We start from the raw sequence: 72,089 nt of genomic DNA on the forward strand, positions 1-72,089 counted from the left end.
GTTGACTGGTTTCTCTTTCCACAGAGGCTGCTTGACTGGCTGAGTTCTTCTAGCACTTCTGTTTTTGTTTCATGTTTCTGCATCTGCAGTTTTATTTAGTCAGAACACTGCAACAAAGAAACAGGCTATTTGGCCCATTTAGTCTGTGCTAATCTATTTATCTACCTAGTCCCATTGACTTGCACCCAGACCATAGCCTTCCACACCCCTCCCATCCCTATCGGAACCTCTCCTCAATGTTGAAATCAATCACACATCCAGCATTTTTGCTGGCAGCTTGTTCCACACTCTCACCAGCCTCTCATAGAAGAGAGTTTCCTCATGTTTCCCTCAAACCTTTCACCCTTAACCTATTACCTCTATTTCTAGCTGCACCCAATATTAGTGGAAAAAACCTGCTTACATTTACTATCATAATTTTGTATACCTCGATCAAATCTCTCCTCATTCTCTTACACTCTAGGAAATATAGTCTTTGCTTATTCAATCTTTACCAATAGCTTAAGTCTACAAGATCTGGCAATTCTTTACACTCTTAGTCTTATTGGTATCATTTTTATAGGTTGTTGACCAAAACTGTACACAATATTCTAAGTATTTTGCAAAAGCCAATTTATTTTTCAATTATGATGAGGGTCGAGTTTATTGTCAATTGCAGAAGGTCGTGACTACACAAATGTAATAAGCAAACTTGCGTGCAGTAGCATTAGAGGCTTAACATTTAAAATTACACAAGTACGAATTTCAAATAAATTTTACGAGAAAGTGGTCATAGTGTTACTATTACTGAGGAAATGATTAGGGTTGTACGTACATAATATATGATGTTATTTCATAACAGAGTCCCTGCTGTAATGAGGGCTCTCCCATTATGAATAATTACAGTAACATGTCCATAGCATTGTCGGGATCCGGAATCCTGCTCCAGCTCATCAGCGTTCACTATCCCTGGGAGCGCGTAGTTGGTGGGACCGGTTGGGTGGCATTTGATTGGCGGATAGGAGGAGCGGTGTGTCGGTGAACATCGACCGGAGGAAGAAGGGATTAAAACGTAGGCCGGTGAGTGTCCTTTAGGAGTCGTGTACGGACGGCGACGGCGGCGACCAACGACGATTCGGTACACGGGGTGAATCGTAATCCGGAGCTCGTAACGTTCACGCCGGACGGCCTGTGGGGAGGCTGGGGCTCCGCCCTCGCCTGTTTATCGGGACGGCCCGGCCTGTGCGACCGGCGCTCCCGACACCCTCTCCCCGGTTCCGCCCCCCAGCCCGCAGTACCAAAATATCCACTCCATCTCCCTCACCCCTCCCACTGGCTCGGTCTCTTCACCCGCACCTAGTCCGTCCCTCCATTCCCCAATTCTTCCCCGCCCCGTCACCCGGCTCCATCTCCCGACATATACTCCCCTGCCCCCCCCCCACCTTGCTTCTTCTCCCATTGACTGACCTCTTTGCCCATTGTATTTGTTTAGTGGGTTTTACTGAGCTTCAAAGGATGGGCAACACCAACAGCGAGCGTGCGGCGCTAGAGCGCCATGGGGGTCACAAAGCCTCCCGAAGAGACAGCACTGGCAGCGCTATTCATACCAAAGAGCACGACCGTCCCAAGATTTTGATGGACAGTCCAGAAGATGCAGACATCTTTCATGCTGAGGAGATCAAAGTACTGGTATCTCCACAAAGGATTTTTAATATTTTCTCCATCACGTACTGTTCTCCGTGCTCCCTGCTTTGCCCACTAAACTATTTTGCAGAGGATAATTGTCTTCCTCCAACTCTCTCGAAGAGTGCCGATGGTAGGAAGTGACAGGCAGCAAAACCAGCAGGACCTTACACTTGCCAAAAGTACATGTGAGGGACTGTCACTGAGCAGCCTCAGGAGTTAGACACAGGCAGTGTTTGTATTTGTCCCAAAGCTGAGCCAGGTAGCAGAGATAACTGGGGGTTGGAATTCGGCACAGTACCAGCCATAATCTTCCAGTTGTCTGTAGATGCAGAGGGCTGCTGGAGGATTGGACAATGTTGAATCGGAGAGCAGGAATGTTCCTGGTTCTACCTTGGCCCTGTTGATTAATGAATGGTTGTCCAAAGAACAGAAGAAGTAAGAGTGGACCACTCAATCCTTCAGAGCTGCTCTGTAATTTTTCCCTGACTGATCTACCCTGGCATCAACTTCTCTCCTGTGCCAATTCAAAACCATATCCATCTCTTTCAATCCCTCCAGTGATGTAGCCTCTGTGACCCTCCAGGATAGAAAATTAGGTTCATTACCCTCTGTGAGAGGAACTTGCTTTGCATCCTTCTAGCTTCTTTGTGGATTATCTTTATCACTGCCCCATTATGATGTCGTCTATAGACACGCACAATAATGTAATGCGGCCTCAGTTGCTGTTTAATTCTAAGTAGGTGAATTCCATCTTTAACCCTTTGATGACAACTTCTTTCTCCTCCCTTAGTCAGTTCTTCCTTAATCATTTCATTTGGCGTTCTGCTTATCCTCTCTGAACATGTTGTTTTCTGGAATGTTTGAATGTTTCGCACTCCCTTTTACAACGTCCTGGATCACAGCATCAGAAAAGTGACAGTAACTGAAACCTACCCCTGTCCTTTTCTCTTCTACTTCCACTCTTTACTGATCTGCCACCCCTCCCACTGAGCAGTCTTTTCTTCTGTTGTGTTTTCATACCTTGGGTTACCATTGCTGCCCAAATACAATAAATGTTCTTGCAATAAGAAACTATTATGCCTGTTAAATTTTAATTTATAGCATGTAATCCCCATCATTAAAATCAATGGTATTGCTGTTTCTGTGTACCAGTTTTAAACTAGCCAGGTTGTTTATGCAGATTCCAAACTGTATGTGGCAGGGAATTGCTACACCCTTGAGATCCTTTGCACATACTCCAAGCACAAAGGGGTTAACAAATCACCTGCGCATGTCCAGAAAAGTTAAAACATTGTAAGTTGCCTGCTGCAACAGCATCTGGGTTTTCCAGAGATTTCCCCAAAAGATGTTGCGGGTGGGGGGGGGGGCGTCATTCATTGGGACTGGTGTGTTGATGTAGATCCCGGCCAGGAACTTCCTGATGCTGTAACCACAGGGCTATAGTTGTCAGTTGTTCTGTATGGAAGGAAGAAGCAGGGTAGAAGAAAGTCATCTTCACACACCATTTCTGCAAGAAGATTATCTGCATTCATAAAACGTTGATTGTAGTGAGTCTGTACATTTTGCAAAGGTCTCAGTTTGTCACAAGACTATACTGAGACTCTGCCTAACGGATTTCACTAAGTTCCATGCAGGTCTGCTCCAACTGCTCTACTCAAGCAGATTAGTCATTTGTTTGTAAGTCAGCTGTTCCTGGGTTGCTTTACTTGCAGATGAAATGTAGTTAAGAAAGTTGAGTTTTAAATCGGCCAGTGATTGGGTTCATTTTCAGTTTTCTTCTGCCTTCAAGGGCCCGATGGAGAAGGATGAGTACCTTGCCTGGCAACACGACCTGGAAGTGACTGACAAAATTTCCAAGCAGGCTCGCCCGACTGTGTTTCGATGGAAAGGGGGTGGGAAGGAAGTTTTTATCTCTGGATCCTTCAATGGTTGGACCAACAAAATCCCACTGACCAGAAGGTAGGTCTCCCTGAACCCCAAACCCCTCCTCATAAGTTTGACAGGAGTGCAGGCTGCCCTCCATGATGGTTACTGGAGACCTGCTGTGGGTGCGAGACAAATGACAAACACTCTTTACAGGAAGACCAGACTTGAATTGGAGTAGTATATCTATGTAGGAAGACATAATTTAGAGGTTTAGTAAGTGCATACTGATGCAAGAATAGTTTTCATTTATATTAATGGTAATGGGTCCAGTAACGTTGTATTGCTTATCCAATCATTGGCACAGGAGTACCTGAACTAGGTAGTGTTACGTATTCAGGCAACAATAAATATATATGAGTTAGGCAAGGGTTTTTATAACAAATAACACGTTTATTAAACACTGAAAACAAACCCCCCAAAAGTAAACAAACACTAACGTAACCGGAAAACAGCTGCTGTGCGGCATCTTCACAGTTCTTAAAGCGATGTTGCAAAAAAAACAGTTCTTTAAAGCGGTATTGCCAAAAGTTCAAAATGCTCAGTCCATTTAAAAGGAGAGACTTTTTAAGGCAATTTAAATTCTCTTCCACGTCGTTGTCCTTCGATCCCCGGCGTCGAACTCTTCCCACAACGAATTTTATGAAACGTAACGGCTTAAAGGCACTGACCTTTCCTTCCACACTATTCTCAAATCCTTTCTGGTCAACCCAGGGATTAACACAAGAATAGTCAACGAAATCCTTCCGAATGAGGATCACACAAGGTCGAACCCAATCCACCGTCGAAAATTGATTCTCCTCGATCTTTAACTTCCGAACTCCGATATTCACTCTCCACTAGCAGTATTGTAAAGAAACTGCTGGCAATGACCTTTTAAACTTTAGGCATTAGATAAAACTTCATCTTTCAACTAAACTGCGTCATCACATTAAATCACGCAGTGGCATGAAGTCAACATGGCAAATCCAGCCACGAACTGCCCCACCTGACAGGGTGGGGTCTTCCTTTTATACCCTGTAAAAAAAACCTGTCACATGACCTCTACTGGCGGGAAAATGATGTCACTCCACCATCACAAGACCATTACCTCAAGTCCAGTATAACTTCAACCCCAGTCACGTGACAAGGGTACCACTGTCACGTGTCACGAGTACGTAACAGTAGTGATGCTTCATAATAACCACAATGGGGAGTTGTAGCATTAGGTTCAACCACTGTGATAAAGAGAGTTATATTTAATTGCAATGATAGATAGATGATCTTTTTGGAAACAAGGACTGTAGTTCCTGAGCAGTTATCATGACAACTGCAGCACAAACCTGATGTGCAATATAATCATTTCCATGGGCTCTTTGACTTTCTGATACAAGTTTGACAGAGAACCAATGAGAAATCTTAGGAGCTACACGTGAGTGTGTTGATTGTTTTCCAAGGGTTTTGTTGAACTCCCACTGGAGGAGGAGTACAAATATCTCACAGTATGCCATCAGTTTCACCATTTGGTGCATTCCATACTCAACTGCAATCAGGAGTGGATGGGCCCCAGGGTGCCAGACAATTCTTTCCTTTCTAGTTGCTTTTAGTTCCAGGTTTAGCTGCACAAGACCGTTTAACAAGCTTCATATTTCCACATGGTGTAGAAGGAAGCCATTTGGTCTGATGAATCTATGCTGGCTGTTGGAGCAATCCCCTAAACCTCATTTCCCTACTTATTTCCTTGTAGCCCATTCTGTCTCACGAGCCCATTAAAGTTCGTGACAGAAATTTACAGTAGCCAATTAACCAAATTCCCGGAATGGCGGGACTGTCATATGTTGACAGATTGGAGCGACTGGGCTTGTATACACTGGAATTTAGAAGGATGAGAGGGGGATCTGATTGAAACATATAAGATTATTAAGGGATTGGACACAGTGGAAGCAGGAAGCATGTTCCCGCTGATGGGTGAGTCCAGAACTAGAGGCCACAGTTTAAGAATAAGGGGTAGGCCATTTAGAACAGAGATGCGGAAAAACTTTTTCACCCAGAGAGTGGTGGATATGTGGAATGCTCTGCCCCAGAAGGCAGTGGAGGCCAAGTCTCTGGATGCATTCAAGAGAGAGTTAGATAGAGCTCTTATAGATAGCGGGGTCAAGGGATATGGGGAGAGGGCAGGAACAGGGTACTGATTGTGTACGATCAGCCATGATCACAGTGAATGGCGGTGCTGGCTAGAAGGGCCGAATGGCCTACTCCTGCACCTACTGTCTATTGTCTAAATGACCACCACATCTTTGAGATGTGAGGGTGGGAAAATGAATCGTCTGGGACAAGTTTGTGTGCTCACAGAGAGAGAAAAGCATGTAAACACCATGCATGCAACACAAGAGGTGAGAGTTGAACTGTGAGACAGGAACACCACCTACAACTGCCCATCTAATGCTGCCTTCTGCCCAGGGACATTATGAACTGACTCAGCAGCATCAGCCACAACTCATTTCATGAGCTTATTTACTCCTCTCCCTTGCCTTCTACAGTCAGAACAACTTTGTGGCAATTCTGGATCTCCCCGAGGGTGAGCATCAGTACAAGTTCTACGTGGATGGTCAGTGGACTCACGATTCATCAGAGGTATGAGATGGTTGTGTTCTGTAATTAATGAAAGGGAGCCAGGATATGTGGGAACTGGTACACGTTGTGATTGGCCATGTTATAGGCACTGTTCAATGTTCAACGTTCATTTATTGTCAAAGTATGTGTGTCATTTAGAACCTTGAGATTCACTTTCTTGCGGGAAAAACAATGAAACTCGGTAGCAGCACAAGAGTGTAGCAGTTAGCATAAAGCTATTCAGTGCTGGCGACATGGGTTGCTCTCTGTACAGAGTTTGTACATTCTCCTCATGAGTGCCTGGGTTTCCCCCAGGTACTCCAGTTTCTTCCCACCTCCCAAAGATGTATGGGTTAGTGGGTTAATTGCTCACGTGTATAACTGGGCGGAGCAGACTTATTGGGCCAGAAGGGCCTGTTACTGTATTGTATCTCAAAATCGAAAATATAGAATCCACGAAACACCACACTATAACAAGAAAGACTAAAGTCTGATGTGCAAAGGGAACAGATTGTCCAAATGATACAATGTAAACAAGTAATACTGAGAATGTGAGCTGCCAAGTCCCCAAGGGGTGGTCCGAGGGTTCCCGAATCCCCGAAGGTGGGGGAGTCCGTGGGCTGCTGAGTCACTTCAGCACTGAGGCGAGTGAAGTTAGTCCAGGAGTGCAACAACTGCTACGGAACCTGGCGGCACAGCTCCCAGGACTCCGGCACTTCACTCCGATGGCAGTAGCGACAAGAGAGGGAGAAAGGGCAAACACAGGTACACTGGACAGACTCGGGTGGGAGATCCTGGCTGGCACGGAGTGGTGGGGCTGAACTCTGGCTTGTTTTCTGCTCTGGGGCCTTGAAACTTCAAAATGGCTTCAAGTCCGCCATGGCTGTCTCTTCCAGTTTCAGTTTTTGTAGTGTGTGTTTTTTGTGGATTCTCTGTGGTTCTGTTTTCCTCTGAGGGCCTACAAGAAAATGATTCTCAAGGTTATGTATGATATACATACTTTGATTCATGGTCCATTTTTGTGGCATGGAGAATCTTCAGAATTGCTCCACACTGCCACCCTTGAATTTTATATCTTATATGGATAGAGTCTAGGAAACTCAGTCTCGCAGTAGGCTGGGCCAGAAAACTACTGTAGTTCCAAGTCTTGCTCGTTATTTTTCTTACAGAATGCTTGAACTTAATTTTAGGTCCTTATCACATATAATTAGCTTTGTGTGGAGACCATTGATCAAAGCAAAATTGCCTGCATATTTTATCCTTGGCCGGCTGTTCTGGCATCCACCTGATGCTGTGGGAGGATGTCCCTCCAGAAGCACGATTACCACTCCGTTAGTCTGTTCTCATCAGCGAAGAATGGAAGGGGTAATCAGTACCACATTCAGTCAGCAATGGCCTGCTCACAGAAGCTCGATTTGTTTTCTGCCAAAGCCACTCAGCACTTGACCATTTCACAGTTATGGTGCAAACATGGATAAAAGAGTGGAACTCTGCAGGTGAAGTAAGGAAACACCTGTGACATCAAGGCCATATTTGATTAAGTATGGCAGCTAAATGTGAGTCAATGGGGATCAAAGAGGAAACCTTCGGTATTCCCAGCTACTCGGATAATGAAGTTTATTAAGTCCATATCCAAATGAAGCAAGACTTGGCCAATATCTAGGCCTGGGCTGATAGCTGACTAGTAACATTTGCATTATACAAGTGTCAAGCAATGACTATATCCAAAAAAAGAAAATCCAACCCCCTGACATTCCATGGCATTTCCTGAAATCCCCTCTAATAATACACTGTCCAGAAACGGAACTAGAGTAGCCAAATACATAATGTAGCTGCAAGAGCAGGTCAGAGGCTAGGAATCCTGCAGTGGGTAACTCCCCTACATACCAACGCCTGTCTGGCATCCACCAGATTTAAGTCGAGAGTGCAATGGAATACTCTCCTTGCCTGGATTGAATGCAGCTTGAACAATACTTAAGAAGCTCAAGTTTAGATAAGGACATTGATAAAGCAGCCCTTCCACAACTGTTGCTCATTTCTCCACCAACACACATTAGCAGCAGTCTGTCCTGTCCATAGGTTACACGGCAGCAACTCAGAGAGACTCAGTAGACCAACACCTTCCAAACCCACCATCTACCAGTTCAGACAAGGGCTTCAAAAGTGTGGGGAACACCACCCCTAGGAGATACTCCTCCCCCCTCACCCCAGCAATTTGAAAACGAGATAATTTTACAATCAGACTTTAATTGGGAGGCAGGTAGGTCAGCCAAAACCAGGCTTGTGAGTAAAGGGGATGGTGTGATTTGTTGGGCTGGTGGTGGATAGGCTCAGGAGGCACGATGGAGGTTTCCAAACTGGGTGCATTCTGGCCGGGTTGAGGGATGTTACAGGGACAGAAACCAGTAATGAGTTTTGTCTCGGGTACACAGGGTCAAATACGACACAAGGATGATGAACTGAAGCATTGGAGAGACATTGGTGCTAAAGGCTTTGCAGCTTGCACATTGTGGTTTGATGTGTAAGTTTTGAAATGTGCTGTCTCTACAGCCCACCACCACCAGCCAGCTCGGCACGATCAACAATGTCATTCAGGTGCGGCAGACGGACTTCGAGGTGTTTGATGCATTGATGGTGGATTCGCAGAAATGTTCAGACATGTCAGGTGAGTCGGAGGTGTGAGAGCTGAATTGTGATAAGACTTGAAAAAGTGCCACATGTAATGTTTGGGTGACATAGAAACATAGAAAACCTACAGCATAATACAGGCCCTTCGGCCCACAAAGTTGTGCCGAACATGTCCCTACCTTAGAAATTACTAGGCTAACCTATAGCCCTCTGTTTTACTAAGCTCCATGTACCTATCTAAATGCCACTTAAAACAGTGGTCCCCAACCACCAGGCCGCTGTCTTAAAAGACCCCATCGTTTCCGCCTCCACCACCATTGCTGGCAGCCCTACACACTCACCACTCAAAAAAAACTTACCCCTGACCTCTCCTCTGTACCTATTCCCCAGCACCTTAAACCTGTGTCCTCATGTGGCAACTGTTTCAGCCCAGGGAAAAAGCCTCTGACTATCTACACGATCAATGCCTCTCATCATCTTACACACCTCTATCAGGTCACCTCTCGTCCACCGTTGCTCCAAGGAGAAAAGGCCGAGTTCACTCAACCTGTTCTCATAAGGCATGCTCCCCTTATGAGAGGAGGAGGAGGAACTCAGCCTGTAGCTCCTTGCTGGCTGTTTGCTAAGGCTATGCAATGAATTCAACATGCCTGCTCTGTCACCACTTGGTCTTCATTTATTCTATTTCCATCCTCTTGAATCTGTTTCTATTGCCCTTTTTGTAATTGGTCAACACAAATCAGATTCAGATTCAGTTTATTGTCATTTAGAAACCACAAATGCAATGCAGTTAAAAAATGAGACAACGTTCCTCCAGAATGGTATCACAAAAGCATATGACAAAACAGACTACACCAGAAAATCCACATAACGTTTGGCAATCCCCAATCCAGAGTCCGGAGAGGCTGCTGCGTATTAATATCACGCTACCGTCTAGTGCATTCCCCGGAAAGAAGCTCCAAACCCACCAGACAAAAACAAGACCAAAAACTAAAGCTACAAGACCTGCACAAAACCACATAATTACAACATATAGTTACAACAGTGCAAACTATAGCATAATTGATAAAAAACAGACTATGGGCACAGTAAAATTAGTCTAAGATGTTAAAGAACTGTAAGTTCAAAAGAAATCACCACAGTTTCCACAAGTCCCCAGGTCCCGACAGAGTCGCAATCCCATGCCGGCGGCAGAAGGGAATACCCCCACTATGGACTTCCAAGGCGCCGCCCGACTCAGCCTCGCAGACGCAGCACACAGTGGAAGCTCCGTCAAAACCAGCCTTGCAGACGCAGCACACACCAAAAGCGACCTGAGTCCGTCGAATCTCCGAGCCAACGACCATCCCCTCCGGCACAGCTTCTCCGAGCACCATCCTCTGCCGAGCGTATTAAGACGGCCCTGCCAACGGCCATCGGCAACACGACCCCGAGGACTGGGGGCCTGTTCTTCCCAGCAGAGTCCCGGACCTCACAGCAGCAGCAGCAACGAAGAAGGTCTTCCTGGAGATTTCCTGATGTTTCTCCGTGCTTCCATGTCCGTTTTCAATCGATTATGATTGCACACGGCACCCCACTTCACAAATAACAGATGATCAGTTCTGGAGTTTTTAAAACTGCTGCCTTAAGACCTACAAGTATCTGGGAGTACAGTTAGACGAGAAGCTAGACTGGACTGCCAACACAGATGCCTTGTGCAGGAAGGCACAGAGTCGACTGTACTTCCTTAGAAGGTTGGCGTCATTCAATGTCTGCAGTGAGATGCTGAAGATGTTCTATAGGTCAGTTGTTGAGAGCGCCCTCTTCTTTGTGGTGGCGTGTTGGGGAGGAAGCATTAAGAAGAAGGACGCCTCACGTCTTAATAAGCTGGTAAGGAAGGCGGGCTCTGTCGTGGGCAAAGTACTGGAGAGTTTAACATCGGTAGCTGAGCGAAGGGCGCTGAGTAGGCTACGGTCAATTATGGAAAACCCTGAACATCCTCTACATAGCACCATCCAGAGACAGAGAAGCAGTTTCAGCGACAGGTTACTGTCGATGCAATGCTCCTCAGACAGGATGAAGAGGTCAATACTCCCCAATGCCATTAGGCTTTACAATTCAACTGCCAGGACTTAAGAACTTTTTTTTTTAAAGCTATTATTAATGCTTTTTGAGTTAGTGATTTAGATGCATATCATATTATTACTGAGTTAAGTATTGTATGTAATGAGTTTTTGCTACAACAAGTGTATGGGACATTGGAAAAAAATGTTGAATTTCCCCATGGGGATGAATAAAGTATCTATCTATCTATCTATCTATCTATCTATCTATCAAGGTGGTTGGCAGAAGAGCCAGAGAGTTCATAATTTAGTATCCGTCTGGCTCCCAACATTTCTGCCTGTAGTAAAATTAAATCTCCTCTGAACATTCTGTACTCTGAGGATATGCCCTCTCCACGTAACCTAATTCCTACATGCCTGGTATGTTCTGGTAACTTGTTTCTTTACCTACTCCAAAGCTCTAACTATTCCCAAAGTGGCATACTTGTAGAGCTGCTGCCAGTGACTCGAAACTGAACCCATTGCTCCAGTTAAGGCCTACTGAGCACCTGGCAGGCACTCCTCAACTCCTTTTAATGTTGTCCTTTCTAGGTTATTTGCCTTTTTTTATTAACAAAATAAATTTTTCGCACATCCACTTTGAGCTAGAAATGCATTAATGAAAACGATCTCATACTCATTTCGTGAATTCCTGCCCCTTTTTCTCATTGATCAGTTTTGCTGCTACTACCCTTGTTTACATTAAGCATTTTAGCTACCGTCACGGCTTCTGTTATTAATCTCAAAGTAGGGTTAATCAGGATGATTAATCTTTCTTAGATCTGTCAAGCTCTCCCCCTGGCCCGTATCATCAGGATCCATACGTGTACAAGCCAGAGGAGAGAATTAAAACGCCACCTATTCTGCCGCCACACCTGCTCCAGGTCATCCTGAACAAGGACACGGGCATCTCAGTGAGTTCAAGCCATTGCTTTTTCTGTGATTTGCAATGACATGATACAACTGGCCTTTATGAGGTTTAGCTTACTGGGAGCTGAATGATCAATGTTCGACGAGTCAGCTTTTCATTGGGATACTGAGAGCTGTTCAGGATCTGTGTGAGGATCCAGTGCATGCCTGTGCCTGTGATGAAATTGTGGAGGTGCTGCCTGCAGACACACAGTGGGATGTGTACTGGTGTCCTTGGGACAACCCGGATTTGAGAAGATCTGAGTTCTCTTTGTGGGTTGCCCAAGAGTACACCACATTCACAAAGAAGGACAATAACTCTGTGCTTCTGGCTGCCTTTCACCGGGTGAGGAAACTCTTAGCTGGTGGGCCGCTGTTGATACTGTCATTCAGATGATCAGTATAGAATCACAGACGTGAGGATGCCAGTGCTTTATAGCAGATAAATAAACTGGGTGGTTTTAAAGCATGTTTTTTCACTTTCTGAGTAGATGAGTTTGTATTTGTCCCTGACTTCTGGTACTGTTTTTGATTTATTATCGTCACTATTATATTGTGTATGTGTGCCTAGTTCTGTACACAAGATGTTTTTCTTTTTAGCTGGTGCAATGTACATACTGTGGAATACTACACATGTCCAGTGCTGTGTGATTATCAGTTGCCCAACGTCGTGAGACTGGGCACTGGTTCTGATGCATATGAATTGAGTAGCCATACAGGTTATTATCCTATGACAGTCTGTTCGTTAAGTGTTTGTATATATCATTCTGCTTCTAAGCCTGCAAAGATGTCCTTGAATATTTTTGTTGTACCATTTACACATAGCCACCATCCTAACCAGTAACTTTGCAAAAACCCATCTTTTTTTTATTTTAAAAGCTTATACTCAATGGATTCTTGATCTGTTAAAAACAGCAAACTTGTCTTCATTTTTTCACTCAATTAATTTGTTAGCCCAGAACGCAGTGGATGACCTTCTCCCTCTCCTACTGCTTGACCAACGCACCCCTGAAGTCGGCTGAGAACCTCAACATCGTAGCGACACACTGGGTTGTGCAATGCTACAGAACGATAACCCCGTGCAAGTCTCCAGTAACTCTCGGTCATAAGAGGCTGAAATTAAAAAGCATTACTGAGGCTTTTCTGTTTGGAATGAAGGAGAGTGAGCGGTGACTTGATAGAGGTGTATGAGATGCTAAGAGGCATAGATAGAATGGACAACCAATGTTTTTTCCAGGACAGAAATGGCTAATACAAGAGGGCATAATTTTAATGTGGTTGGAGGAAAGTATAGGTAGGATGGCTGTCAGTGGGAGGTTTTTTTACACAGAGTAGCGGGTGTGTGGAATACGCTGACCAGGTGGCGGTAGAGGCAGATACATTCAGGGTATTTTAAGAGACTCTTAGGCACTTGGATGAAAGAAATTTGCAAGAAATTTGGTGTTGGAGTTGGTGGAAGGATTGGCCGAAGGGCCTGTACTGTTCCATGTTCTGTACAGAGAGGGTCTCATTCTGATCCTGGTGTGTTTGCTCTTGCTCTTAGTGTGATCCTGCCTTGCTTCCAGAGCCAAACCACGTCATGTTGAACCACCTGTATGCTCTGTCCATCAAGGTTAGTATTGCTCTTTTTTAAAATGTCTTCACTCTTCAATCTATCTGCTTGGCCAGAAGCACTAACCCACCAGGTTCTCCTACTGGCTGTTAAATTCCTCTAGTCAACAGTCTGTCCTGGACAGAATTTGTTTTAAGGGATGGGAGAGGTGGTTTTGACTTTTTTAAACTAATAAAAAAAATAGGAAATTAAAAGGAAAAATATGCAAAAACTGCACACCTAACTCCAATTATGTGTTGCTGATCTTTCAATAACATTCACTGCTGTACCTTGCTGTAAATTGAAAAGGAAAAGTTCAAGATTCACTGGTCAAATTGTGGAGCTCATAAGCTATGACAGAGCACCTTTTATTTCCTCGATATCAGTCTTATAAGAGGGGTCTGATATTCAGATTGATTATCACATGTGCATGGAAACATACAGTGAAACGCTTCATTTGTGAAGCCTGGCGATGTATGGGTGCAGTCCACAAATGTCACTGCATTCCGGCACCAACATAGCATACTGACAGTGCTTGGCAGAACGACACAGAAGACAAAAACATTAACAGCAAAATAAGCAACAAAACAAGAGCTAAACAAGCCGGTCCCTCCCACCCATCCATACTGATATGAAAAGTCAGCATTTGCACAACTTCTCCCACAAATTCCCCTCGCATTCTGCACTGCACCAAGGTTTGTAACTCGCTCGTCTCCCCCCACTCCCTCACACAAGCATCTTGCCCACAAGTACCACCAGAACAAGGAAGTCTAAGCAAAGTTAGAAGGTTGAGACTCCCACTACATTCCTTTATCCTGATAATTCTTTAAAGATCCAACACTTCAAAGGAGCACATATTAGCTATTTGAATAGATCCTTTTTTTTAAAAAAGAAGGAACCTGTTGAGGAAGGTAGGTTAATTCTTCCAGTTCCCTAATTGGTATTTTATTCACCCAAAGATTTTTGATATCAGTGCTCTTTGTTGGATCTTGCTACTCATGTCGAATGTACTAAGGTACAGACTTGGTACAATATTAACATTTCATTTCTCTAAATGAACAGCTGCATGTCAGTCATCGGGAGCATCCTTTGTGACATCCCAAAGCTTTGAACTGCACTCTATAAGTGGAATACGCGTATCCTCATTATCCCCTAGTTGCCCACTCCAACTTTCATAGTCATTACTCTCCTATCCCCGCATAACACAGTTCTCCCCCTCAGGCATTTTCCAGTTTCTCCCACCCAGTTTTACCTCATCTTTCATAACTTTGGATTTCAAATATGGTGCACCTCGTGTCTAAAGACTACTTGAAGCTCAGTGCCAAGCCCTTTCTACTTATTAACGTGGACACAGAGAGCATTCCGCCTGATGGGTCCATGTTAGATCCCAGTTCTGTTCTTCTTGTCCTGTTTCCCTGCAGCTTCTTTTCTCTCTCATGCCCATCAACTTCCCTTTTGTTTCTTTGCCACTGACCTACACTTTGGGATGTAGGGGGAAGCCAGAGTACGAGGGCAAATGTGTGGAATGGCAGGCAGAATGTGCAAACTCCGCACAAATAGCACTGAAGGTTATGATTGGCCCCAAGTCCCCAGAGTTGTGAGACGACAGACCACCGTCTGACCTTGCTGCATTTTGATGTATAGCTCCCAGAGGTTAGCGAAGAGGAATTGCCATATTGAGTTCCCTGAGCGAATGCTGAGTCCTGTGCTAGAGATGTTGTAACCTTACCCCGTTGCTGCCAAAGTGCATTGTACTTTACAGTTGTGCAATGATGTTGCGTTTGCTCTTTGCTAAGTACTTGTCATTGTTCGCAGGATGGTGTCATGGTATTGAGCGCCACCCATCGTTACAAGAAGAAGTACGTCACCACTCTTCTCTACAAGCCCATATGATCTGTAAAAGCGGCTCCATTCTCCCCCTCCAATCAGGAAGCTCCATTTTCGTCAGCTGTCGCTCGCCATTCGTCAGTCTCTGTCCTGGACTAGCTCAGGAGGATCTTGATGTGACTGAATGGGGCAGTAATTGCGGGAGTCCGGGCGATCCTGTCTGTCTGCACATCTACTTCCTGCTGCAGAAAGGGAAATCTGGAATCGGGTGCCGGATAAAGTGCCTCTGATTGTCCTTCAGACTGCCACAAAGGTTCCCAAAGCTAATGGCTGGCTGCACAGTCATTCCTTGCTGTGGCACCTCCATTTCCATTCCATTAATGTTAGAGTTTCTTCCCACTCTGTTCAGAGGAGAGTACTCTGTGCTCATTTGTAACACAGGCTGGAATCGCTGTGAGTTAAGCAATCATGGTGCTACAACAGGGTACACTCTCCAACTTCTCAATGGGACAGTATCATTTTCCCATTACTTTCACCAAGGGATCACTATCAGGGGAAAGCTGATAAATAAATGGAGCTCTGATTAGATCGGGGAAACCTGCACAAATGTAAGTAAGGGATCAAAAAAGCTCGAAATTTAATGTAATTGAAAACTGGCTGTAATTTCAGCCTGCTTTGTATCTGTGCTTCACCATAACTGTATTCACTGACAGCTGTACTCCACAGTGATCACTCTGCAGTCTGTATGGGCAGGGGCTGGCGTTCCATGATCTCCATTCTGCCCCTGGTGTTGCTGGCAAAGTGGGGAAGTGGTGACACAGTGCAGTAATGTCAGTTTCTCACTCTTCATTAAAGCTGCTGCAACTCTTCCAGCTGCTGGAGGTTGCAATAGAATAGCAGCAGCCCTATAATCGTCTCTGGTTTAGTTTGTGTCCATTGCATATTTTAGTTTTTTTCCCCCACTCCTGCTGTGAGATCTCGCCCAAGGGATCATTCATCCTGTTTGACCCCAAATATCTGGTTGTCCCTCCCTGTTCGTAAACCCTATTAATTCCAGCAGGTCTGGCCCTGCCTCCTCATAACCACACAGATTCCAGTGGGCCTGCCCCTACCTCCTCGTAAACTTCATCGATTCCAGCGGGCCTGTCCCTGCCTCCTAGTAAACCCCACTGATTCCAACAGGCCTGACCCGGCCTCTTCATAACCACACTGAATCCAGTAGGACACCCCCTGTCTTTGTTTGCATGGGCCCTCAGTGATTCTAAAAGAACACAAATAACTTTCTAATTAAGTTTTCATATCCTTGGGGCTCTCCAACCAGTCATCCAACTATTGAAGTGCTTTTGAAGTGTAGAGACTGTAGTGATGTGTGAATCACAGGAGCTGGTTTCTGCAGCCATATCATCTGTTGTCATGATGTTGACTTAAAGTTGGGTGTGCTGGTTGAAAAGAAAGTTTTTAACATTCTCCCCAGCAAACAGACCAGGTCAAAGGTTTTAAAGTCTATTCCAAAAGTCAACTTGTCTGGCAGTGCAGCACCCCATTAGCCCTGACCTATCAGTGCCAGAACAGATGCTGCTAGTTGTCTCTTCTCCTCCCTAATGGGATGTAGAAAGGAAACAATGGCCCTGGATCAGCCCCTCCCCAGCTGTTCCAGCAGCATTCAGGGAGCCAGAACCCATCATGGCCAGCCTGGGATCTCGCTCTTGTCCGGATGCAGACCAGGACAAGCCAGGGGCTGCCCAGGTCTTTTGTTTCATTGCTGTATTGAATGAGATGTAATTGGGAGAGGTCCAATTGAAATCCCTCCAGCATGTGGCTTTTGTGCTGGTTTTATCCTGTCCTTTGGCAAATTTGTGTGTTTGAGCCCATTGTACATCCTAGGCTCTCCATTACAGCGACTATACGCAGGCTGAAAGATGTGATGAAGAACCAGGCCTGCTCATTTGGGCGCCCTGTACATCCTGTTTTACTAACGGAAGAATTTGGGGAGATCCGGGGAAATCGATTTCCTTGTGACAGCCATGCTTTTAGCAATTTTTTTAATGACTGCCAGATTTTTCTCTCACGTCTCTGAAATATCATGTACATTGGATTTAGTGTAGTTTGCCCGCTCATTGATTGAACAGTTATGAATGGTGCATGAGATTATTTCTGTATTTGTTGCACTCCAATGGTAATCGTGAACCTTTTATTGGGAGCTAGTCACCATGGAGTTCTTTGTTTGCGTGTGTCACCTGACACTCAATAAATATTCTGATGACACCTTTCAGCTCAATTAAGTTTCGGTGGATGTTACTGAATTGTTTTAGGAAATATAATTGCTGTTGCAACAGGCAGTGTTGGTTTCACAGGTTTTCACTATGCTATTAGAGTCTTTATTTCACTGAAGGTTGAGCAAAATTCCAAGGCCCATGGTTGGTATCTCTACTGCTGGTGTTCAAACGACAGTAGGTTTTATTTGCTCCGTGAACAGGAACATATTCTGATAAGATGTAATGAGGGATCTGTGTGGTGCTATAGATATAGGATGATAATTCTCCCACTGTGGTACAATTACATGATAATGGGTGATTATAGGCCTGACCCAGTGCGTCAGTGTGTCAGTGATTACTGTAATTTGGATGTTTCAGGTTCTTGTGTAAGCATTAACCACAAGAGGGCACTTGGTACACAGACTCCCTTGAAACAATTATTTTTCTTTCTTGACTGAAAGCACTCATCTGTGACATAACTCAGAATATTATGTTCTGGTCACCATATTTGTAGGAAGGATGTGGATGCATTAGAGAGGGTGCAGAGGAGATTTACCAGAATGCTGCCTAAACTAGAGGACATATGAGGAAAGGTCGAGAGAGGGGGTTAACCTATGAGGAGAGACTGAGTTGACTGGGACCAGAAAGATTGTGTGAACCAGGGCTTTCCTTTTTGGAGAGGAGGAGGATGGGAGATGATAGAGATGTACAAGATGAAAAAAAGATAAATTGACTGGATAGACAGACACTATTTTCCCCAATGTGCAACTAGCTAATACAAGGGGGCATAATTTTAAGGCAATTGGAGCAGTGGGGGTGTCAGAGGTGAAAAAGAAGTGGTGTATGTAATGCTTTGCCAGGGGTAATGGTAGAGGCAGATAGATACATTAGGGACATTTAAGAAACTTTTAGATAGGCATGTGGAAGATAGAAAAATGGAGAGCTATATAGGAGGGGAAGGGTAAGATTGATATTAGAGTGGATTAAAAGGCTGACACACATCTTGGGCCGTAGGACCTGTGATGTTCTATGTTCTCTCACTCTGCTGGTCTTTTATGTCATTAGTGTCAAGCAGAGCATCAATATCTTGCTCAACAGCTTGTTTAAATGTCATTCAGCAGTTTTCAAGATTAGTTTTCTGATGCGTGCTTTGCTGTCAAAGTGCATATTCCTCATTCCTGTTGCCTTGGAGAAGGTTTTGGTGAACTGCTACAGTCCTTCTGTTGAAGGTATTCCATTGTTGGCATTGAGTGGGCAGTCCCAGGAGTCAGAGAGCGATGTTGAAAAACTGGTGGCATTTCCAAGTGTGGGTGGTATGCATTTCAAAGGGGAACCAGTAGGTGGTGGTGTTCTGCTGTGCCTGAAACCCTCATTTCTCTTGGTAGATTTTCCCATTATCTGCACTAGTGGTGGAGGAAGTTGATGTTTACTGTGATAGATGGGATGCCAGTGAAGTGTGCTGCTTTGTCCTGGATGGAGGTTGAGCATCCTGAAGGCTCTGCTTACCCTCTCTGCACCACTCGTGACTGTGTGACCAGGCACAATCCAAATGGCATCTAAAAATTCACCGATGCCACCAGTTGTTGGCAGAATGGCAATGAGGTAGGTAAGTTGGATTTGAGTGCTGTCACAACAGCTGCCTTGCACTCAACATCATCAGGACCAAGGAATTGGTTGTGGACTTCCAGAAGGGGAACTTGAGGGTTCACACATCTATCCTCACTGAGGAGTCAGCGGTGGAAATAACGAGCAGCTTCAAGTTCCTGGGCACCAACACCTTAGAGGATCAGTCATGGGCCTTTTGTATTGATGCGATCACAAAAAAGGCACTTCAGCAGCTCGACTTCTTCAGAAGTTTGAGGAGATTTGTTATGTCATCAAAGACTAGAAAGTTTTTACAGATGTACAATGGAGAGCGTTCAGACTGGTGCATCACTGCCTGGTGTGAAGGATCATAGGAAGCTGCAGAGGCTTGTCGACTCAGCCAGTTCTATAACTGACATGAGCCTCCCCACCGAGAAGATTTCAAAAGGCATCGCCTCAAGCAGGCAGCATCTGTCGTGAAGGAGGCATCCATTATGAAAGACCAGGACATACTCTCATTATTACCATCAAGAGCTGAAGACCCACAATCAACATTTTAGGAACAGTTTCTTCCCCTTTGCTGTCAGATTTGTGAATGGTCCTTGAACACTACCTCACTGTTCCTCTTTAGAATTATTCTTTTCATTGTAACTTATAGTAAATATTTATGCTTTGTACTGCTGCCACAAAATATCGAAGTTCACAACATACAATACTATGTAATGGTCTCAGACTTTTGTACACTACTGTAGTAATTTCAAGTATTGCACAAAAACTGTCATGACATATGTGAGTGATGATAAATCTGATTGTGAGCTGGGTCTCTTGCAGACTGCGAGTGGGGAGGGGTCAGGGAGAGGGGAATCGTGGTTGGGAAAAGGGAAGGGAATGGGACGCATCAGAGACACTACCAGTAATGATCAATAAACCGATTGTTGGAATCAAGTGACCGTACCTGGTGTCTCAGGGCTGGGTGTGTCTGCACCCACAAACCCACCCTGGCACACCTTCTCTGCTACTGTCCCACACCCCTCTTGCAACGTTCCACCCTCACCATGCCTAAGAGTTTTGCACAGTACTATATGTCAGTGACAATATACCTGATTCTGGTGCTTCATTCAGTCAGCTACAGTGAGTGGGGAGTATTCCATTCTGCACCTGACTTGTGCCTTGTAGGTGATGGAAAAGCTGAGCACTGTGGGGAGGTGAGTCACTCACTCGGTCTCTGAGCTGCTCTTGTAGCCTTGGCCGATCCAGTTGAGATTCTGGTCTGTATTGATGTGAGGCACTTGGCGAGCAGAATAACTCCGATTGTGAAGGGTATATGGTTAGATTCTGTTGCTGGAAATGGCCATTGCCTGGCACTAATGTTACTTGCCACTTATCAGCCCTTGTTGTCCATACCTTGCTGATTCAGGCATGGACTGCTTCTCTGGCAAGGAGTGTGTAGGAAGCAGGTAAGTTGCAGTTGCTGACTTCAGAGAAAGGAATGCTGTTGAAATAGCTGAAAATGGTGGGACCCATGCTACTGCCTGGAGGAACTGCTTGTGTGATCAGTCTGTGTTACAAGATCCCAGTCCAACAACCACATCCATCTTTCTCTGTACAAGCTGTGTTTCCAACCGTTGGAGTGATTTCCCTCTGCATTAAGTTGTATCAGTGCCCCTTGATTCTAAAGGCAGTCTCTCTCTTGCTTCATCTGTTCAATTCAGCTCTGTAGTCCATGTTTGAACAAGCCATGGTCATGTGTGGAGTCAAGTAGACCATAAGATATGGGAGCAGAATTAGGCCATTCAGCCCATAATTTCTGCTCCGCCATTTCATCGTGGCTGACCCATTTTTCCTCTCAGCCCCGATCTCCTGCCGTATCCCTTCGTGCCCTGACCAATCTAGAATCTATCGACCTCTACTTTAAACATACATAAAAACTTGGTCTCCACAGCTGCCCATGGAATACAATTCCACAGATGCACCACCTTCTGGTTAAAGAAATTCCTTCTATCTCCGTTCTTAGACACCCCCTCTGAACTGAGGCTGTGTACTGTCAATTAATCATGTCTTGCAGTGTGGTCTTTCAGTGTATATCATTCAAGTAATCATAAAGAAACCCGAACAAGACAGCACTGAGCAAGGTGCTGGTTAAATGTTACAGTCCTTCACTTTGATTGATTTGGCAGTAATTAGCTGTAATGGATTTGTGCTGCTGCTTATGAAGAAAACCTCATCAATGCTGCGGAAGTATTTTCAGTAGAAAACCTGCAGCAGTTCAATAAAAGTGGCTCATCCCTCTGTTCTCAGGCCAGTATAGATGGGTAGTAAATGTTGGCCTTTCCAGTGACACCTACATTACACCAAATACGGTAAATAAAAGGGTTGTTAAGAAGGGGAAAGTAGACAGATTAGTTTTTGAAAGCTGTGAAGTTTCATCGTGCAACTGTAAACAAGTATACTGGTTGGCTGTTCCTCTTCGCTTCCTTAGAGTTCCTCAGTTAAAACCTATTGCATTTGTGCTTATTCTAAGTACCACAGAATTCTGAAACTGGCAGCCTTCCCAGATTTCCCCATGAGACTGCGCTGGTGACTGCATTCTTATCGTCCAGGAGTCCCTCTGGGAAAGGGCAGTGTGGGGTTGGAGTTGGGGCAAGGAAGGACATTATCTGCTCTACTGTTTCTTACCCCCGGCAGAACTGATGTTACTCTGAATCACATCACTAGGCGTTCTTGAGATATTACACAGTCAGCTGCAAGAGAGATATCCAGCTTGCTTCAGTGGTTCAACTGTAGCCAATTAAAATAAACAAGTCATTGAACATTCACAGTGATCAGCAGCAACCAACTTCTTATAGTGTGAAGGGATCTGCTGAAATGGTCACCAGAGGGGGAAGGGATAATTTCGACTCTGGTGAACTGTCAATTAATCATGTTCTGCAGTATGATGGTCTTTCAGTGTTACATGACTCAAGCTCACAATTAGCACCAGGGCACAGGAGAGAACTTGGGAACTGAGATAATCCTACCCTCTTTAATTTTTCTTGCTCTTCATACTGACCTTTTGACTGATAATAGAGGACGTTAAAATTAGCTTAGCTTGTACAAAACTCAGTGCATCAAGCGTGTTCTGTTAAAGTACCAATTAATCCGCCTCTCTACATCCCAGGACCCATAAGGAGCTGGTTTGTTTACTAATGGATAGTAACATGTAAGGTTGCAGTTAATGCGTGCAAACAATTGATTTAGTTTATGAGTTGCAGAAATTTTCTTCACTGTGACACAATTTGCTATAGTTAGTTGAATCAGCGATAGGATTACATATCAAAATACAAATTTTAACATATATGCATGAAAGCACCTGTCTCTACCCCCGAGCTCCAGTCACTGACACCAGCGCACAAGCTGAGAGCAGCAATTCTGCATCTGTTGTTGCCATTAACAGGAGCAGCTTGCAGGCAACAACACGCAACTTCTTCAACACTTAAAAACTTGCAAATTGATAAGCCACTGCCACTCAACCCAGTATATAAATATTCTCCATTTGCTGAATCCCACTGCAGACTGAGATATTAGAGGCTCAGTGGTATTCCTCTTACTCCTGAGTCCTGAGTCGGAAGGTCAGATCCAGTCCCCGGACTTGCTCTCATAGTACTGGGCACTAATGTCAAGGAATGATGAACTGCCAAACCTAAACTCATAGTACTGTGAGACTTCCAATGTAATATTATTTTAAAGAGAAGTAGTGCAGATCGTCTAGCTTCCTAGCCAACATTTATCCCTCACTGAGATTATTTAGTCTGTAACTCATGAGTATCAGATTTATTTTCACTGACATGCCATGAAATTTGTTTTGAAGCAACACTACAGAGCAATACATTAAAAATTGTAAACTACAATTAGAAATACATAAAAATAAATAACACAAAAAGATCAAAATAGTGAGGTAGTGTTCATGGACCATTCAGAGTAATCAGTGACTATGGAAAAGATGTGCATAATGAGCTATTTTGCTTCCAATCTTATGACTGTCTGCATTTGAAAATGTTACTTGATTAAAGGAAGAGCTTTAGGACAACTTGAAATAATGAAAGGCATTATTTGAAGGTCTGTCTGTCTAGGTAGTGTATCCAATGCAGATGTTGGTGACCATGGTTTTCCATACATATCTATCCCTTGTTCTTTGGGTGACTTCCATTTCCTCGATGTGGAGCTACCTGGCTAGGCTTTTGATGTACAGAAGCCGAGATCTTCCTCTAGGTTTGCTCCCCTTGATCTTTCCAGAGAGTGTGAGATTTTCTAGTTCATCTTTCCGCATGATGTGACCTAGGAATCTGAGTTGTCTTCCTCTTATTGTTGGTATGAGTGATCTAACTGCCTGGGTTCTTCTGAGAACTTCATTCGATGTGTGTGTAGTCCATGATATTTCTAACATTCTCCTGTAGGAAGTAAGTTTGTTTAATTTGCCTGATATCTTTCTGAACCATCCTATTCATGTACCTGCTGTCTAAATTCCTTTTAAGCTTTGCAATTGTACCACTTCCTCTGGCAGCTCATTGTATCAGCTTTTCTGTGTGAAAAGCTTGTCCCTCATGTCTCCATTTAAATTTTTCAGCTCTTACCTTAAACCTATGCCCTCTAAGTTTTGGACTTCCCTCCCTGGGGAAAAAAGTGACCATTACCCTACCTGTGCCCTTCTAGGTTTAAAATTCAAGATCACCTCTCAGCTGCTTTGGCTTCGGGGAAAAATGCCTCAGCCTATCCAGTTCTTTATAACTTGAACCCTCCAGTCCTATTTTTGCAATGGCTATTAATAGAACTTTAGCCTGGGCCATTCTGCCTGTATTGGTGAACATGCATATGACCTTAAAGGAACAGAATTAAGCCTTTCGGCCCATCAAGTCTGCTCTGCCATCCCATCATGGCTGACTTATTATCACTGTCAACCCCTTTTCCTGTCTTCTCCCTGTAACCTTTGATGTCCTTACTCGTCAAAAATCTATTAACCTCCACTTTAAATGTACCCACTTCCACAGCTGCCTGTGGCAATAAATTCCAGAAATTCATTATCTGCTGGTTAAAGGAATTCCTCCTCATCTCTGTTATAAAGGGATGTTCTTGTTTTTAGAGGGTGTGCCCTCTGATCCTAGACTCTCTGCACTATAGGAAACATCTTTTCCACATCCACTCTACCTGTATCCTCTGGTCCTAGACTCCCCCACTATAGGAAACATCCTCTCCACATCCACTCTATCTGTGCCCTCTGATCCTAGACTCCCCCACTATAGGAAACATCCTCTCCACATCCACTCTATCTGTGCCCTCTGATCCTAGACTCCCCCACTATAGGAAACATCCTCTCCACATCCACTCTATCTGTGCCCTCTGATCCTAGACTTCCTGCATCTTCTCCACATCCACTCTATCTAGCTCTTTCAATACTTGATAGGTTTCAATGAGATTTCCCACTCCCCCAAATTCCTCTAAATTCCAGGCAGTAGAGGTCCAGAGCCATCAAGCACTCTGCATTTGTTAAACCCACACTGTCTGTATGTGTTTCAGCAGGTACAAACAGTGTGGGTTTAGCAAATGTAGAGAAATGCAAAGATCTGCTGGAACATCTGTGACTGCTTTGTTCAGCTTTCCAATTACGTCACCCAGTGCACATGAAGATTCCATATTTGCCTATATTACAGTGCATTTCTCTTTTTGCAAATATGTTCATGTTATTAGCAAAGTCAACCTTATTGATTTTCTCTCTGCTTGATTGTAACAGGATGGTTTCATTGGTATTGCATGAAATTCGTGGCTCAGTTCAGCAAAACTTCACGCTGATTCTTCCAGTCACCACTGAATTCACATCTGGAATACAGTCAGCATCGCTTTGTGGTAGATTCTTGTAGGAATAATACAATTTATATTTACAGTTTTCTTGGTTTCTACCAGACATTTCTTTGTCTGGATTCTATGGGGGGTGGTGGGCGTGTGTGGAGATGCAGCCTGTATCTGGTGCTGTCTGTGTGGAATTTTCAGTTTTCCCCATGAGCATGTACATTTCCTCCCATATTCCAAAAATGTGGGTTGGATGATTAATTGCTGACTGCAGCTTGATAGTAGGAAGGATCTAAAGAATTCCTTTTCACCCAGAGGGTGATTGCATTTGGGGACACTTTGCTGAGAGGGTGTTGGAAGGAGGTATTTCACAACATTTAATATGTATCCAGATGAGTTACAAAGGCATTGTGGACTATGTCCAGGTGCTGTTTCTCTGCTGCAAGGGCAGCTTCTCACTGGACAGGGCAGACTAATTCTCTACACCCACCATTCTGCGTGTAAGAGTCACTGGTACCTGATGTGAGCCCACTCACCACGCACATGCGCCCTCCCTCTATTTTGCTGCCATCACTGTCTCCACACCCCTCTCTCTCTCAAGAGGGAGTTAGTTTATAAGGGATTGAGTGGAGCATTTGGCATTTTACAATGCAGCAGTCTTTTTCAAGAATCCAACTTGATTCGTATCATTCAGCAATTCTGTAAATCATGATGAAATGGTGGAGGAGACACGATGGGCCAAGTGCCTTAAATCTGCTCCTATACCTTATGGTCTTATGAAGACATGAGATAAAGCAATAATTGATAAACCCTAATACACAATATTGATTGTAACTGGTGGAGTTGCTGCCTCACCAGAGAACCAGGTTCAATGCTAACCTCTAATGCTGTCTGTGTGGAGTTTGCATGTTCTCCCTGGGACTGCATGGGCTTCCTCCCACATGCTGAAGACAGGTTGGTAGATGAAATGGCTGCTGTGTATTGCCCCTAGTGTGTAGTTGAGGGGTAGAATCTGGAAAAGTGTTGAGAATAAATGTGATGTGATGGTGGTTAGTGAAGGGTCTGTATCCACACTGTCTCTCGATAACTTCAAGGCAAACTCTTCACTCACATTTTGCACAAGCTCAGCAGGTAATCCTGGACCTTGCATATCTCCCCCAGGAAGTTCATATTTAAAGAAAAGTCTCTTTATTTTAGTTGTGACAAAACTGTACACCCTGTAAGTAACATAAACCAGAGTCACTAGTTTATTTACAAGTAACACACAGAAAAGATAATTAAATTGCACTTCTGAATTCTGGAAGAGAATTGAACTTGTAAGCAAAAATCAAGAATAACACTCTGTATTCCCACAACTTGCTGTCAGTCTTTCTTTGTTGCATGGTGTGACAACTGGGGATACTGGGTAAACTAAATTACCAACAGCAGTTTATTGAGGTGGGGCTGAGCGTGTTCCTCTCAGCTCAGTCTGAAAATCCAGCTGTACTGTATTATCACCAACATGATGTTTTGAACCATTTTGTATTTCTAAAGCTTATTCCTCTAGGAGTTATGTCAGGTGACAGTGCTTTCACTGTTTGGCAGGGGGGTGAATTGCTGGACCACTGATGGAAGTAGCAAGTTCACCGAATGGACTGCAGCAGTTCTAGCTGAGTGACTATCATCACTTAGGATAATGGGGAATGGACAACATACGCTGCCATCCCAGCCATGAACCAAGATGAATTCATAAAAGAATACCAGGATCTATTTGAGCCAAGTTCAAGATGTACACTGTCATGGGGTTTATACAATGATTTCTAGTAGATATTGACATTAATGCACTCATTAGAAACAGTGGATGGTGCACCACATTAAATCATTTCAACCATTAAATAATGAATTAAAAGTAGACTTGTTTAAAACTGACCTTTTAACACACGCTTAAAAGATTTTAACATTTGCACCTGAAATCTTGTCTTCAAAGTAACATTTATCTTAAAAGGAGTTTCAACTTCTGTTAAAATACAGACAGAAACTTTGTACAAACTTGTCAAACATCACCTGTTATTGCTGGAAGGGTAAGAGAAGGGATTAGTTTCATATTAAAATCATACAGTTCTCAAACACAATGAAAGTATATATGGCATTAAATATAAGTCAAATATTTTGATTGTCTACATAGGGTAGTCCTTAGATTAATTCTGGTGTTAAGTATATATGAGATTTAATGTCTTTAGTATAATATCACTAAATTATGTTGTTTCTCATGTGTTCCTATGTTATCCAGCTTCCAAGTTTGATGGAAAAAGTGTTTTCTGAGATTTCTATTGTTATAAATTACTAAAATACAAATTAATCAAATTTTCCATTCCCTAATGATAGTAATCAATTTGTATTAAAACAAAGAAGATCTGACCTCAAGCCAGCTAAAAAAGAGAAATCATATTAACTGCATAAACTGTATCTGAAAGGCACAAATTACACATAATTCCATTTTCATCAGGCTGCTGCTGGAGAGTTTTCAAATCACTCAATCTTTCTCAGTGATCGGCTGCTCACTGCTGCTGCAGAGGGAAGACAAGCAAATAGGTTAAAAATGACCAACACTGGAGCAGAAAATGTCAGAAAGCCACAGCAATCAGTCATGGTGTGACGCAAGGTTATTAAGGGGTACGTGGATGGCTCTCTGAAGTACTTGAATTTTCTCTTGAAGAGTCTTAAGATGCAAAGTAACACAGCAAATGCTGGGAAGTGGGATAAACATCAAATCCATCTTTGGCTGTTGGTATTGTGTGCTACCCATTTCTGTATTTCTCCAAATCTAATATAACCCAGCCATTAGATACAGAAATTTAGCTGGTCTACATTTCCAGCAATATCTGCTTACATTAAACTTCAACAAGCTGTTCAAATATTGTCATCAATAAAATATGACAGTATTTAAGGCCAATCCAGATAGTTCATCCACCCACCAGACAATTATAAACACGACATTCTGCAGATGCCGGAAATCTGGAGCAACACATCAGGTCTGACATTGCCACAGATTGTAAGACCATAACACCATAAGCCATAGGAGCAGAATTAGGCCATTTGGCCAATCAAATCTCTGCCATTCCATCATGGCTGATGTATTATCTCTCTCAAACCAGTTTTCCTTGCCTCTCCTTTTGACACCCTTAGTAATCAAGAAGCTATTGTGGAAGTTGCAAGGGTTAACATAATGGCCAGGCAAGGATAGATTGCAAATAGAGTGCAGACAGCCCAGGCAAGAAAGGTCTTTGAAGGGCAGAGCCTCCCCTTACAGAGCAGATTCCCAGAGCCATTTTCACTTACTAAAGACACGATAATGAAAGCACGTAAACCCACACCAACCAAGGGACAATTGCTTTACTAACTTCAAAGTATCATTGGTTCAAAGTTTAAAGAAAAATTTATTATCAGATTACATACATGTCAGCACATACAACCCTAAGATTCTTATTCAGCTTGTAGTTTCTATTGACTTTTAACACTTTATAGTGAATAGCGATTGATCTTGTGAGTAAGGAACTGAAACTTATACAGTTTACCAAATGGACAATATCTGGAACTGCTAGCCAATACCATATAAAAAATGTATTTTTCTGTTCTGACCTCAGAAATGTGGTGACAGGGCCATGCTGTTTTCCTTGTGTAAACTAAAGTATGATTGAGGAATGAGTGCATGTGTTTAGAGTCCTGTTATTCGGCATGGACACTATCAGCCTCCGCTTTAAATATCCCCAATGACTTGGCCTTCTCATCTCCATTCTAAAGAGACATCCTTCTATATACTGAGGCTGTGCCCTCTGGTCCCACTACAGGAAACATCCTCTTCAGGGCCACTCTATCTCGGCTTTTCAATATTCAATTGGTTTCAATGAGATCCTGTTGGATGCACTGATTTCCTTCAGCATTTTATGTGTTGCTCCCACCAGACAATTGTTTTTTTTAATTATTGGAGGGTTTTACTCTTCATTTAGTCTATTCAGTGGGCCCACATACTTTGTCGGCCTTTGGGGAACATCCAAGTCTGCATGATAATTTTTAATAGCTTAATCCCATGTCCTCTCTTGTCCAACACTTGCAATCTGATTAAAAATATTGTTTGCAGTATCTTTGCCACTCACCTGAGCTGTAGGACATTGTGCCTTGCCTCATACATTGAAATAGGGATCGGCCTTATTGCCGGGATTGGGCAAGGTTGCAGCCAGTGCTTCATGTTACACTGGACAACATTTTGCTCCACGTTGAAAATTCACATTATGTTCATAATGGGTAGAGATCTAACATAAAGACTTATTGAGAGAGATGTGACTGAAGAGCTATAGGGACAGTGGGAATTCCTCCCCAAAATGCTAGCCACACTTTATCCTTCTCTCAATATTACCCAAGGCACATTTTCACGTTTATGACAGTTTGTAGGAGAGGCTGTGGGCAAATTGGCTGTTTGAGTGCTGCATCATAATAGTGACCCCACTTCAACTGTGATTCATTGGCTGTAAAACACCAGTCCCAATGAAGAGTCTCGGCCCAAAACGTTGACTGCTCATTTCCACGGATGCTGTCCGATCTGCTGAGCTCCTCCAGCTTGTTTGTTTGAGTTGAAAACACCTGCCATGCTCTGACAGGGATAAGGAAGGCGCTATATGAATACAAGTCTTCCTTTTTTCTTTGAATATACAATTACAATATTCCCAAGTCTCAGTTACCTTCCCGGTTGTCATCTTCCCTTGCTCCATCCCCATGTACTCTGACACTGTGAACTATACAAATCGGCTGGGGCCTAGTCAGATGTTCTTTGTAACATTACTGAATTGCCAGGGGTGGTGAGAGAGGCAGATCCATTAGGGGCATGTATAGGCAGAGAAGCAGGGACGTGAATGATAGAAAAATGAAGGCAATGTGGGAGGGAAGGGTTAGATTGACCTTAGAGTTGGATAAAAGGTTGGCACAGCATCATGGGCTGAAAGGCCTGTATAATGTAGTATGTCCTAAACAATAATAAATGTAACAATCAATGCATTAATGTGCAAAATCAGTGCAAAACAGAACGATGCAAGGACTGCAGTGCTGTCTGAAGTCCTGTCAAAAGAAATGCTATAGTGACAATAACAGAACAATCGAGAAAGGTAGAATTAAGAGACTGAGAATTTGGGGAGGGGGTGTGAAAAAGGTGATTGATTCAGAAATATGATAGCAGCAGGGAAGAAGTTGTCCTTAAATCTGGACATCTGGGCTTTTAAGCTCCTGTACCTCCTCCCAGAAGGCAGAAGATAAAGGCCAGAGTGGCAGGCATCCTTGACGATACTGTTTCCTTTTCTGAAGCCACACAGAGTGAGGATGGACTGGGTGGATGGAAGTGATGAGCCTGTGACAGACTGAGCAGTGGTCACCACTCTGCAGGCTCCAACAGTGCAGAGCAGAGCTATGCCATACCCACTGGAATGATACCCATGACAATTACTTTCTATTGTGCATCTGTAGAAGCTTCAGACGTCATGAGTTAAGGGTGAAAGGTGAAATGCTTAAAGGGAACATGAGGGGTAACTTCTTCACTCAGAGGGTGGTGAGAGTGTGGAATAAGCGACTAGCAGAAATGAAGGATGCAGGTTCAATTTCAATATTTAAGAGAACGGCTATGGTCCAGGTGCAAGTCAATGGGACTGGGAAGAATGATAGTTCAACAGGGACTAGGTGGGCTGAAGCGCCTCCTTCTGTGCTGTAATATTTTATGACACAAGCCGAATGTTCTCAGACACCTGATGTGCTTTCATGATCACAGCAACAGTATAGAGGGAGCAGGGAAGGTAGCTGGTGTGGTGGATGTCAGAAACTTGAAGCTGTCAACCATCTTATTGAAGATGTGGGAATAACTAACAAGATTAACATTCATTGCCTTAAAGAAGCTAACAAACGTTCGGGATTCTGCTGATTGACAGTTCTTTGCAATTTGTATAACTGAGCATAATTCTCCAGTTTTCCCCAATCACCAAGGCCTTTGTTGTGTTGGCTGCTGACAAAGCAAATGAACCTCTGGTTATATAGTTCTGAAAATCAAAACCACAGTGACACTAACAAACCAGCTTCACCTTCTAAGTATAGAGTGACTTTCTCAAGACAATTATCAGTACTTCATAACTTTGTTCCTAATTTACTCAGCACATCTTCCATCCAATGGCATATATTTAGATTTCCGTCCTTCCTTCCTGTCAAGAGCTTCCGAACAAGTGTTGTGGAAAATATCAGGTTCAGGTGTAGTATTTCCAGCCGAGCCTTGCACTTCAAGAATCTTCAGTCGTGGATACTTCCAGGACAGTATCAATCAATGTGTTAATAATTTAGCCGCAGTTTCAAAACGAAGTGAGCTCTCCTTTGACTCTCGTGTGATGGTTTTAATCGAATTTTCTGGCTGGTCTGGATTAGTGGATCTATTCTCGTTTGCAGTTGCATCTTCCCCTTCTTGACTGATTTTGTATGAAAGCATTGAACATTATGTACAGTACAGGCCCTTTCAACCTACTCTTAAGGTTAAACCAACTCTTCCCTCCTACATAGCCTTCCATTTTTCTATCTTCCATGTGCAGAAAAAAAGCATGAAGGAGGTGTGGGATGGGATGAAGATCATCACCGGATGTGGTGCAAAGCGGGGGGGCAAACATAAGTGGAGATGTGGAGAAAGCGAACCAGCTGAACAACTTCTTCAATAGGTTCGACAGCACAATCTCATCCTCACCGCAGAACTCCACACCAGGCTTACTTCCCTCACAGGAAAATAGCCACTCACAGGAGACCTTGCCCACGCCCAGGATTACGGCTGCACAGGTGGAAGGTCAACTGAGGAAGATCTGTACCAGCAAGGCGGCTGGACCGGATGGAGTTTCCCCACGATTACTGAGGGCCTGTGCGACTGAGCTGGGAGAACCACTACAGCGCATCTTCAACATGAGCCTGGAGCAGAGAAGAGTACCCAGACAGTGGAAAACATCCTGTATTGTCCCGGTACCGAAGAAACCACAACCAAAGGAGTTGAATGACTTCAGACCTGTTGCCTTGACGTCGCACGTGATGAAGACCATGGAGCGGCTGATAATACAGAATCTGAGGCCACAAACCAGGCACGCCCAGGATCCTCTTCAGTTTGCGTATAAGGAGAAGGTGGGAGTGGAGGATGCTATCACGTATTTGCTGCACAAATCCCTCTCTCACCTAGATGGGGTCAGTGGTGCTGTGAGGATTACATTCCTGGACTTCTCTAGTGCCTTTAACACCATCCAGCCCAAGATCTTAAGGCACAAACTAACGGAGATGGGAGTAGACTCTCACATGGTGGATTGGATAGTGGACTACTTGACAGATAGACCTCAGTATGTGCGGTTGGGAGACTGTAGGTCTGACACGGTGGTCAGCAGCACAGGAGCGCCGCAGGGGACCGTGCTCTCTCTGGTCCTGTTCACCCTGTACACATCAGACTTCCAATATAACTCGGAGTCCTGCCATGTGCAGAAGTTCGCTGATGACACGGCCATAGTGGGGTGTGTCAGGAATGGACAGGAGGAGGAGTATAGGAAACTGATACAGGACTTTGTGATATGGTGCAACTCAAACTACCTGCGTCTCAATATCACCAAGACCAAGGAGATGGTGGTGGACTTTAGGAGATCTAGGCCTCATATGGAGCCAGTGATCATTAATGGAGAATGTGTGGAGCGGGTTAAGACCTACAAGTATCTGGGAGTACAGTTAGACGAGAAGCTAGACTGGACTGCCAACACAGATGCCTTGTGCAGGAAGGCACAGAGTCGACTGTACTTCCTTAGAAGGTTGGCGTCATTCAATGTCTGTAGTGAGGTGCTGACGATGTTCTATAGGTCAGTTGTGGAGAGCGCCCTCTTCTTTGTGGTGGCGTGTTGGGGAGGCAGCATTAAGAAGAGGGACACCTCACGTCTTAATAAGCTGGTAAGGAAGGCGGGCTCTGTCGTGGGCAAAGTACTGGAGAGTATAACATCGGTAGCTGAGCGAAGGGCGCTGAGTAGGCTACGGTCAATTATGGAAAACCCTGAACATCCTCTACATAGCACCATCCAGAGACAGAGAAGCAGTTTCAGCGACAGTTTGCTATCGATGCAATGCTCCTCAGACAGGATGAAGAGGTCAATACTCCCCAATGCCATTCAGCTTTACAATTCAACCGCCAGGAGTAAGATATGTTAAAGTGCCGGGGTTGATTGTATTTAATGTATTTAAGTAAACTACTTAAGAACTTTTTAAAAGCTATTATTAATGCTTTTTGAGAGAGTGATTTAGATGCATATCATATTTTTACTGAGTTAAATATTGTATGTAATTAGTTTTGCTACAACAAGTGTATGGGACATTGGAAAAAATGTTGAATTTCCCCATGGGGATGAATAAAGTATCTATCTATCTATCTATCTTATCTAAGAGTTTCTTAAAAGTCCCTAATGTACCTGTCTCTACCTCCACCTCTGCAGGCATTCCATGAATCACCGCTCTCTGTAAAAAACTTGCCTCTTATACTTTCCTCCAAACACTTAAAAATTATGACACCTAGTATTAGTCATTACTGCTCTGGGGGTAAAGTCTCCGGCTATCCACTCAATCTAGGCCTCATATCATTTTGTATACCTCTATCAAGACATCCCTCATTCTTCACTCCAAAGAGAAAAGCCCCAGCTCACTCAACCTACCCATCATTAGACACGCTCTCCAATCCAGGCAGCATCCTGGTAAATCTCCTCTGCACCATCTCTAAAGCTTCCTCATTCATAATGAGGCAAACAGAATCAAACACAATATTCCAAGTGTGGTCTAACCATGGTTTGATGGAACTGCAAGAGCTCCCTACATCCATCGGGAACATTTATCAGGAGCGCTATGTACGCAGGGTCCTTAGTATTATCAAGGATCCCACCCGTCCATCCAGCATCCTCTTTGACTGTCTACCATCAGGCAGGAGACTCTGATGCATAAAAACAAGAACGGTCAGGATGAGAAATAGTTTCTCCCCCAGGCCATAAGGCTTCTAAACTCCCGGCGGCATCATATTCGAAGTGTCACTGGTTAATCTGTTCCATACTTTCCATTATTTAATATTAATGCACTTTAGTTTGTTATTTATGTGTGATCCGTAGATTTTATCCTTACCTTCATAAGTTATCATGTGTTATGTGTTCTACTGTGCTTTACACCCAGGTTTGAAGAAACATTGTCTCATTTCTATGTACATTATATGGCTATATATGTTACACGCATGTATAAAGTTAAATGACAATAAACTTGACTCGAGACTTGAGACCTCACAGCTCTTGAACTCAATGCCCCAAATAATGAAGGCCAATATACCATATGCTGTCTTATGTTCTTCCCAGTCCCACCATATTTCATGTTTTCTCACCTAAATATACTCAATGGCCACTTCACTTGATACACCAGTACATCTGCTCGTTAATGCAAGTATCTAATCAGCCAATCCTGTAGCAGCAGCTCAATGCATTAAAGCATGCAGACATGGTCATGAGATTCAGTTGTTGTTCAGACCAAACAGAATGGTGAAGAAATGTGATGTAAGTGACTTTGACTGTGGAATGATTGTTGGTGCTAGAAGGAGTGTTTTGAGTATCTCAGAAACTGCTGATTTCTTGGGAGTTTCACACACAGCAGTCTCTGGAGTTTACAGAGAACGGTGCAGAAACACTATTCAGTGATCAGCAGTCCTGTGGCCAACATGTCTTATCAAGAGAGAGGTCAGAGGAGATTGTCCAGACAGGAAGGTGACAGTAACTCAAATAACCACATGTTACAACAGTTGTGTGCAGAAGAGCATCCCTGACCTTGAAGTTGTGGTTTATAGCATCTGAAGACCACAAACATACACTCAGTGGCCACTTTAACAGGTATAGGAGGTAGCTAATAAAATGGTCACTGAGTGTATTTTGTTTTGTTACTTCAGATCACATAAAAACCAAAATATTTTGCACCCCAATTTGAATTACAGTTGAATCTACTGTGGGGAAATCCTCTTCTCTAGCAGACTAGTGACACTAGTGTATAGAACTAAGGTGCTATCCTTATAATTTCCAAGATGACGGTGCGACGCAGCTTGCAGCGGCCACTCCAGAGCTGATTATATGTTATTTGTGAAGTGGGGTGCCGTGCGCAATCATAATTGATTGAAAACGGACGTGGGAGCACAGAGGAACATTGGGAAATCTCCAGGAAGACCTTCTTCATTGCTGCTGCTGCTGTGAGGTCCGGGTCTCTGCTGGGAAGAACAGGCCCCCAGTCCTCGGGGTCGCGTTGCTGACGGCCATTGGCAGGGCCGTCTTAATACGCTTGGCAGAGGATGGTGCTCGGAGAAGCTGTGACGGAGGGAATGGTCGTCGGCTCGGAGGTTCGACGGACTCGGAGTCCGCTGCGGTCAAGTTGCTTTTGGTGTGTGCTGCATCTGCGAGGCTGAGTTGAGCGGTGCCATGGAAATCCATAGTTTCTGCCTCCGGCATGGGATGGCGAGTCTGTCGGGACCCTGGGGACTTGTAGAAACTGTGTGGTGATTTCCTTTGAACTTATAGTCCTTTAACATCTTTGGACTCTTTTTACTGTGCCCATAGTCTTTTTTTAATCAATTATGCTATTATTTGCACTGTTGTAACTATGTGGTTTTGTGCAGGTCTTGTAGCTTTAGTTTTTGGTCTTGTTTGTCTGGTGGATTTGAAGCTCCTTTCCGGGGAACGCGCTAAGACGGTAGTGCCATATTAATACACAGCAGCCTCTCCGGACTCTGGATTGGGGATTGCCAAACGTTATGTGGATTTTCTGGTGTAGTCTGTTTTGTCATATGCTTTTGTGATATCATTCTGGAGGAACATTATCTCATTTTTTAACTGCATTGCATTTGTGGTTTCTAAATGACAATAAACAATCTGAATTTCTGAATCTGATTTCTCAATTATGTAATAAATGACTCAGACTGATTGTCTGGTCACCACAAATCTATAGCGGCTGCACTTCACACACTGTGGGAGGCATTGTAGCTGATTCACATAGAATATTACAGCACAGAAACAGGCCTTTTGGCCCTTCTTGGCTGTGCCGAACCATTTTTCTGCCTAGTCCCACTGACCTGCACCTGGCCCATATCCCTCCGTACATCTCTCATCCATGTACCTGTCCAAGTTTTTCTTAAATGTTAAAAATGAGCCCACATTCACCACTTCATCTGGCAGCTCATTCCACACTCCCACCACTCACTGTGTGAAGAAGCCCCCCCAAAGTTCCCTTTAAACTTTTTCCCCTTCATCCTTAACCCACATCTTTGCTGTAAAGTGCTTATGGATATACTGAGGTCAGAAAAGACTATATAAATTTAAATTTACTTTTTCAGTTTGGTTATATAGATCAGCAGAGGGTAATGGATAATTTAGTTGATGTAAATAGTACTAATAGCAACCCAAATAGAGTGGATAATGGGACTTATTTTGCTTGGCTAAAGGGTCAATAGTGAGGGGACATCAGTTAGAGGGTTATTGGGAATTTCCTTTGTGTACTGAGTGTCCTGGAGATCAGCAGGTCCCCAAGGCCACCACAGACACATCTCTTGCTCCCACTTAACTCTGGTAACAGAAACCTCAGCACCTTCCTGCCACCAGGGGTGGTGATTTCTCCTGGAATGTCCCACCCACCAACTTCCATAGTGTTCACTCTGAATGAGAGGATTGCAGGAAATGTCAAAAGACGATGCAGGCTTCTGTGAGGATTTGGTTCACTTCATTCCCTCTAAGGTGTAATCCTCTACGGTTACACCAAAGCCTCACAGCCCATCACTTGGACAGGTACATGGATGAGAGGGGTTTGGAGGGATATGGCCCAGGTGCAGGTCAGTGGGACTAGGCAGAAAAATGGTTCAGCACAGCCAAGAAGGGCCAAAAGGCCTGATTCTGTACTGTAATGTTCTAAGGGAGGAAAGGGTAATGGAGGGGATGGGGATGAAAGAGGAGGGTTACTGGTGGTTATTCATGTTGGAGATGGCAAGAATTGCAAAGTGATCACAAATTCACCTCAGTCCTCCCACACAGCTCTGCTTGGAAAACTAAACCCTCCACTCTCTCCCCCCCAGTTCAGCGGAAGGGTCACTGAGCCAAAGGGAAACCTCTTGGCTCCCACAAAAAAAACAATGATATGTTCTCTCTCTTTGAACAACTTGATTTATTTAGTGATCAGCGACGTAGTGTGGTAGATGATGTGAAAAATCCTGCAGTACATCCTATTAAACACGACATCCCTGCTAAAAGCCTGTTTACTTACACAGTTCCCTCTCAGAAATGGAACATATGAGAGGTCTGAAAGCCAAACTCCCTGAACGTAATGAGGTACAATTCAATACAGGTGATGTTGACTCAACCTTCCTGCCTGCGAAGGGGTAGTGCCCCTCAGATGTCAGCCAGTCTCTGCTCTCCATGTGTGAGCCCAGGCAACAGGCATTGGACTGTATACACAGTGGTAAACTTCATTGCAAACCTTGTTCCTCATAGAGCCATAGGGAGGTACAGCACAGAAACCAGCCCTTCAGCCCACTAGGTCTGGGCTGTCCTCCAACCACCCATTTAAACTGATCCTATCTTAATCCCATTTTGTATTCTTTATCCCACATCAACCCCTCCCAGGTTTTTCCGCTCACCTACATACTAGGGGCAATTGACAGTGGGCAATTGACCTACCAATGGCTTTGAGATGTGGGAGAAATTGGGCAGAGGTCCTCAGCCTGGCGTCCGCGGATATACTCCAGAGGATCCATGAACTTGGATGGGAAGAAGTAACATCTGCATGTTCAGTAAACTCTAGCTGAAATAGTGAACATAGGCAACAAACCCCAGCAGTATTTTGATAACTGTATTTCAATATAATTGATTTCTTCTGTCATCCGAGGTATTTTATTTTATACATTTAAGTTCATTATTCTGAGAAAGGGTCCACAGGATTTGCCGGACTGCCAAAGGAGTCCATGGCATAAAAAAAGGTTAAGAACCTTTGACCTACAGAGGAAAGCCATGTGACAGGGGGACGTGGAACTTCCATGCAGACAGCACCCCAGATCAGGATTGAACTGATGCTGTGAGACAGTGGCCCTACCAACTATGACAATGCGTCACCCACTATCCCTATCCCTCTTTAACTCCAAAATATTGCTTGAAAACCAGCAAAAAGAAATACGTTATTGGCAGAATTGGCTAGCATCTTTCTTGTGACTGGATTGTCCCATTACATTCCTTTCCCTTTCCCTAAAATTGTAACGCCCTCGATTCCGGCTGCAGCACTCTTGACCCATATGGCTCAGTTTTACATTCACAGATTCCATACTTCACACAAGTAACAATGGGATATACTGGGAATACTTGGGGGCCATGTCATTGGATATACTTAAAGCGGAGGTTGAAGGGTTTTTGACTAGAAAGGGCAGCAAGGTTTATGGGGAGAAGGCGGGAGAATGGAATTGAGAGGGATAATAAACCAGCCATGATGGAGCTGATGCACCATCAATAACTCTAGGAGACTGGAAGTGAACGATAGGCTTTTATTAAACAGCAAAAAGGGAGCACGACCATGTCGAAGACTGAGGGGGGAGCAGTGCCCCCAATCGCCTTTATACAGGGGTCTGTGGGAGGAGCACAGGAGCAGTCAGCAGAGCGGCGTGTCCAGACAGGTATATGTAGTTTACCACAGGAGCCAAATTCAGCTCGTCTGCCTTATGGTCTTATGGTTTCCTTTGAACCATGTCTGCACCCCACACACCCCACCTGGCCTCTATGTGTTTACTGCATCCCAGCTGTGGAACATGTACAGTAACCTAATTTGTATTTAACAGCTCAGTATCATGAAGTTCACCTGCTAACTTCAGATCAAATCCTGTTCCTGAACCAATTGCACTGGATCCTCTACCCACTACGCTCTCAGTCCAGGAGCAGGGTCTCAGCCCAAATCGTTGACCATCCCTCTTCCTCCACAGATGCTGCCTGACCCACCCAGTTCCTCTAGCAGTCTTTTTTTTTTTTAGCTTTATTTCACTATCTATTGGTTCTTTCTCATGGAAGTAACCTTCAGTATATTTGTAGTGGAATACACCATTGGCATGAATGAGTGCAGGGTGGGAAAGTTTAACAGCCTGCAGAAATTCATAAACTATTTTATTCAAAAGCGTACTATCCCATAAACTCTACGATAGCAGATCTGGTTCAAAACCAGACCGGGGTAAAAAGAATACAAAGTGAGAAGGTCCCTACCATTGAGAAGTGAACAATGCAGTAGATTGCAATCACTATTAGTCCAGTAATAATCGCTGCAATGGAGACCAGCGTGGCCACGTGTCCCAGCTTCTTTCCCCCGTCAACATCTCCCCTGTTGTAGCTGTGCAGAGCCTGAAGGACAAAAAGCCAGTGTCAGCAGACAAACTCACCGTGCACTTTAACTTTGCAACCAGAGTGGAGTTTAATGCTGAGAATGTGTGGTTAGACCACAAAACGGTTCAAAGATCCTTCCTCAGAATGGAGAAAACTGAGCAAACCTACCTTTGTTAAGTTGCAGAGAGGGAGGGCTGTGGATACAGAGAGTTGCAGCAGGGTGGAGGAAGAGAGAAAAGTAACGACTGGTTAAGCAAAGCCATTAAATTAAGCATTCTGACTAACTGCATCATGGCCTGATACGGAGACTCCAGTGAACAGCGATGCAAAGAGTACGGAGAGCGGCGGACTCATCTGTGGCATCACGGCTACAGCTCTCTCCACCATCGGGCCACCTAGGCCCCAGATGCTGTTGAGTGTTGTTGGAGTTGCACTCACCCACTCAGATGGACAGTATCCCATTGCAGTTCTGACATGTGCCCTGCAGAGAGTTAAAAGGCTGGAGCGGAGAACTCTACAGAAAGTGGTGGATACAGCCCAGTGCATCACAGGCAAAGCATGGAGCACATCTACAAGGCCACATGAGAACAGCATCCACCATCCAGGCCATGCTTTCTTCTCAGTACTATCATCAGGCAGGAGGTACGCGAGTGGGGATGATTAACCATTTATTCCTCTCCACATTTTCTGGACTGACCCGCTGAGTCCCTCTAGCATTTTGTGTGTGTTACTCTGGATTTCCAGCATCTGCAGAATCTCACGTTTATGTACAGAACTGGTTTGCTAAACTACGGAAAGACTTTCTTGCAAAGGAGAGAATGGCAAAGATTCACTAGGTGTTTCCTGAGTTTGCTTTGTGAGCAGAGGTTAAGCAGACTGGACATATTCTCTCAAGTTCAGACAAATGAGAAGTGAGTTTACTGAAGAGTCTTAAGTTCTCACAGAGCTTCATTTCCCCAGCTATAGTGTCAAGAACCAGGCCAAGTCTCTAAGTAAAAGGTCTCTGAGTACGTTCAGAAATGAGATATTAAAGGATAAGTTGTTAGGCTGGGAATGTGAGGCTGAGACAAGTAAATAGCTGTTATCCTACTTAATGGAGAAGCAGAAATAAAGGATGGATTGGCGTTTTTAAAAAAGCTATCCTGATGCAGAATCTCAATCTGAAATGTCAGCACTTCCTTCCTCCTCCCCACAGATATTGCTTGACTTGCTGAGTTTCTCCTGAGATTTTTTGTTACTCCAAATTTCAGTACCTGCATTCTCTTGTGTCTCTCTGTTTTTCAATCTAATGTTCACCATTTGGCACTTTTGGAAATACATTCAAACTTCCCACCAATCTCTGCACGTGAAAGCTCTTTCTAACGGCATGGTGGAAAGTCTGACCTCGCGTCTCAACTATGAATAGAGTTTCTCTCTAACCACTCACCAAGTTCATTACCACTGGCTTTTACCAGGGCCACACCTCCCCAGGACTGACTCAAAGAGTTTGCTGTCAAACATAATCTTCTGCACATCGGGTGAGGAAAGGTGAATTGCAGAAGGTTCAGATGCCATTTTTTTCATACAACAGCGCTGGTGAACAGATCTATACAATTTTATCTTCAGAGAGAACATTACACATGCAGAATTTGTACTTATCACATTGGACCCTGAGAGCTGGGTCCAATGTTGCGTTGGGTTTGGGAGGCACTGGAAATGGCTGCTGTTTGGAGGCTCTGCAGGATCTCAAAGGGCCTTTCCCTTTCACCCAGTACCTGAACAAGATGGGATGGAAGGCCACAGACAGAGGTGGAGGGCAGGTTCATGGGTACATTCTGATTGATGCTGGATCAGTGCGGAGGCTGCGTGATGTCGTGAGCAGACCACAAGTATGAGGGTTTGCCATATATTGCAGAGGGAGGAGTTAAAGAATTGGGACAGAGGGATGCAAATGGAACTGGATAAACCAGTGGGAAAAAGGTAGGGATCCCAGGAGCAAGCACTCCATTCACTCCTAGAATGAACAGTGCTGGGAAAATCACACACCTGGGCCTTTCCACTTTCCCTTCAGCTGACGGTTTCCTGAGACCACAGCTATTCGATCCAAAAGTCTGTTAAGATGTAAAGCGTTGTCCTCATTAACACCCTTCAAGGAATGACCCTCCCAAAGATAGGTTCTGTCATCTTCAATACCCCCCAACCATAATATCTGAACTGTGTAAGGTGGTTTAGGCTGGATTTCAGGTTTTAACATGTGACACCATTCTTTGCAGACACTACCCACCCTGCAAGCTGCCTTGTTCAAAAGCTCCCTTCCAAAAAGTGCTATAGGGCTATTCAAAGAAAAACTTCACACCATCTTAAACACTTCTTCCTCCAGGCAGTAAATCTGATCAACCATTCTAGTCAGCCCCCATAAACATCCACTGTCTATTGCCTCAGCCACTGCACCACACTGTAACACTTCAAACCACTTTTTATAAAGTTGTTTACATTGTAAATACATGCTGGTATTGATGTATTTTATACATGGTATTCCATATCCATACTTTAACCTCTAACTTTATATTCTTTATTCTTTGTTTTTCATTGTACATCATGCAAACACCACAGCAATTTCCCAATACATGGAAACGTATAGAGATGAATAAAGTTGATCTTGTAAGGGTTACAGATTCCCGTTGTCTCCACAAGCTACAGTGGAAGCGTCAGTCTCCACATGGACATCAGTGGTGATGGGTGTGGTTCTTCACCCCTCCTGAGTGCCAGTAGTTGCTGTCAGTCACCTGAGAATAGGATCAGAAAGAAGCTGCAGAGGGCTGTAAACTCAGCCAGCTCCATCTTGGGCACTGACCTCCCCAGCATCAAGGATATTTTCAAAAGGCGATGTTTCAAAAGAACAGCATCCATCATTAAGGACAACCGCCATCCAGGAGTTGCCCTCTTCTCATTGATACCATCAGAGAGGAGGTACAAGAGCCTGAAGACATACATTCAATGTTTTAGGAACAGCTTCTTACCGTCCACCATCAGACATCTGATCGACAATGAACCCATGAACACGACCTCATTACTTTTACTCTCTTTTTGCACTACTTGTTTATTTTTTAATATACGGTATATATTTATATATATATATATTTATGTGTTGCACTGTACTTCCATCACAAAATAACATTTCATGATATACGTCAATGATAATAAACCCAGTTCTGCTCCTGATTCTGACAACCCTATCCCAATGTGTTCTCACTTTGAGGGAGCTTTGGACTTGGACCCCAAGGTCTCTTTGTACATCAATACACTTAAAGAACTGGAAAATGATGTGTTATGACCTACCATTACCTCACACCTTTTCTGTGAGCATTAGTGATGTAAGCCTGGAGCCATAAATCTGCAACACTGACAACTCATCATCTGAAAAGTCAGGACCCCACCTCCAGGGAAGGCAATTTCTTAAAACCGTGACAACAGCCATAGATTCACAATGATGTTACGAGGACTCCAGGGACTGAGACTCGGCAGAGGTTGGGAAGGGCAGGTCTTTATTCCTTGGAGCACCAGAGACTAAGGTGTATAAGATATTGAGAGGTGTAGATAGGGTGAATGCATATAATCTTTTTCCCAAGAAAGGGGAATTAAAAACTAGAGGATGTAGGTTTAAGGAGAGAGGGGAAGGATTTAAAAGTCAAAGTAAATTTATTTCACGGTATGTTCTGTACATGTACAGTATGTCACTACATATTACCTTGAGATACATTTTCTTGCAGGAAATTGACAGAAAAATGAAGAAATGCAATCCAGTCCAAAACAGCTCCTGTTTATTCCATTCCCAATCTTCTCCCAAAACACTGCAAACTCTTTCAGGTACTCATCCAATGCCCTGTTGAAGACCACAAGGGGATCACCTCTCACCTCGCCCACTCTGTCCTAGTTTTGAATCACTAATCTTGAATCACTGGTCTTGAATGTCCCAGATCCACCCCTCAGCAGACTACGAATCTCCTGGTTCATCCATGGCTTTTGGATCTGGTATGTCCAGTATGTTCTTGAAGGCACAGACTCATCTACACAGGTCTTGGTGAAGTCAGTGACAACTGTGGCTTATTCATTCAGATCTCAAGTTGAATCCCTGATCCACCAACTCAAAGCTGTCCTGTGACCATATCTTCATGGTCCTCACCACCAGTGCTGTGGACCTTATTCTCTGTCTACATGCAGGGAGCAGAAATACAAACAGGTGGGTGGACTTTCTAAAGTGTGGGTGTGCGATGGTAGCATAAGCTAGTTCACGAGCCTGATGGTTGAAGGGTAGTAACTTTCCTGAACTTGGGTTGGTGTAGGACCTGAGGCAGCCATGAGAAGAGAGCATGGCCTGGGTGGTGGGTATCCCTGATGATGGATGCTGATCTTTTATTGTGGCAGTGCTCCTCGGAGATGTGGCTAGTGGTTGAGGATGGCTTTATGTGATCTACTGGGCTGTATCCACCACTTTTCCTTTCTTGGGTATTGGTTATTTCCATACTAAACCAATCGGGATACTCTCCGCTGTGCATCTACTGACGTTTGTCAAGGTTTTAGATAACATGCTGACTCTGTGGAAATCACTCCTGCATCCTCTCAAAGTCTTTTGAGGAATCTAGAAAAGGGCACAACACCCTGTTATAGCCAATCTACATTTACAACAGTTGATGAGTTGAAGTACACAACATAATAGATGATCAATGCTGGGCCAAAGTTAAAGTTGCAGCCAAGGGCACCGAGAGGCAAGGGAAGGCTAGGGAGAAATTCCAATGCCTTGGCATCTAGGCACAGTCACCAATGGTGAGGCAATTAGAGTCAGCAATGATCAAAAGGCCACAATGGGGAGACTGCAAATCTTCCAACAACCTGAAACCGGGAGGGGGCAGAGGCAGCCAGCAGAGGATGGATTGTTTTTTGGTGAAAAGTTAGAAATAAAGCTGGGATAATGGACAAACAGATTTTTTTTTGAGCTAGAGTGCAGACAACAAAAGTTAATGTGCATTTAGGAGAGAGAGAGAGAGAGAGAGAGAGAGAGAAACTGCAGATGCTGGAAATCTGGAGCAACACACACACAAAATGCAGGAGGAAGTCAGCAGCAGGTATGGATGGGAATGAACAAGGTGGATAGGTGGGGAAGGGGTCCAGGAAGTGGGGATGATGTGAGAAGTTGGGAGATGATAGGCGGCAGAACAAAGAGCTGAACGAAATGGAATCGGACAGAAGAGGACAGTAGCCCATGGGATAAAAGCTGGGAAATAAGAGGGAGCAAAGTGTGGAGCCATGGGCAAGTTGTGAGAGCTGGAAGGAGAAATGAAGGGGCCAGAAGGATAGGGGAATAAAATGGCGGAGGAAAGGGGGTGGTTACCAGATGTTAGAGAAATTGATCAAGTTCGAGGTTACTGAGACAGGGTAGGAGATGGTGCTCCTACAACTCGCTAGTAAAGGAGGCCCTGGTCGGACATGTCAATGTGGGAATGGAATGTAGCCATTAGGAGATTTTGGCTTTTACGCAGACAGGGCGAAGATGCGTGATAAAGCAATCTCCTAATCTGTATTTGGTCTCACTGAAGAGACCGCACCGGGATACTGAATGCAATAGAATACCGAACTGCCTTATTTACTGGTGTCGTTCTCACCCCACCCAGGAGGTTCAACCAGCACACAAGCCTGCAGTGTGGAGGAAGATCCCTCACAATAGGCCGGGCAAGGCTTTTTGTCCCCGGTGACAAGGCCACCATCCTCGCCCCGCACGGGGACTCAGTTGCACGGGAGTCCGCCGTTACGTTGCATTGCCGCACGGTTGCCGGTATCCGTGATTACACGGCACCACCGCAATCCTTTTCCAGCTGCAGCACGCCCTCAACTGTGGGTGGACGTGAAATCCCCACCCACGAACCGAGACAGTGGTCACCCTCCGGCCAGCCGGGTGAAGTTTACATCTGCTATTCATTTGGACATTCCGATCACTGGACGCGCGGACTGTTTTGCACTTGGAGATGGGTTTTACCTCAAGCCAAGATTAAAATATATCCCTCAGCTATTTATTCCTGGGGAACACGTGAATTCGTAAGAGCTCAGCGATCAGCCACCCGTTCTAAAGCTCGCAATAACATGATCTCCGGACTCCCCTGGGACGGTAATGAAAACCTCTGCAGCTCAATGCCGCCACCCCCACCCCCCCACACACTTCTCGCTAAAACGCCCTGTGCAGGTCGTTACGACATGACTCCGTATCCCAACAGTTGGGCAGCGGACCGAGTTCCCACTCGATAGGCGGTACCGGCAGACCAATCCAGCCATCGTCCGTATGTACGGCCTGTACGTAAATCGGAGGTTCGTAACCCAGGGAGATGTTGTAATGTTTAAAAACAATCGATAGCTGCAACTATCCCGCCCCCCCCCCCGCAGCCCGCTTCTCCCCCACCCCTCACTCACTCACCATCATTGCATACACGAACGCCACAATGTTGACAGGGCAGGACGGGCAGAAGCAGGAGAGCATGGTGAGAACGAGGTATTTCCGCGGCATCTTCGCTTCTTGGGCTTCATTGTCGGTGTCGCAGACGGGGACCTCCTCCAACGATTGCTTTAAATCCGACTTGATGCCTGCACCAGACATGAGGGAAGGGAACGGGAGCTTTGGGCGCCGGACTCCGATTCACACTGGCTTGGCTGACAAACTCGGAGCAAGTCGATGCTGACCTAGTTTTATCGGGTCATCCAGACGGAACAATTCGACCCCATCGCTGCCCAACCGATAATTACAAATCACTGAAGTTCCGGCGCGGCGCTGAGTACTTGATTTAGTCTTCACAGGAGGGTTCATAAACATCCATTCTCTAAAACAGTTTTGTGTTAATCTATCACCTTAATTAATGAAGTTACTTTCCCCAATCACTCAGGTTATTTAACACCTCCACCCACGAGCCCACCCTTCCACAACACCAATCACCAATGCTTTATCATTTCCTCTCACTCATCTTATATACAGACACCCCTGTGCCTCGCGTCACTCTGTGGACATATGAATGCAAGCCATCTTCATATTTATATTTATTGTGCTTTTTATTATTGATTTTTTCTTTATTGTGTCTTTGTGCTGGATCGGATCCGAGGTAACGATTATTTTGTTCTTTTACACTTGCGTACTGGAAATGACATTAAACAATCTTGAGTCTCATTATTTGATCACCATCTGTAAATATTTCTTAAAATATTTTCTTATTAGTATTCATTAACATTTTGCCGTTAACAAGTATTGTTCAGGTATTCCTAAATTTTGTTTAGATAATCCCCCAAATCTTGTTGAAAATGTTTAGTAAATATTTTCTCCCCAAACAGTGAAGTTTATCATCTTTGTAGTGATAATTAATTCTACACTCCCTGCTGCTTATGTTGACTTGCCCTCTACAATATATTTGTTATTCAGTATCTTTTGGAGTGATTGATTATTGTAAACTGTAAACAGACTTTACATCTCACTCTCTGTAATCTCCCACACTCAGTAAGCAGTGATTATTGATCTGCCACATTTGGTGACCACTGACCTCTCGCCCTCAGTAACTAGAAAATATTGATTTCCCACCCTTTCATTACCGGCTATCGATCTCATATCCTGAGCATCAATTTTCACACTTGACCACTGTGCTGAAGTACCAGCTAACACTGCTGTTTGGAGGAGTTGAAGGAGGTGGAGATGCAATTGTTTGTACTGTTTGGGGTGTTGAAGGAGGTGGAGGTGGAGATGGTGGTTGTGCTGTTTGGAGGAGTTGAAGGAGGTGGAGATGGTGGTTGTGCTGTTTGGGGTGTTGAAGGAGGTGGAGGTGGTGATGGTGGTTGTGCTGTTTGGGGTGTTGAAGGAGGTGGAGGTGGAGATGGTGGTTTTGCAGTTTGGGGTGTTGAAGGAGGTGGAGGTGGAAATGGTGGTTGTACTGTTTGGGGTGTTGAAGGAGGTGGAGGTGGAGATGGTAGTTGTACTGTTTGGGGTGTTGAAGGAGGTGGAGGTGGAGATGGTGGTTGTACTGTTGCGAGTGTTGAAGGAGGTGGAGATGGAGATGGTAGTTGTACTGTTTGGGGTGTTGAAGGAGGTGGAGATGGAGATGGTGGTTGTACAGTTGGAGGTGTTGAAGGAGGTGGACGTGGTGATGTTGTTTGTACTGTTGCGGGTGTTGAAGGAGGTGGAGGTGGAGATGGTGGTTGTGCTGTTTGGGGTGTTGAAGGAGGTGGAGGTGGAGATGGTGGTAGTACTGTTTGGGGTGTTGAAGGAGGTGGAGGTGGTGATGGTGGTTGTGCAGTTTGGGGTGTTGAAGGAGGTGGAGGTGGAGATGGTGGTTGTGCTGTTTGGGGTGTTGAAGGGAAAGGAGGTGGAGGTGGAGATGGTGGTTGTACAGTTGGAGGTGTTGAAGGAGGTGGAGGTGGTGATGGTGGTTGTACAGTTGGAGGTGTTGAAGGAGGTGGAGGTGGAGATGTTGTTTGTACTGTTGCGGGTGTTGAAGGAGGTGGAGGTGGATATGGTGTTTGTGCTGTTTGGGGTGTTGAAGGAGGTGGAGATGGTGTTTGTACTGTTTGGGGTGTTGAAGGAGGTGGAGGTGGTGATGGTGGTTGTACAGTTTGGGGTGTTGAAGGAGGTGGAGGTGGAGATGGTAGTTGTACTGTTTGGGGTGTTGAAGGAGGTGGAGGTGGAGATGGTGGTTGTGCTGTTTGGGGTGTTGAAGGAGGTGGAGATGGTGGTTGTACTGTTTAGGGTGTTGAAGGAGGTGGAGGTGGTGATGGTGGTTGTGCAGTTTGGGGTGTTGAAGGAGGTGGAGGTGGAGATGGTAGTTGTACTGTTTGGGGTGTTGAAGGAGGTGGAGGTGGTGATGTTGTGCTGTTTGGGGTGTTGAAAGAGGTGGAGGTGGAGATGGTAGTTGTACAGTTTGGGTTGTTGAAGGAGGTGGTGATGGTGGTTGTGCTGTTTGGGGTGTTGAAGGAGGTGGAGGTGGAGATGGTGGTTGTACAGTTGCGGGTGTTGAAGGAGGTGGAGGTGGAGATGGTGGTTGTACTGTTGCGAGTGTTGAAGGAGGTGGAGATGGTGGTAGTACTGTTTGGGGTGTTGAAGGGGAAGGAGGTGGAGGTGGAGATGGTGATTGTACAGTTGGAGGTGTTGAAGGAGGTGGAGGTGGTGATGTTGTTTGTACTGTTGCGGGTGTTGAAGGAGGTGGAGGTGGAGATGGTGGTTGTGCTGTTTGGGGTGTTGAAGGAGGTGGAGGTGGAGATGGTGGTAGTACTGTTTGGGGTGTTGAAGGAGGTGGAGGTGGTGATGTTGTTTGTACTGTTTGGGGTGTTGAAGGAGGTGGAGGTGGTGATGGTGGTTGTACTGTTTGGAGTGTTGAAGGAGGTGGAGGTGGTGATGGTGGTTGTACTGTTGCGGGTGTTGAAGGAGGTGGAGGTGGAGACGGTAGTTGTACTGTTTGGGGTGTTGAAGGAGGTGGAGGTGGAGATGGTGGTTGTACAGTTGCGGGTGTTGAAGGAGGTGGAGGTGGAGATGGTAGTTGTACTGTTTGGGGTGTTGAAGGAGGTGGAGGTGGAGATGGTGGTTGTGCTGTTTGGGGTGTTGAAGGAGGTGGAGGTGGTGATGATGGTTGTGCTGTTTGGGGTGTTGAAGGAGGTGGAGGTGGAGATGGTGGTAGTACTGTTTGGGGTGTTGAAGGAGGTGGAGGTGGAGATGGTGGTTGTGCTGTTTGGGGTGTTAAAGGAGGTGGTGATGGTGGTTGTGCTGTTTGGGGTGTTGAAGGAGGTGGAGGTGGAGATGGTGGTTGTACAGTTGCGGGTGTTGAAGGAGGTGGAGGTGGAGATGGTGGTTGTGCTGTTTGGGGTGTTGAAGGAGGTGGAGGTGGTGATGGTGGTTGTGCAGTTTGGGGTGTTGAAGGAGGTGGAGGTGGAGATGGTAGTTGTACTGTTTGGGGTGCTGAAGGAGGTGGCGGTGGTGATGGTGGTTGTACTATTGCGGGTGTTGAAGGAGGTGGAGGTGGAGATGGTGGTTGTGCTGTTTGGGGTGTTGAAGGAGGTGGAGGTGGTGATGGTGGTTGTGCAGTTTGGGGTGTTGAAGGAGGTGGAGGTGGAGATGGTAGTTGTACTGTTGGGGGTGTTGAAGGAGGTGGAGGTGGAGATGGTGGTTGTACAGTTTGGGGTGTTGAAGGAGGTGGAGGTGGAGATGGTGGTAGTACTGTTTGGGGTGTTGAAGGAGGTGGAGGTGGAGATGGTGGTTGTACAGTTGCGGGTGTTGAAGGAGGTGGAGGTGGAGATGGTAGTTGTACAGTTGCGGGTGTTGAAGGAGGTGGAGGTGGAGATGGTGGTTGTACTGTTTGGGGTGTTGAAGGAGGTGGAGGTGGAGATGGTGGTTGTACTGTTTGGGGTGTTGAAGGAGGTAGAGGTGGAGATGGTAGTTGTACAGTTGCGGGTGTTGAAGGAGGTGGAGGTGGAGATGGTGGTTGTACTGTTTGGGGTGTTGAAGGAGGTGGAGGTGGAGATGGTGGTTGTACAGTTGGAGGTGTTGAAGGGGAAGGAGGTGGTGATGGTGGTTGTACTGTTTGGGGTGTTGAAGGAGTTAGCCATTGAGATAGTAGTTATATTTGTTCTCATCTTCCAAATTTACACACATTCTAAAACACTTCCAATGGATTGGACGATAGCTAATGTAACCCCACTAATTAAGGAATTAGAGAGAACATTGGGAACCATTGATCTGTCAGTGGAGGGAGTTGCTGCTATCTATTGCTAAGGAAGCGGTAACAGGCACTTTGAAATAACGTAAAGCTGAGGCATACAACACTATTATAAGTTATCTTTCCAATGTGAATCTATTATTTAAATGGGAAAAAGCAATGAGAATTTTGTCTTTTTCAATAAGTATTGATTAATTAGCCAGATGTTTTAGCAGAGTTAAAATAAACTTATGAAGGGGAAATCATGTCTGATAAATCTATTACAAAATTAGACGTGTATCTAATAAAACAGGCAAGGGTGAACCCTTGATGTGATGTATTTAGACTTTCAGAAATTATCAGTAAATGGTACACATGGGATTATCCAACCAAGTTAGAGTGCATGATTTTGGAGGCAATATTCATGTATGGATTGAGAATTGAAGACAGAAAAAACAGTGAGATTAGGTGGGTGATTTTCAGGTTGGGAGACTGTGACTCTTGAGATCTCGAGAGTTTGCTATGGGTGAAGGCAGCTATTATGAGATAAGGACAACAAAGAGGTGGTTGCAGGAGAAGAGGAACAGCTATGGGATTACTTCGAGCAGTGGACTGGGCTGTATTCATGGACTCATCTGGGGATGTAAATGAATACGCCATGGTTGTCATGGAGTTTATAAAAAACATTGTAGATGTGTGTAACTCTCGGTTTGGCTAGTGGCTTAATCTAGGGAAAGATAGCCCCCAGCCTGGCCAAGTTTAAGAAATCTCGTTTGAGTGGATGCTGTGCAATGTGTCCCCTGTTACAAATCAGTACCACGAAATAATAAACAGTACACAATAAGTGATTAAACGATTGAGCTTTATAATTCTTAATTTGACTATATGGTTAATAAAGAAACAAAGAAAAGGGCCAATTCTCACGAACCAGTCTAATGCACAAACGTTGGAGCTCACTGATAAGCCGTTCGTCCACCATCAACCTCCTCCGATCGTCGCTGACCTTTGGACCCTCACTCCAAGTTGACTCTGTCCTGCGGTCTACCAACTTTCTCCATTCACGTCTTCTCTCCTCATCTTTCCCTGGCCAAAGACCATGAAATTCCTGCTCCCAGACCACGAGAAAGAACAACATCCCTCTCATTGGATAGCCCCACATTCCAAAGCCCCGTTATCTCTAGTCATAACCCAATTATTGCTGCTACAGAGAAAACATTACATTAGCAGTGAGACCTTACAGCACATTACATGTGTTTTTGCTAACCAGATCTTCTGGATGAATTATGAGATATGCAATTGTTGAAAGCCAGATCAGTACCATTCAGGTTTGCTGACCAAGTTAATTACTAGAGGTCCAGGTACAATCTCTGGAAAGCAATCTCACGTGTGAAGTGAGAATTCCAGACCAAATCTGAATCAATGCTCGACAGGTGTGGCAGGGTTTAAATGCCATCACCTCCTATAACTTGAAACCAAGTGACATATATGACAAGGTTTTGCTTCCAGAGGAGCTCTGTGCTTTTTATGCTCACTCTAACTGTCCAGACATGTATGCACATTCATACACTTCCACAGTCCCTGATGACCCTGGGATTTCAGTCTCTGAGGCCAGCATGAGAGCATCCTTCAGGAGGGTGAACCCATGGAAAGCATCTGGCTGAGATGGGGTACCTGGCCGAGCACTGAAGACCTGTGCTGATCAACTGGCTGAAGTGTTCACTGAGATCTTTAACCTTTCACTTTGGCAGTCTCAGGCCAAGCAGGCTTCAATTATACCTGTGTCCTAGGACCTAGATCTCACACCTCCTTGTGTGACTGAATCTTTGACTTCCAGCATTTGTAGATTTGCTTGTGTTTGTGTGAGTCCTGATAAAGTGTCTCGGCAAGAAATGAAGACTATTTACTCTTTTCCATAGATGCTGCCTTCCCGACTGAGTTCCTCCAGCATTTTGTGTGCCTTGATATTCAGCATCTGCAGATTTCCTTGTGGATCCTTGATATCCTCACTTGCAGATCCCAGTCAGTTCAGATTGGCAACAACATCCCCTCCACAATCTCCATCAGCACAGGTGCACCACAAAGCTGTGTGCTGAGCCCCCTGCACGTTATACTTATGGCTGTGAGGCTAAGCAGAGCTTCAAAGTCTTATTTAAGTTTGTTGACAGCATCAACGTTGTTGGTTCGAATCAAAGGTGGAAACAAAACAACACATAATGTAGCTGGAAGACTGAATATCTGGCTGAGTGGTGCCAGAACATGAACCTCTCATTCAATGTCAGCAACTTCCTTCACAGATATCCCATCCCCATCTTCCTTCAGACATCCCATCCCCATCTTCCTTCAGACATCCCATCCCCATCTTCCTTCAGACATCCCATCCCACCTTCCTTCACAGATATCCCATCCCCACCTTCCTTCAGACATCCCATCCCCATCTTCCTTCAGACATCCCATCCCCACCTTCCTAACCAGACATCCCATCCCCACCTTCCTTCAGACACCCCATCCCCATCTTCCTTCAGACACCCAATCCCCATCTTCCTTCAGACATCCCATCCCCATCTTCCTTCACAGACATCCCATCCCCACCTTCCTTCAGACATCCCATCCCCATCTTCCTTCACAGACATCCCACCCCCATCTTCCTTCAGATATCCCATCCCCACCTTCCTTCAGACATCCCATCCCCACCTTCCTTCAGTCATCCCATCCCCACCTTCCTTCAGACATCCCATCCCCACCTTCCTTCAGACATCCCATCCCCATCTTCCTTCAGACATCCCATCCCCACCTTCCTTCAGACACCCCATCCCCACCTTCCTTCAGACACCCCATCCCCATCTTCCTTCAGATATCCCATCCCCACCTTCCTTCAGACAACAAATCCCCATCTTCCTTCAGACATCCCATCCCCACCTTCCTTCAGTCATCCCATCCCCACCTTCTTTCAGACATCCCATCCCCACCTTCCTTCAGACATCCCATCCCCATCTTCCTTCAGACATCCCATCCCCACCTTCCTTCAGACATCCCATCCCCACCTTCCTTCAGACATCCCATCCCCATCTTCCTTCAGACATCCCATCCCCACCTTCCTTCAGACATCCCATCCCCATCTTCCTTCAGACATCCCATCCCCACCTTCCATCAGATATCCCATCCCCACCTTCCTTCAGACATCCCATCCCCACCTTCCTTCAGACATCCCATCCCCACCTTCCTTCAGACATCCCATCCCCACCTTCCTTCAGACATCCCATCCCCATCTTCCTTCAGACATCCCATCCCCACCTTCCTTCAGACATCCCATCCCCATCTTCCTTCACAGACATCCCATCCCCGTCTTCCTTCAGACATCCCATCCCCATCTTCCTTCAGACATCCCATCCCCATCTTCCTTCAGACATCCCATCCCCACCTTCCTTCAGACATCCCATCCCCACCTTCCTTTATACATCCCATCCCCACCTTCCTTCACAGACATCCCATCCCCATCTTCCTTTAGACATCCCATCCCCACCTTCCTTCAGACATCCCATCCCCACCTTCCTTCAGACATCCCATCCCGTCTTCCTTCACAGACATCCCATCCCCATCTTCCTTCAGACATCCCATCCCAACTTCCTTCAGACATCCCATCCCATCATCCTTCAGACACCCCATCCCCACCTTCCTTCAGACATCCCATCCCAACTTCCTTCAGACATCCCATCCCCATCTTCCTTCACAGACATCCCATCCCCATCTTCATTCACAGACATCCCATCCCCACCTTCCTTCAGACATCCCATCCCCATCTTCCTTCACAGACATCCCATCCCCGTCTTCCTTCAGACATTCAATCCTCATCTTCCTTCAGACATCCCATCCCACCTTCCTTCAGACACCCCATCCCCACCTTCCTACAGACATCCCATCCCATCTTCCTTCAGACATCCCATCCCCATCTTCCTTCACAGACATCCCATCCCCATCTTCCCTCAGACATCCCATCCCCATCTTCCTTCAGACATCCCATCCCCATCTTCCTTCAGACATCCCATCCCACCTTCCTTCAGACACCCCATCCCCACCTTCCTACAAACATCCCATCCCATCTTCCTTCAGACATCCCATCCCCATCTTCCTTCACAGACATCCCATCCCCATCTTCCCTCAGACATCCCATCCCCACCTTCCTTCAGACATCCCATCCCCATCTTCCTTCAGACATCCCATCCCCACCTTCCTTCAGATATACCATCCCCACCTTCCTTCAGACATCCCATCCCCACCTTCCTTCAGACATCCCATCCCCATCTTCCGTCAGACATCCCATCCCCATCTTCCGTCAGACAATCCATCCCCATCTTCCGTCAGACATCCCATCCCCATCTTCCTTCAGACATCCCATCCCACCTTCCTTCAGACATCCCATCCCATCTTCCTTCAGACATCCCATCCCACCTTCCTTCAGACATCCCATCCCACCTTCCTTCAGACATCCCATCCCCACCTTCCTTCAGACACCCCATCCCCATCTTCCTTCAGATATCCCATCCCCACCTTCCTTCAGACAACAAATCCCCATCTTCCTTCAGACATCCCATCCCCACCTTCCTTCAGTCATCCCATCCCCACCTTCTTTCAGACATCCCATCCCCACCTTCCTTCAGACATCCCATCCCCATCTTCCTTCAGACATCCCATCCCCACCTTCCTTCAGACACCCCATCCCCATCTTCCTTCAGATATCCCATCCCCACCTTCCTTCAGACATCCCATCCCCATCTTCCTTCAGACATCCCATCCCCATCTTCCTTCAGACATCCCATCCCCACCTTCCTTCAGACACCCCATCCCCATCTTCCTTCAGATATCCCATCCCCACCTTCCTTCAGACAACAAATCCCCATCTTCCTTCAGACATCCCATCCCCACCTTCCTTCAGACATCCCATCCCCATCTTCCTTCACAGACACCCCATCCCCATCTTCCTTCAGATATCCCATCCCCACCTTCCTTCAGACAACAAATCCCCATCTTCCTTCAGACATCCCATCCCCACCTTCCTTCAGACATCCCATCCCCATCTTCCTTCACAGACATCCCATCCCCACCTTCCTTCAGACATCCCATCCCCATCTTCCTTCAGACATCCCATCCCCACCTTCCTTCAGACATCCCATCCCCACCTTCCTTCAGACATCCCATCCCCATCTTCCTTCAGACATCCCATCCCCACCTTCCATCAGATATCCCATCCCCACCTTCCTTCAGACAACAAATCCCCATCTTCCTTCAGACATCCCATCCCCACCTTCCTTCAGACATCCCATCCCCACCTTCCTTCAGACATCCCATCCCCATCTTCCTTCAGACATCCCATCCCCACCTTCCTTCAGACATCCCATCCCCACCTTCCTTTATACATCCCATCCCCACCTTCCTTCACAGACATCCCATCCCCATCTTCCTTTAGACATCCCATCCCCACCTTCCTTCAGACATCCCATCCCCACCTTCCTTCACAGACATCCCATCCCCATCTTCCTTCAGACATCCCATCCCCATCTTCCTTCAGACATCCCATCCCCACCTTCCTTCAGACATCCCATCCCCACCTTCCTTCAGACATCCCATCCCCATCTTCCTTCAGACATCCCATCCCCACCTTCCTTCAGACATCCCATCCCCACCTTCCTTTATACATCCCATCCCCACCTTCCTTCACAGACATCCCATCCCCATCTTCCTTTAGACATCCCATCCCCACCTTCCTTCAGACATCCCATCCCCACCTTCCTTCACAGACATCCCATCCCCATCTTCCTTCAGACATCCCATCCCCACCTTCCATCAGATATCCCATCCCCACCTTCCTTCAGACAACAAATCCCCATCTTCCTTCAGACATCCCATCCCCACCTTCCTTCAGACATCCCATCCCCACCTTCCTTCAGACATCCCATCCCCATCTTCCTTCAGACATCCCATCCCCACCTTCCTTCAGACATCCCATCCCCACCTTCCTTTATACATCCCATCCCCACCTTCCTTCACAGACATCCCATCCCCATCTTCCTTCAGACATCCCATCCCCACCTTCCTTCAGACATCCCATCCCGTCTTCCTTCACAGACATCCCATCCCCATCTTCCTTCAGACATCCCATCCCAACTTCCTTCAGACATCCCATCCCATCATCCTTCAGACACCCCATCCCCACCTTCCTACAGATATCCCATCCCAACTTCCTTCAGACATCCCATCCCCATCTTCCTTCACAGACATCCCATCCCCATCTTCATTCACAGACATCCCATCCCCACCTTCCTTCAGACATCCCATCCCCATCTTCCTTCACAGACATCCCATCCCCGTCTTCCTTCAGACATCCAATCCTCATCTTCCTTCAGACATCCCATCCCACCTTCCTTCAGACACCCCATCCCCACCTTCCTACAGACATCCCATCCCATCTTCCTTCAGACATCCCATCCCCATCTTCCTTCACAGACATCCCATCCCCATCTTCCCTCAGACATCCCATCCCCATCTTCCTTCAGACATCCCATCCCCATCTTCCTTCAGACATCCCATCCCACCTTCCTTCAGACACCCCATCCCCACCTTCCTACAAACATCCCATCCCATCTTCCTTCAGACATCCCATCCCCATCTTCCTTCACAGACATCCCATCCCCATCTTCCCTCAGACATCCCATCCCCACCTTCCTTCAGACATCCCATCCCCATCTTCCTTCAGACATCCCATCCCCACCTTCCTTCAGATATCCCATCCCCACCTTCCTTCAGACATCCCATCCCCACCTTCCTTCAGACATCCCATCCCCATCTTCCGTCAGACATCCCATCCCCATCTTCCGTCAGACAATCCATCCCCATCTTCCGTCAGACATCCCATCCCCATCTTCCTTCAGACATCCCATCCCACCTTCCTTCAGACATCCCATCCCATCTTCCTTCAGACATCCCATCCCACCTTCCTTCAGACATCCCAGCCCCACCTTCATTCAGACATCCCATCCCCACATTCCTTCAGACATCCCATCCCCACCTTCCTTCAGACATCCCATCCCCATCTTCCGTCAGACATCCCATCCCCATCTTCCTTCAGACAATCATCCCCATCTTCCTTCAGACATCCCATCCCCATCTTCCTTCAGACATCCCATCCCGACCTTCCTTCAGACATCCCATCCCACCTTCCTTCAGACATCCCATCCCACCTTCCTTCAGACAATCCATCCCCACCTTCCTTCAGACATCCCATCCCATCTTCCTTCAGACATCCCATCCCACCTTCCATCAGACATCCCATCCCCATCTTCCTTCAGAGACATCCCATCCCCAACTTCCTTCACAGACATCCCATCCCCATCTTCCTTCAGACATCCCATCCCCATCTTCCTTTAGACATCCCATCCCCACCTTCCTTCAGACATCCCATCCCCACCTTCCTTCAGACATCCCATCCCGTCTTCCTTCACAGACATCCCATCCCCATCTTCCTTCAGACATCCCATCCCAACTTCCTTCAGACATCCCATCCCATCATCCTTCAGACACCCCATCCCCACCTTCCTTCAGACATCCCATCCCAACTTCCTTCAGACATCCCATCCCCATCTTCCTTCACAGACATCCCATCCCCATCTTCATTCACAGACATCCCATCCCCACCTTCCTTCAGACATCCCATCCCCATCTTCCTTCACAGACATCCCATCCCCGTCTTCCTTCAGACATTCAATCCTCATCTTCCTTCAGACATCCCATCCCACCTTCCTTCAGACACCCCATCCCCACCTTCCTACAGACATCCCATCCCATCTTCCTTCAGACATCCCATCCCCATCTTCCTTCACAGACATCCCATCCCCATCTTCCCTCAGACATCCCATCCCCATCTTCCTTCAGACATCCCATCCCCATCTTCCTTCAGACATCCCATCCCACCTTCCTTCAGACACCCCATCCCCACCTTCCTACAAACATCCCATCCCATCTTCCTTCAGACATCCCATCCCCATCTTCCTTCACAGACATCCCATCCCCATCTTCCCTCAGACATCCCATCCCCACCTTCCTTCAGACATCCCATCCCCATCTTCCTTCAGACATCCCATCCCCACCTTCCTTCAGATATACCATCCCCACCTTCCTTCAGACATCCCATCCCCACCTTCCTTCAGACATCCCATCCCCATCTTCCGTCAGACATCCCATCCCCATCTTCCGTCAGACAATCCATCCCCATCTTCCGTCAGACATCCCATCCCCATCTTCCTTCAGACATCCCATCCCACCTTCCTTCAGACATCCCATCCCATCTTCCTTCAGACATCCCATCCCACCTTCCTTCAGACATCCCATCCCACCTTCCTTCAGACATCCCATCCCCACCTTCCTTCAGACACCCCATCCCCATCTTCCTTCAGATATCCCATCCCCACCTTCCTTCAGACAACAAATCCCCATCTTCCTTCAGACATCCCATCCCCACCTTCCTTCAGTCATCCCATCCCCACCTTCTTTCAGACATCCCATCCCCACCTTCCTTCAGACATCCCATCCCCATCTTCCTTCAGACATCCCATCCCCACCTTCCTTCAGACACCCCATCCCCATCTTCCTTCAGATATCCCATCCCCACCTTCCTTCAGACATCCCATCCCCATCTTCCTTCAGACATCCCATCCCCATCTTCCTTCAGACATCCCATCCCCACCTTCCTTCAGACACCCCATCCCCATCTTCCTTCAGATATCCCATCCCCACCTTCCTTCAGACAACAAATCCCCATCGTCCTTCAGACATCCCATCCCCACCTTCCTTCAGACATCCCATCCCCATCTTCCTTCACAGACACCCCATCCCCATCTTCCTTCAGATATCCCATCCCCACCTTCCTTCAGACAACAAATCCCCATCTTCCTTCAGACATCCCATCCCCACCTTCCTTCAGACATCCCATCCCCATCTTCCTTCACAGACATCCCATCCCCACCTTCCTTCAGACATCCCATCCCCATCTTCCTTCAGACATCCCATCCCCACCTTCCTTCAGACATCCCATCCCCACCTTCCTTCAGACATCCCATCCCCATCTTCCTTCAGACATCCCATCCCCACCTTCCATCAGATATCCCATCCCCACCTTCCTTCAGACAACAAATCCCCATCTTCCTTCAGACATCCCATCCCCACCTTCCTTCAGACATCCCATCCCCACCTTCCTTCAGACATCCCATCCCCATCTTCCTTCAGACATCCCATCCCCACCTTCCTTCAGACATCCCATCCCCACCTTCCTTTATACATCCCATCCCCACCTTCCTTCACAGACATCCCATCCCCATCTTCCTTTAGACATCCCATCCCCACCTTCCTTCAGACATCCCATCCCCACCTTCCTTCACAGACATCCCATCCCCATCTTCCTTCAGACATCCCATCCCCATCTTCCTTCAGACATCCCATCCCCACCTTCCTTCAGACATCCCATCCCCACCTTCCTTCAGACATCCCATCCCCATCTTCCTTCAGACATCCCATCCCCACCTTCCTTCAGACATCCCATCCCCACCTTCCTTTATACATCCCATCCCCACCTTCCTTCACAGACATCCCATCCCCATCTTTCTTTAGACATCCCATCCCCACCTTCCTTCAGACATCCCATCCCCACCTTCCTTCACAGACATCCCATCCCCATCTTCCTTCAGACATCCCATCCCCACCTTCCATCAGATATCCCATCCCCACCTTCCTTCAGACAACAAATCCCCATCTTCCTTCAGACATCCCATCCCCACCTTCCTTCAGACATCCCATCCCCATCTTCCTTCAGACATCCCATCCCCACCTTCCTTCAGACATCCCATCCCCACCTTCCTTTATACATCCCATCCCCACCTTCCTTCACAGACATCCCATCCCCATCTTCCTTCAGACATCCCATCCCCACCTTCCTTCAGACATCCCATCCCGTCTTCCTTCACAGACATCCCATCCCCATCTTCCTTCAGACATCCCATCCCAACTTCCTTCAGACATCCCATCCCATCATCCTTCAGACACCCCATCCCCACCTTCCTACAGATATCCCATCCCAACTTCCTTCAGACATCCCATCCCCATCTTCCTTCACAGACATCCCATCCCCATCTTCATTCACAGACATCCCATCCCCACCTTCCTTCAGACATCCCATCCCCATCTTCCTTCACAGACATCCCATCCCCGTCTTCCTTCAGACATCCAATCCTCATCTTCCTTCAGACATCCCATCCCACCTTCCTTCAGACACCCCATCCCCACCTTCCTACAGACATCCCATCCCATCTTCCTTCAGACATCCCATCCCCATCTTCCTTCACAGACATCCCATCCCCATCTTCCCTCAGACATCCCATCCCCATCTTCCTTCAGACATCCCATCCCCATCTTCCTTCAGACATCCCATCCCACCTTCCTTCAGACACCCCATCCCCACCTTCCTACAAACATCCCATCCCATCTTCCTTCAGACATCCCATCCCCATCTTCCTTCACAGACATCCCATCCCCATCTTCCCTCAGACATCCCATCCCCACCTTCCTTCAGACATCCCATCCCCATCTTCCTTCAGACATCCCATCCCCACCTTCCTTCAGATATCCCATCCCCACCTTCCTTCAGACATCCCATCCCCACCTTCCTTCAGACATCCCATCCCCATCTTCCGTCAGACATCCCATCCCCATCTTCCGTCAGACAATCCATCCCCATCTTCCGTCAGACATCCCATCCCCATCTTCCTTCAGACATCCCATCCCACCTTCCTTCAGACATCCCATCCCATCTTCCTTCAGACATCCCATCCCACCTTCCTTCAGACATCCCATCCCCACCTTCATTCAGACATCCCATCCCCACATTCCTTCAGACATCCCATCCCCACCTTCCTTCAGACATCCCATCCCCATCTTCCGTCAGACATCCCATCCCCATCTTCCTTCAGACAATCATCCCCATCTTCCATCAGACATCCCATCCCCATCTTCCTTCAGACATCCCATCCCGACCTTCCTTCAGACATCCCATCCCACCTTCCTTCAGACATCCCATCCCACCTTCCTTCAGACAATCCATCCCCACCTTCCTTCAGACATCCCATCCCATCTTCCTTCAGACATCCCATCCCACCTTCCATCAGACATCCCATCCCCATCTTCCTTCAGAGACATCCCATCCCCAACTTCCTTCACAGACATCCCATCCCCATCTTCCTTCAGACATCCCATCCCCATCTTCCGTCAGAAATCCCATCCCCACCCTCCTTCAGACATCCCATCCCCACCCTCCTTCAGACATCCCATCCCCACCCTCCTTCAGACATCCCATCCCCACCTTCCTACAAACATCCCATCCCACCTTCCTTCAGACACCCTATCCCCACCTTCCTTCAGACATCCCATCCCCATCGTCCTTCAGACACCCCATCCCCACCTTCCTTCAGACATCCCATCCCAACTTCCTTCAGACATCCCATCCCCACCTTCCTTCAGACATCCCATCCCCACCTTCCTTCAGACAACCCATCCCCACCTTCCTTCAGACATCCCATCCCGTCTTCCTTCACAGACATCCCATCCCCATCTTCCTTCAGACATCCCATCCCAACTTCCTTCAGACATCCCATCCCATCATCCTTCAGACACCCCATCCCCACCTTCCTTCAGACATCCCATCCCAACTTCCTTCAGACATCCCATCCCCATCTTCCTTCACAGACATCCCATCCCCATCTTCATTCACAGACATCCCATCCCCACCTTCCTTCAGACATCCCATCCCCATCTTCCTTCACAGACATCCCATCCCCGTCTTCCTTCAGACATTCAATCCTCATCTTCCTTCAGACATCCCATCCCACCTTCCTTCAGACACCCCATCCCCACCTTCCTACAGACATCCCATCCCATCTTCCTTCAGACATCCGATCCCCATCTTCCTTCACAGACATCCCATCCCCATCTTCCCTCAGACATCCCATCCCCATCTTCCTTCAGACATCCCATCCCCATCTTCCTTCAGACATCCCATCCCACCTTCCTTCAGACACCCCATCCCCACCTTCCTACAGACATCCCATCCCATCTTCCTTCAGACATCCCATCCCCATCTTCCTTCACAGACATCCCATCCCCATCTTCCCTCAGACATCCCATCCCCACCTTCCTTCAGACATCCCATCCCCATCTTCCTTCAGACATCCCATCCCCACCTTCCTTCAGATATACCATCCCCACCTTCCTTCAGACATCCCATCCCCACCTTCCTTCAGACATCCCATCCCCATCTTCCGTCAGACATCCCATCCCCATCTTCCGTCAGACAATCCATCCCCATCTTCCGTCAGACATCCCATCCCCATCTTCCTTCAGACATCCCATCCCACCTTCCTTCAGACATCCCATCCCACCTTCCTTCAGACATCCCATCCCATCTTCCTTCAGACATCCCATCCCACCTTCCTTCAGACATCCCATCCCACCTTCCTTCAGACATCCCATCCCCACCTTCCTTCAGACACCCCATCCCCATCTTCCTTCAGATATCCCATCCCCACCTTCCTTCAGACAACAAATCCCCATCTTCCTTCAGACATCCCATCCCCACCTTCCTTCAGTCATCCCATCCCCACCTTCTTTCAGACATCCCATCCCCACCTTCCTTCAGACATCCCATCCCCACCTTCCTTCAGACACCCCATCCCCATCTTCCTTCAGATATCCCATCCCCACCTTCCTTCAGACATCCCATCCCCACCTTCCTTCAGACACCCCATCCCCATCTTCCTTCAGATATCCCATCCCCACCTTCCTTCAGACAACAAATCCCCATCTTCCTTCAGACATCCCATCCCCACCTTCCTTCAGACATCCCATCCCCATCTTCCTTCACAGACACCCCATCCCCATCTTCCTTCAGATATCCCATCCCCACCTTCCTTCAGACAACAAATCCCCATCTTCCTTCAGACATCCCATCCCCACCTTCCTTCAGACATCCCATCCCCATCTTCCTTCACAGACATCCCATCCCCACCTTCCTTCAGACATCCCATCCCCATCTTCCTTCAGACATCCCATCCCCACCTTCCTTCAGACATCCCATCCCCACCTTCCTTCAGACATCCCATCCCCATCTTCCTTCAGACATCCCATCCCCACCTTCCATCAGATATCCCATCCCCACCTTCCTTCAGACAACAAATCCCCATCTTCCTTCAGACATCCCATCCCCACCTTCCTTCAGACATCCCATCCCCACCTTCCTTCAGACATCCCATCCCCATCTTCCTTCAGACATCCCATCCCCACCTTCCTTCAGACATCCCATCCCCACCTTCCTTTATACATCCCATCCCCACCTTCCTTCACAGACATCCCATCCCCATCTTCCTTTAGACATCCCATCCCCACCTTCCTTCAGACATCCCATCCCCACCTTCCTTCACAGACATCCCATCCCCATCTTCCTTCAGACATCCCATCCCCATCTTCCTTCAGACATCCCATCCCCACCTTCCTTCAGACATCCCATCCCCACCTTCCTTCAGACATCCCATCCCCATCTTCCTTCAGACATCCCATCCCCACCTTCCTTCAGACATCCCATCCCCACCTTCCTTTATACATCCCATCCCCACCTTCCTTCACAGACATCCCATCCCCATCTTCCTTTAGACATCCCATCCCCACCTTCCTTCAGACATCCCATCCCCACCTTCCTTCACAGACATCCCATCCCCATCTTCCTTCAGACATCCCATCCCCACCTTCCATCAGATATCCCATCCCCACCTTCCTTCAGACAACAAATCCCCATCTTCCTTCAGACATCCCATCCCCACCTTCCTTCAGACATCCCATCCCCACCTTCCTTCAGACATCCCATCCCCATCTTCCTTCAGACATCCCATCCCCACCTTCCTTCAGACATCCCATCCCCACCTTCCTTTATACATCCCATCCCCACCTTCCTTCACAGACATCCCATCCCCATCTTCCTTCAGACATCCCATCCCCACCTTCCTTCAGACATCCCATCCCGTCTTCCTTCACAGACATCCCATCCCCATCTTCCTTCAGACATCCCATCCCAACTTCCTTCAGACATCCCATCCCATCATCCTTCAGACACCCCATCCCCACCTTCCTACAGATATCCCATCCCAACTTCCTTCAGACATCCCATCCCCATCTTCCTTCACAGACATCCCATCCCCATCTTCATTCACAGACATCCCATCCCCACCTTCCTTCAGACATCCCATCCCCATCTTCCTTCACAGACATCCCATCCCCGTCTTCCTTCAGACATCCAATCCTCATCTTCCTTCAGACATCCCATCCCACCTTCCTTCAGACACCCCATCCCCACCTTCCTACAGACATCCCATCCCATCTTCCTTCAGACATCCCATCCCCATCTTCCTTCACAGACATCCCATCCCCATCTTCCCTCAGACATCCCATCCCCATCTTCCTTCAGACATCCCATCCCCATCTTCCTTCAGACATCCCATCCCACCTTCCTTCAGACACCCCATCCCCACCTTCCTACAAACATCCCATCCCATCTTCCTTCAGACATCCCATCCCCATCTTCCTTCACAGACATCCCATCCCCATCTTCCCTCAGACATCCCATCCCCACCTTCCTTCAGACATCCCATCCCCACCTTCCTTCAGACATCCCATCCCCATCTTCCTTCAGACATCCCATCCCCACCTTCCTTCAGATATCCCATCCCCACCTTCCTTCAGACATCCCATCCCCACCTTCCTTCAGACATCCCATCCCCATCTTCCGTCAGACATCCCATCCCCATCTTCCGTCAGACAATCCATCCCCATCTTCCGTCAGACATCCCATCCCCATCTTCCTTCAGACATCCCATCCCACCTTCCTTCAGACATCCCATCCCATCTTCCTTCAGACATCCCATCCCACCTTCCTTCAGACATCCCATCCCCACCTTCATTCAGACATCCCATCCCCACATTCCTTCAGACATCCCATCCCCACCTTCCTTCAGACATCCCATCCCCATCTTCCGTCAGACATCCCATCCCCATCTTCCTTCAGACAATCATCCCCATCTTCCTTCAGACATCCCATCCCCATCTTCCTTCAGACATCCCATCCCGACCTTCCTTCAGACATCCCATCCCACCTTCCTTCAGACATCCCATCCCACCTTCCTTCAGACAATCCATCCCCACCTTCCTTCAGACATCCCATCCCATCTTCCTTCAGACATCCCATCCCACCTTCCATCAGACATCCCATCCCCATCTTCCTTCAGAGACATCCCATCCCCAACTTCCTTCACAGACATCCCATCCCCATCTTCCTTCAGACATCCCATCCCCATCTTCCGTCAGAAATCCCATCCCCACCCTCCTTCAGACATCCCATCCCCACCCTCCTTCAGACATCCCATCCCCACCCTCCTTCAGACATCCCATCCCCACCTTCCTACAAACATCCCATCCCACCTTCCTTCAGACACCCTATCCCCACCTTCCTTCAGACATCCCATCCCCATCGTCCTTCAGACACCCCATCCCCACCTTCCTTCAGACATCCCATCCCAACTTCCTTCAGACATCCCATCCCCACCTTCCTTCAGACATCCCATCCCCACCTTCCTTCAGACAACCCATCCCCACCTTCCTTCAGACATCCCATCCCCACCTTCCTTCAGACATCCCATCCCCATCTTCCTTCACATACATCCCATCCCCGTCTTCCTTCAGACATCCCATCCCCATCTTCCTTCAGACATCCCATCCCACCTTCCTTCAGACATCCCATCCCCATCTTCCTTCACAGTCATCCCATCCCCACCTTCCTTCAGACATCCCATCCCATCTTCCTTCAGACATCCTATCCACATCTTCCTTCACAGACATCCCATCCCCATCTTCCTTCACAGACATCCCATCCCCATCTTCCTTCAGACATCCCATCCCACCTTCCTTCAGACATCCCATTCCATCTTCCTTCAGACACCCCATCCCCACCTTCCTTCAGACATCCCATCCCATCTTCCTTCAGACATCCCATCCCCATCTTCCATCAGACATCCCATCCCCACCTTCCTTCAGACATCCCATCCCCATCTTCCTTCAGACAATCCATCCCCATCTTCCTTCAGACATCCCATCCCACCTTCCTTCAGACATCCCATCCCCATCTTCCTTCAGACATCCCATCCCAACCTTCCTTCAGACATCCCATCCCACCTTCCTTCAGACATCCCATCCCACCTTCCTTCAGACATCCCATCCCATCTTCCATCAGCCAATCCATCCCCACCTTCCTTCAGACATCCCATCCCACCTTCCTTCAGACATCCCATCCCATCTTCCTTCAGCCAATCCATCCCCACCTTCCTTCAGACATTCCATCCCATCTTCCTTCAGACATCCCATCCCCATCTTCCTTCACAGACATCCCATCCCCATCTTCCTTCAGACATCCCATCCCCATCTTCCGTCAGAAATCCCATCCCCAACTTCCTTCAGACATCCCATCCCCAACTTCCTTCAGACATCCCATCCCCACCCTCCTTCAGACATCCCATCCCAACTTCCTTCAGACATCCCATCCCATCTTTCTTCAGACACCCCATCCCCACCTTCCTACAAACATCCCATCCCACCTTCCTTCAGACACCCCATCCCCATCTTCCTTCAGACATCCCATCCCCACCTTCCTTCAGACACCCCATCCCCACCTTCCTTCAGACATCCCATCCCATCTTCCTTCAGACATCCCATCCCACCTTCCATCAGACATCCCATCCCCATCTTCCTTCAGAGACATCCCATCCCCAACTTCCTTCACAGACATCCCATCCCCATCTTCCTTCAGACATCCCATCCCCATCTTCCGTCAGAAATCCCATCCCCACCCTCCTTCAGACATCCCATCCCCACCCTCCTTCAGACATCCCATCCCCACCCTCCTTCAGACATCCCATCCCCACCTTCCTACAAACATCCCATCCCACCTTCCTTCAGACACCCTATCCCCACCTTCCTTCAGACATCCCATCCCCATCGTCCTTCAGACACCCCATCCCCACCTTCCTTCAGACATCCCATCCCAACTTCCTTCAGACATCCCATCCCCACCTTCCTTCAGACATCCCATCCCCACCTTCCTTCAGACAACCCATCCCCACCTTCCTTCAGACATCCCATCCCCACCTTCCTTCAGACATCCCATCCCCATCTTCCTTCACATACATCCCATCCCCGTCTTCCTTCAGACATCCCATCCCCATCTTCCTTCAGACATCCCATCCCACCTTCCTTCAGACATCCCATCCCCATCTTCCTTCACAGTCATCCCATCCCCACCTTCCTTCAGACATCCCATCCCATCTTCCTTCAGACATCCTATCCACATCTTCCTTCACAGACATCCCATCCCCATCTTCCTTCACAGACATCCCATCCCCATCTTCCTTCAGACATCCCATCCCACCTTCCTTCAGACATCCCATCCCATCTTCCTTCAGACACCCCATCCCCACCTTCCTTCAGACATCCCATCCCATCTTCCTTCAGACATCCCATCCCCATCTTCCATCAGACATCCCATCCCCACCTTCCTTCAGACATCCCATCCCCATCTTCCTTCAGACAATCCATCCCCATCTTCCTTCAGACATCCCATCCCACCTTCCTTCAGACATCCCATCCCCATCTTCCTTCAGACATCCCATCCCAACCTTCCTTCAGACATCCCATCCCACCTTCCTTCAGACATCCCATCCCACCTTCCTTCAGACATCCCATCCCATCTTCCATCAGCCAATCCATCCCCACCTTCCTTCAGACATCCCATCCCACCTTCCTTCAGACATCCCATCCCATCTTCCTTCAGCCAATCCATCCCCACCTTCCTTCAGACATTCCATCCCATCTTCCTTCAGACATCCCATCCCCATCTTCCTTCACAGACATCCCATCCCCATCTTCCTTCAGACATCCCATCCCCATCTTCCGTCAGAAATCCCATCCCCAACTTCCTTCAGACATCCCATCCCCAACTTCCTTCAGACATCCCATCCCCACCCTCCTTCAGACATCCCATCCCAACTTCCTTCAGACATCCCATCCCATCTTTCTTCAGACACCCCATCCCCACCTTCCTACAAACATCCCATCCCACCTTCCTTCAGACACCCCATCCCCATCTTCCTTCAGACATCCCATCCCCACCTTCCTTCAGACACCCCATCCCCACCTTCCTACAAACATCCCATCCCCACCTTCCTACAAACATCCCATCCAACCTTCCTTCAGACACCCCATCCCCATCTTCCTTCAGACATCCCATCCCCACCTTCCTTCAGACATCCCATCCCCACCTTCCTTCAGACACCCCATCCCCACCTTCCTACAAACATCCCATCCCATCTTCCTTCAGACATCCCATCCCCATCTTCCTTTAGACATCCCATCCCCACCTTCCTTCACAGACATCCCATCCCCATCTTCCTTTAGACATCCCATCCCCACCTTCCTTCAGACATCCCATCCCCGTCTTCCTTCACAGGCATCCTATCCCCGTCTTCCTTCAGACTTCCCATGCCCATCTTCCTTCAGACAACCCATCCCCACCTTCCTTCAGACATCCCATCCCCACCTTCCTTCAGACATCCCATCCCCACCTTCCTTCAGACATCCCATCCCCATCTTCCTTCACAGACATCCCATCCCCATCTTCCTTCAGACATCCCATTCCATCGTCCTTCAGACACCCCATCCCCACCTTCCTTCAGACATCCCATCCCCATCTTCCTTCACAGACATCCCATCCCCATCTTCCTTCAGACATCCCATCCCCATCTTCCTTTAGACATCCCATCCCAACTTCCTTCAGACATCCCATCCCCATCTTCCTTCACAGACATCCCATCCCCATCTTCATTCACAGACATCCCATCCCCACCTTCCTTCAGACATCCCATCCCCACCTTCCTTCAGACAAACCATCCCCACCTTCCTTCAGACATCCCATCCCCGTCTTCCTTCACAGTCATCCCATCCCCACCTTCCTTCAGACATCCCATCCCCACCTTCTTTCAGACATCCCATCCCATCTTCCTTCACAGACATCCCATCCCCGTCATCCTTCAGACATCCCATCCCATCTTCCTTCAGCCATCCCATCCCCACCTTCCTTCAGACATCCCATCCCCATCTTCCTTCACGGACACCCTATCACGGACATCCCAGCCCCTCCTTTATTCTTATCAAAAACCTACTGTCTCTCTTTCTTCATTGTGACCCAAAGTGTTGACAGTTTCTCTTTCTACAGATGCAGATGCAGCCTGAGTTTTCTGTTTTTATGACAGATCGAGTATTTTGCAGCTGTATTGATTATCAGGATATTTCTTCAATATTTCCTTATTGCTGAGTATATTTGCATATCTGTCTGTACCGGGCCCGTGTTTCCTTTCACCAGTATCTCCTTTTTTACGCTCCTGTTCATATAAGATATACAGGAACCGCCATCTTATATTTTCTGCATTCTACCTTGAGGTTTACGGCATTGACCACAGTCCCTGACGTGGATGACATGCAATCTCTACTTGGCTACCTTCCAACAAGATAGTACTGATCCAGGGAATCGCATTTCAGGCTGTTAGGGACAGAGCTGACTGCCACAAGATTGAGTTCCTGCCAATCAAGAGGCATTGGGCCCTAACCAGCCCATCGAAAACATTGCTGGACATGAAAACACAACTGGGGACACCATTTTGAACAGTGAAAAACCGGGTGCGGATGCTGGGATAGAAAGAGAAATCACTGGGAACAGAGTGGCGCACGTAGGGGAGCTGAGGCCTCACAGCACCAGAGATCCTCACCTTGGGTGTTGTCTGTGTGGAGTTTGCACGTTTTCCTTGTGTTGGATTTGCCCCTTGGCGCTCCGGTTTTCCTCCCACACCCCAAAGATGTGTGGGCCAGCCAGTTAATTGGCCACAGAAGTTGCCCGTAGTCTGTAAATGAGTGGTGGAATCTGGAAGAGTTGCTGGGAACGTAGGGGAGAATGGGATTGGTGTAAATGGATGCTTGATGGTGAGTACAGTCTTGGTGGGCCGAATGGCCTATTTCCGAGCGATATGAATCTCTGACTTCGCAGGTCAGGCAGCACCCGTGGGAAATGGAAACAGAATTCGTTTCATCAGATGCACAGACTGTTTACAGCATTTCCGATTTCCAATTTAGATTTCCAGCCTCCTTTGGTTTTTACTAGCTGAAACTAGTTATAACATTAACATAAATATTGTCATCATACTTACATAAATGAAATAAATCGCAAAACCTTTAACAGCATTTCTCAGCAAATGCTACCCGACCCACTGACTCTTTACAAACTTCTCTGTTTGAAGACGAGTTCTGGTGTTTTACAAAGGCTAAGGAAGTACTGTACTGTTATTGGCTTTGGAGAAGCTCCGCCCTACCTACCGGTCGACCATCTTACAATATGTAGATGATTACTTCTTGCTTCGGTAGATGAAGCGGGTCATTTGGGGGCGATAGCCAGCCAGTGTTTTAGAGAAACTGCGAGACGAGGGGTGTAAAATCAGTCCACATAAGGCTCAGCAAACCAGGGCTACACTTTACCCCAGCGGGAGGAGGAAGAGACAGGTGACCGACGTTCGGCAGTCAGCTTCATGCCCCGCCCAGTAAACGCAAGGGGAGCGAGGAAGGTAATGCGCCTATTCCGTTACAGTATTACCGTGATTTCGTACCAGGGTTCTCAGCACTAGTCGCCCCGATACAGGCCTTGATTACAGGGGGGTATTATAACGCAGGACCACGGGGACACAAGAAGGCCAGTGGACAGACAGCCGTACCAGCAGGACTTCCCCGCAGTGTAGCAGACTGCGCCGCGTGGGCAGTGAGTCAGCAAACCGGTTGTAATGATGGAACTTCTCAAACCACATACACCCCATACCACTGCCGAGCTCATCAATACGGAAGGCGGAGGAGGGCAGTCACCGGCAGCTTGGGAGGCGGTTCTCATCCCCAAAGACGATAGTTAGGGACCCTGGAATGAGCACCACCCTGACGGGGGGGGGGGGGGGGGCACACGAGTGCCAAACGGAAACACAGCAGGAAGACGATATCAACGTCTGAAACACCTCTGGAAGGGGGAACAGAGGAAATTTTTATAGTTGGATCTTAGAGTTACATAGTTGGGAAAGCCACGGAGTGGGTGGGTGGGTCGCGGAGAAGGAAACGGGAGCTTCAGAGGCACTGCCAGGGGGTTCCTCAACTCAGGTGGTGGAACTGGCGGCCCTGATAGAAGCATTGCACTCCAGTAAAGGCAGACGTGTACATACACATACAGACAGCCGGTACGTCTTCGAGCTGGTGCATGATTATCCGATGGCATGGGCATCAGATAATCAGTCACCACGACGAGTATTCAACTAGGGCAGGTATTCAGCACGGGCACTAGTACAAGAATTGCTGGAAGCAGTGGGTCCGCCTGCAGAGGTGGCGGTAATTACAGTAAAAGCTCACCTGAAAGGGGAGAGTATGGAGCAGGAAGGCGATGAGCGGGAACAAGAGACAATTGGAATTGCAATTGTGCAGGAAGAAAAGACGGAAGCCAGTTTAATAAAAATTATATGAAGAGTTGAAGCAGAAGAGAGAGAGATATGGAGGAGACAGGGAGCAGAGAGACCAGATGAGGAAGGAGTCCCGGTGGCCCCACCATGTATTGGGCAGATACTACTGAAGTTATATCATGGGCTGATGCATCAGGGAAGGCAGAGCATGATCACGACTCTCCGGCAGGACTGGTGGTGGCCAGGGTTGGGCGGGGATTCTGAGAAATTCTGCCGCCGTTGTATCATTTGTGCCCAGCACACCAGCTACAGCCGACACGCAGCCGCGGCCGAGGGGACCCTGGGGAAACATCCAGGTAGACTTCACGCGGCTCCTGCCAAAGAGCAGGGGGGAAAACTACTGCCTAGTAATTATGGATCACTTCACCCGGTGGGTAGAGGCTTTCCCAA

At 46.9% G+C, this 72,089-nt stretch overlaps 2 protein-coding genes across 6 annotated transcripts; one reads left to right on the forward strand and one right to left on the reverse strand.

The window, feature by feature from the left end:
- The first annotated feature begins 693 nt into the window (after nt 1–693).
- On the forward strand, nt 694–17,494 carry prkab1a (protein kinase, AMP-activated, beta 1 non-catalytic subunit, a). Of its 3 annotated transcripts, none has more exons than XM_073065364.1 (8): nt 694–1,059; nt 1,472–1,668; nt 3,455–3,624; nt 6,108–6,201; nt 8,731–8,845; nt 11,670–11,803; nt 13,342–13,410; nt 15,205–17,494. In XM_073065364.1, exons 2-8 carry the CDS (start codon nt 1,495–1,497, stop codon nt 15,280–15,282), a joined length of 834 nt encoding a protein of 277 aa, XP_072921465.1. In that variant the 5' UTR covers nt 694–1,059; nt 1,472–1,494; the 3' UTR covers nt 15,283–17,494. The 3 variants fall into 3 exon arrangements, with proteins under 3 accessions (XP_072921465.1, XP_072921467.1, XP_072921466.1); XM_073065366.1 differs by having other exon boundaries at nt 841–1,059; nt 1,472–1,662; XM_073065365.1 differs by having other exon boundaries at nt 986–1,117.
- An 8,649-nt stretch (nt 17,495–26,143) lies between these two features.
- Nucleotides 26,144–46,253, reverse strand: LOC140738236 (transmembrane protein 233-like). Of its 3 annotated transcripts, none has more exons than XM_073065369.1 (3): nt 45,735–46,251; nt 39,176–39,310; nt 26,144–27,418 (listed from the first exon to the last, which is right to left on the reverse strand). In XM_073065369.1, the coding sequence occupies exons 1-3, from the start codon at nt 45,912–45,914 to the stop codon at nt 27,413–27,415; spliced, it is 321 nt and encodes a 106-aa protein (XP_072921470.1). In that variant the 5' UTR covers nt 45,915–46,251; the 3' UTR covers nt 26,144–27,412. The 3 variants fall into 3 exon arrangements, with proteins under 3 accessions (XP_072921470.1, XP_072921469.1, XP_072921468.1); XM_073065368.1 differs by having other exon boundaries at nt 26,144–27,421; nt 45,735–46,250; XM_073065367.1 differs by lacking the exon at nt 26,144–27,418 and adding an exon at nt 37,557–37,739 and having other exon boundaries at nt 45,735–46,253.
- Nucleotides 46,254–72,089: the final 25,836 nt, after the last annotated feature.

This window comes from Hemitrygon akajei, chromosome 14, assembly GCF_048418815.1.
Source record: "Hemitrygon akajei chromosome 14, sHemAka1.3, whole genome shotgun sequence".
In the NCBI taxonomy this organism is placed as follows: Eukaryota; Metazoa; Chordata; class Chondrichthyes; order Myliobatiformes; family Dasyatidae; genus Hemitrygon; species Hemitrygon akajei.

What these genes read in the sequence shown, in the direction of transcription:
- LOC140738236 (XM_073065367.1), bottom strand. Translation starts at nt 45,914, where the DNA reads ATGTCTGGTGCAGGCATCAAGTCGGATTTAAAGCAATCGTTGGAGGAG. An exon ending in CGTTCGTGTATGCAATGATG is followed by an intron (nt 39,311 to 45,734) that starts GTGAGTGAGTGA and finishes TTTGTCCTTCAG; the next exon opens with GCTCTGCACAGCTACAACAG. An exon ending in GCATTGTTCACTTCTCAATG is followed by an intron (nt 37,740 to 39,175) that starts GTAGGGACCTTC and finishes TCACTATTTCAG; the next exon opens with CTAGAGTTTACTGAACATGC.
- prkab1a (XM_073065364.1), top strand. Translation starts at nt 1,495, where the DNA reads ATGGGCAACACCAACAGCGAGCGTGCGGCGCTAGAGCGCCATGGGGGT. An exon ending in AAAATCCCACTGACCAGAAG is followed by an intron (nt 3,625 to 6,107) that starts GTAGGTCTCCCT and finishes TGCCTTCTACAG; the next exon opens with TCAGAACAACTTTGTGGCAA. An exon ending in GAAATGTTCAGACATGTCAG is followed by an intron (nt 8,846 to 11,669) that starts GTGAGTCGGAGG and finishes AATCTTTCTTAG; the next exon opens with ATCTGTCAAGCTCTCCCCCT.